Source organism: Rana temporaria, chromosome 13, assembly GCF_905171775.1.
Source record: "Rana temporaria chromosome 13, aRanTem1.1, whole genome shotgun sequence".
Classification (NCBI taxonomy): Eukaryota; Metazoa; Chordata; class Amphibia; order Anura; family Ranidae; genus Rana; species Rana temporaria.
The window spans coordinates 113,480,704-113,547,926 of NC_053501.1; the positions used below are offsets into that span (position 1 = coordinate 113,480,704).

The 67,223-nt window shown below is 44.8% G+C and overlaps 2 protein-coding genes across 3 annotated transcripts in view; both read right to left on the reverse strand.

Moving 5' to 3' along the window:
- The window catches only part of LOC120920587 (NACHT, LRR and PYD domains-containing protein 3-like), a 223,805-nt gene extending 216,266 nt beyond the window's left edge, over positions 1 to 7,539 (reverse strand). For both annotated transcript variants that reach the window (XM_040332737.1, XM_040332738.1), the window contains exons 1-3: positions 7,455 to 7,539; positions 4,247 to 4,362; positions 1,095 to 1,255 (exon numbers count right to left, since the gene is read on the reverse strand). In XM_040332737.1, coding sequence (XP_040188671.1) covers positions 1,095 to 1,255; positions 4,247 to 4,265 — 180 coding nt within the window. In that variant the 5' untranslated portion in view covers positions 4,266 to 4,362; positions 7,455 to 7,539. The remainder of the gene's footprint in view (positions 1 to 1,094; positions 1,256 to 4,246; positions 4,363 to 7,454) is intronic.
- A 10,124-nt stretch (positions 7,540 to 17,663) lies between these two features.
- LOC120920588 (NACHT, LRR and PYD domains-containing protein 3-like) lies at positions 17,664 to 46,123 on the reverse strand. Its single transcript, XM_040332739.1, has 9 exons — positions 45,967 to 46,123; positions 43,325 to 43,485; positions 38,926 to 39,097; positions 36,657 to 36,722; positions 29,344 to 31,051; positions 26,127 to 26,291; positions 24,293 to 24,457; positions 21,296 to 21,460; positions 17,664 to 18,594 (listed from the first exon to the last, which is right to left on the reverse strand). The coding sequence occupies exons 1-9, from the start codon at positions 45,989 to 45,991 to the stop codon at positions 18,507 to 18,509; spliced, it is 2,715 nt and encodes a 904-aa protein (XP_040188673.1). The 5' UTR covers positions 45,992 to 46,123; the 3' UTR covers positions 17,664 to 18,506.
- Positions 46,124 to 67,223: the final 21,100 nt, after the last annotated feature.

The window sequence follows — 67,223 nt, forward strand, 5'->3', positions numbered from 1 at the left end:
AGTTTAGAAAGGATGAGAGGGCTTTACATTCACTTTAACCACTTAAGGACCGCCTCCTGCACATTTACGTGGGCAGAATGGCACGGCTGGGCACATGCACGTACAGGTACGTGCTGTGCCATTGTCCAGCCGTGGGTCGGGGGCGCGGGCGCGCCCGCGACCCGGTCCGAAGCTCTGTGACCGGGACCCGATCGTCGCTGGAGTCCCGCGATCGGTCCACGGAGCTGAAGAACGAGGAGAGCCGTGTGTAAACACGGCTTCCCCGTTCTTCACTGTGGCGGCGCATCGATCGTGTGTTCCCTTTTATAGGGATTCACAATCGATGACGTCACACCTACAGCCACACCCCCCTACAGTTGTAAACACATAAGGTCACACTTAACCCCTTCAGCGCCCCCTTGTGGTTAACTCCCAAACTGCAACTGTCATTTTCACATTAACAATGCATTTTTAATGCATTTTTTGTTGTGAAAATGACAATGGTCCCAAAAATGTGTCAAAATTGTCCGAAGTGTCCGCCATAATGTCGCAGTCACGAAAAAAATCGCTGATCGCCGCCATTAGTAGTAAAAATTTTTTTTTATAAAAATGCAATCAAACTATCCCCTATTTTGTAAACGCTATAAATTTTGCGCAAACCAACCGATAAATGCTTATTGCGATTTTTTTCTACCAAAAATAGGTAGAAGAATACGTATCGGCCTAAACTGAGGAAAAAAAATGTTTTTATATATATTTTTGGGGGATATTTATTATAGAAAAAAGTAAAAAATATTGATTTTTTTTTAAAATTGTCGCTCTATTTTTGTTTATAGCGCAACAAATTAAAACCGCAGAGGTGATCAAATACCACCAAAAGAAAGCTCTATTTGTAGGAAAAAAAAGGACGCCAATTTTGTTTGGGAGCCATGTCGCACGACCGCGCAATTGTCTGTTAAAGCGACGCAGTGCCGAATCGCAAAACCTGGCCTGGGCATTTAGCTGCATTTTGGTCCGGGGCTTAAGTGGTTAAGCAGCAAATACAATCTATTCACATGTGCTTTTAACTGACATAGACATATATTGCAGTTCAATTCAAAATATTTTTGTCTTACATCTGTGCGTAAGACATTCCGAGATTGTAGCTCTCTCAGGAGGACCCCGGTGTCCAAGTTCTCCAGGATTTGCACCAGATCCTCTCTGTAATACTCGTATATCCTTATCAGTGATGAATCGGAATATGAAGACAACAGACGGCGGAAGCTCTCGAGGTCCCCTACAAAAACACAGAAAATACATTTACAGGATTGTGGCTTTAGGAGCTCCATTCACCTTTTAAAAAAAATTTAAGTCAGCAGCTACAAAAAACTGTAGCTGCTGACTTTTAACCACTTAGTGACCGTCCTATAGCCGCGCTGTGTGCAGGATCACATATATACAGTTGTAGCCAAAAGTTTTGAGAATGAGACAAATATAATTTTTTTTACAAAGTCTGCCGCTTCAGTGTTTTTAGATCTTTTTTCAGATGTTACTATGGGATAGTAAAAAAAAAACGTCAAAAACGTGAGGTCAAGCCTCATTACCATAAAACACGCCCCCCTCCAACACATTTGAATTAGGCACCCTTACGCCCGTCGCATTTACACTACGCCGCCCTAAGTAAGGAGGCAAGTACTTTGAAAATACAGTACTTGCCTCTCTTACTTAAGGCGGCGTAGTGTAAACACGCTAGGCTACGCCGCCTTAGATTTGCGCGCCCCTACCTGAATCTACCTATTAGTATCTTGCGTACAATAGTTACGGTTAATGATGTGCAGGGTTTTTTTTCATGGGGGGGAACTTGGTGGAACTGAGTTCCACCACCTCTGGCTCAGACCCTTCGGTGCCTGCTCACCACTATCACTTGTAAACACAGAAGTCCGGTTTCTGTGTTTACAAGTGAAGCCTCGTACACACGACCGAGGAACTCGACGGGCGAAACACATCGTTTTCCTCGTCGAGTTCCTTGTTAGGCTGTCGAGGAACTCGACAAGGCAAGTTTCTCCATTCCCGTCGAGGAAATAGAGAACTTGCTCTATTTTTGGCTCGTCGAGGTTCTTGACAGTTTCCTCAACGAAAATGTACACACGACCGGTTTCCTCCCAGCAAGTTTCTTACTGGTTTTTGCAGAGAAACTCTGTCGTGTGTACGAGGCTTGACAGCTCTGCACTCTGTGTGTAACCCCCCCCTGAACTCTGCACTCTGTATGTAATGCAATCCTGGTATTTATTGCCCCTCTAAGACCCTTCTACTGTTTTTGAAATCTGAACGGGGTCGTGGTTGAGTTCCTGCACCTATTTTCTGAGAAAAAAATCTCTGATGATGTGTATCCCATTACCTGCAGGCTCCTGTGTCTTGATAAAATCTTCCCTGCATTTTATCTTCATGCATCATGTCATATGTGAATGGAAGAGGAGCAGAAAGGGTCTTTGCTGCTCATTCACTGAACACAATGCATTGTGGGAGTGTTGTAATATGAGTTTTGTGAATGGTGGAGAAGGCAGAAGGGGGCGGATGAGCAGTGCAACTTTTCAGACTAGCAGTGATGACTTTAAAGTGATTGTAAAGTCAGACGTTTTTTTTTTATCTTAATGCATTCTATGCATTAAAATAAAAAGCTTTCTGTGTGCAACAGCCCCCCTAATACTTACCTGAGCCCCATCTCTACCCAGTAATGTCGACAAGTGTCTCAGCCATCCGGGACTCTTCCTCCTGATTGGCTCAGCTCCATTGGCTCCCGCTGCTGTCCATCAAAGTCAGTTAGCAAATCAGGAGAGAGAGGGGGCGGGGCCGAACCGCAGCTTCGTGTCTGTATGGATACAAAGAGCTGCAGCTCAACTTGGGTGTCCCCATAGCAAACTGCTTGCTGTGGGGGGCACTCAACAGGAGGGAGGGGCCAGGAGCTCCAGCCAGGGAACCTGACAAGAGGAGGATTAGGACTGCTCTGTGCAAAACCAACTGCAACAGATGAGGTAAGTATAACATGTTTGTTATTTTTATAGGGAAAGAAATTCGACTTTACAATCACTCTAAAGCCTTGTACACACGATCCAATTTTATGGCCATAATTGTCTGATGGACGTGTTGGGTCGGATAATCCGACCGCGTGTACGCTCCATCAGACAATTATTGGCTGAATTAACAGCAACAAAAGTTGGCTGTTCATGCTCACCAATTGTTGGGCAATAAATCTGTTAGGTCGGTTTATCCGATCGTGTGTACGCAATATCCAAAGTATAAACACGCATGCTCGGAACCAATGTTAAACATCAGACAACAATAGCAGAAGTTGCCCAAAGGGTGGCGGTAAAGAGCTGAAAAACCAGGTGGTTTGGTAAATATTGGCTGACAATATTGTGCCGTGTGTATGCAGAACAAGTTCACGCCCCTTTGGACCAAAATCCACACAAAAGGTGGTTGGAAGTTCGATGGTGTGTACAAGGCTTATCTCTTACATCCACATAAGATATGTGGGTGGCTACAAAGGAGAATACTGCAGGGAGGATTTTTACATGAAGCAGCAGTCTGCAGGTACCGTATTTATCGGGGTATAGCGCGCTCCCGCGTATAGCGCGCACCCCTAAAGTTGCCCCGAATCCTGTGGAAAAAACGTTTTTTTGTACTTACAGTTTTGGTGTCTTGGTGTCCGTCGTCCTTCTGCGGCTTCGGGTGTCCTCTTCGTCGGGTCCGGCGTCCTTCTGCGGCGTCCTTCTGCGGCGTCCTCCCCGCTCGTTTCCCGCGCCGAGTTTGAATACTGCGCCGACATATACAGAGCGCAGTACACTCGTGTATTGTCGGCAATGCTCGGCTACTCTCACGCTGATGTCCTGTACGTCCAGGATGTCAGCGCGGGAGGAGCCGAGACTGCCCAACAATACACGAGTGTACTGCGCTCGGTATATGTTGGCGCAGTATTCAAACTCGGTGCGGGAAAGCGGGTATCGGCGTATACCGCGCACCCTAGATTTTGCCCTGATTTTCAGGGCAAAAAAGTGCGCGGTATACGCCGATAAATACGGATAGGAAGCATATCATTACATATAACTAATGTGTTTGGTGCTCTACCCCTCCCCCACCCAGCAAAAAATTACTCAGGTTCAGCTCTAAGCTTCCTAAAGAAAAAATATTGTTCATAAAACACATTTGAATATGCATTTTATGAACTATTTTTGCTGTATTTCTTTGTAAAGATGATATAAATAAAAGGTAAATATTTATTGATGCTTACCAAGTGAGTTTTCTTCCATTTCTGATTGTTTATTTTTGTGATCAGCCCATTTAGAGCAGAGATCGGTTTGTTGCGCACACCGAGCCCATTCACACAATCATCACATTTCTAATCATCTGCAATAATAATAAAGTTCAGTAAATGTTGATAGAATGACGACAAATAATCAGTCACCGATAAAAAATATGCACAAACCTCAAATGCTGCATTCACATTTTGTATAACAATGACTATGGGGTGCACAGTGGCGGCTGGTGCTCAAAATTGGGGGGGCACAAACAAACGAAAAAAAAAGGCAATTGCAGCCTCACTGTGCCCATCAAATGCAGCCACTGTGCCATGCCATCAATTGTCGCCACTGTGCCATCAATTGTCACCACTGTGCCATTAATTGTCACCACTGTGCCATGCCATCAAACGCAGCCACTGTGCCATCAGTTGTCGCCACTGTGCCATCAATTGTCACCACTGTGCCCATCAATTGTCACCACTATGCCATGCCATCAATTGTCACCACTGTGCCCACATCAGTTGTTACCACTGTGCCCACATCAATTGTTAACACTGTGCCCACATCGATTGCAGCCACTGTGCCCACATCAATTGTAGACACTGTGCCCACATCAATTGTAGCCACTGTGCCATGCCAAACGCAGCCACTGTGCCATCAAATGCAGCCACTGTGCCATGCCATCAAGCGCAGCCACTGTGCCATCAGTTGTCGCCACTGTGCCATCAATTGTCACCACTGTGCCCATCAATTGTCACCACTGTGCCATGCCATCAATTGTCACCACTGTGCCCACATCAATTGTTACCACTGTGCCCACACCAGTTGTTACCACTGTGCCCACACCAGTTGTTACCACTGTGCCCACATCAATTGTTAACACTGTGCCCACATCAATTGTAGCCACTATGCCCACATCAATTGTAGCCACTGTGTCCACATCAATTGTAGCCACTGTGCCCACATCAATTGTCCCCACTGTGCCCACATCAATTGTCCCCACTGTGCCCACATCAATTGTCCCCACTGTGCCCACATCAATTGTCCCCACTGTGCCCACATCAATTGTAGCCACCGTGCCCACATCAATTGTCGCCACTGTGCCCTGTAAAATGCTGCCAGTCAGATTGCCCCCCTGCCCGGCACTTACCTTTCTGGGGTCAGCCATCCTCCTTTCATGGTCCCTCGATGTCTTCTTCCGTCCTCGATGTCGCTTCAGCCAATCACGTTACTGGTAACCAGAACCGTAAACCTGATTGGCTGAGACGCCTGTCAGTGTTAGCCAGGGAACGCACCCCCCGTGCGTCCCCTGGATAACTATTTGGAAGCCGATTACAGCCTGAGGGCTGTAATTGGAAAGCCTATCAGAGCCGCTGGCTCTGATAGACACTTCCAAAGCCAACCAGCTGCCGTTATTTAGATGGCCGGCGCTCACCAGGGGGCCGGCCATCTGAATAGTGGGTGGCAGCAACAATACATAGATTCATGCAATGCATGAATCTGTGTATTGTATTCAGTGGCGGTGCAGGAGAGAAAGGGGGCGGCACTCCTGCGCCCTCTATGGATGCACCGCCACTGCACCCCAACATACATACTGCCACGTCCCAAATGCCTGTTTTATTTTTTTATGGAAATACTGCACTAGAGTGTGAGCCAAACACTAGGCATGCAGTTGTGGCACGGCACCATAGGTGTGCGCAGCCTATTGCATTAGGGTGTGCACCGCAAAGCTCAAACACATATGCGTTTGACATATTTACCGGCCTCTTTCCCGCTCTTCATCCTGAAACAATGGGAGGAAGGGGGAGCAAGGGAGCCCATGGGGGACCCGGGCAACAGAAGGAAGAGGAACAGGGAAATGAGGGGTGGCGGAGGTGGCATATAGTAGTGCCAATCCCCTATATTTTCCTCCTGTGGCAGCTGAATGTTGACAAAAGGGAGTAGGAGGAAAAGCCTACTTTCAGCTGCTGCAGGAGGAAAATACAGATCGGTTCCACTAAATTACACCCCTCCTGTCCAGGTTCTGAGGGTTGGCAAGGAAGGATTGTGGTTTACCTGTCACCTGCCCACAGGTTGCCAACCCCAGGATTAGGGTGTGCCCTGGCACACCACTTGCGCATGCACTATTCACATGAATAGGACACGTTCAGAGAACGTACTGCCCAATAAACATGATCATTTTTGCCAAGCCGTGAAGCAAAGCTATCAAAGACATGACATATTTACAACCCTGTCCAGCTGCCTTTTGCAGGTCCAGAGGAGTAGTAAGGCTCCATTCACACCTAGGCGTTTTGACGCCCGACGCTATTGCAGCCTGAAATACGCTGGAGGGGTGATTTAACATTGTCGGCTATGGAGATGGTTCACATCTCCACGCCGAACGCCGAAACGCCGTACGCCTGAAGCTCAAAACAAGTCCCTGACCCTTTTTTTCAGGCGGCTTCGGCGTTCGGCCATAGCCGACAATGTGTAAATCACCCCTCCAGCGAAAACCGCGGTAAAAAACGCAGCGTTTTGTCGCGGCAAATCACGGGACAAAACGCCGCAATTTGTCGCGGCAAATCGCGGTACAATACGCCGCGTTCAGGTGTGAATGGAGCCTAAAAGTGCAACTCTTCCACCAAGTTTTACTGCACCCCAAATGCAATCACAAACTAAAGCTACAGGCTGTTTTCTAAACAATGTTTCCAAACAATGTTAATACAAAGCTACAAAAAACAAAGTAACAAAATATTTACATAGGATCTGAAAACAATCTAAGCATTAAATAGGTTTCCTGTTTCTCTTTTTTTCTTTTTTTTTTAAATTTGAAGGTTTGCTGAAACAAACATTATGTATCTTCCAGGACAATCCTTTGACCTACGCAGTAGCAGGAAATAAAATACACAGCAACAACAAAGTAAAAGAAAAAAGAATGTAGCGCTCCGGTGTACAAGGAACACCCAGATCTTTACCTTTTTAGTCCATCCTTCTCATACCTAAAATCTTCTGGTTCTAGCAGATTCAATTAAAACATTTCTTGTTTTCTCCATAGGTTAGACTCTTACTATCACTATTACACTGTTACTCGTATCTTCTAATCGCAGAGTCACTCAGACAAACAACAAAATGTGAACTCTAAAAAGCATACAGAAAGCAATCAACAACATTTTATCATCTACGAAGTACTACAACCGTAAAAAAGTCCATCTTATTTACCTCTACATTAATGTTTTGTTTCGAAGTCCTTCTCATACGAAATGGCTGCACCTCTGAGAAAAAGTTACTTTCATTTTCGTGTATGATGCAATTTCCTTTCTAGAAGATTCAAGTTTCGTCTCACAACGTCAATATTTGTTAAAGGGGTTGTAAAGGAAAATGTTTTTTTCACCACAATGCATCCTATGCATTAAGGTGAAAAAACATCCAACGGTACTGCCCCCCCCCCGAACCCCCGTTTTACTTATCTGACCCCTCGAAAGTCCAGCGCGCGTCCTTGTGATCCTCTTTGGTTCTCAGCCTGGCCGATGATTGGCTAGGCTGGACGGATTGATAGCAGCGCAGCCATCAGCTGGCGCTGCTGTCAATCACAGCGGATGACGCGGCGCGCCGGGGGCCGAGTGATACAGTCGGTGGCTATGCCCACCACTGTATCACGGGAGCGCGCTCGCAAAAGTTTTCCACCATGCGAGCTCGTATTAAGGTAGAAAGCTTGCAAAGAGGAGCCGAGACAGCCGCCGAGGGACCCCAGAAGACACAGATTCGGGGCCGTTTTGTGCAAAACGAGCTGCACAGTGGAGGTAAGTATAAGTGGCCAGATTCACATAGGTTAGCGAATCTTTAGATCCGCGTAACCTATCTGATTTAAGATCCGCCGCCGCAAGTTTTTGAAGCAAGTGGTTAATTCACAAAGCACTTACCTCAAAGCTTGCGGCGGCGTATCGTAAATCCCCCGGCGGAATTCAAATTCCGCGGTTAGGGGGAGTGTACTATTCAAATCAGGCGCGTCCCCGCGCGCCGATCGAATAGCGCATGCGCCGTCCGGAAATTTTCCCAGCGTGCATTGCTCCAAATGACGTCGCAAGGACGTCATTGGTTTCGACGTTTACGTAAATTACGTCCATCCGTATTCGCGAACGACTTACGCAAACGACGTAAAAAATTAGAATTTCTTCGCGGGAACGATGGCCATACTTAACATTGGCTGCGCCTCATAGACCCAGGGGTAACTATACGCCGGAAAAAGCCGAACGCAAACGACGGAAAAGAACGCCGGGCGGTCGTTCGTTTCAGAATCGGCGTAAATGCTCATTAGCCAATTCGATGCGTAAAAGACATGGAAGCGGCACCTAGCGGCCGGCCTGGTATTGCAGCCAAAGATCCGACGGTGTAAGTCACTTACACCTGTCGGATCTTAGGCATATCTATGCGTAACCTGATTCTATGAATCAGTCGCATAGATACGACCAATGGAAATCAGAGATACGACGGAGTATCAGGAGATACACCGTCGTATCTCTATGTGAATCTGGCCCTAGATGTTTGTTATTTTTTTTTATTTTTTTATTCTGACTTTAGTGACCCTTTAACCAAAAAAAGGTGCTGCTTCCTGGGGATGTAGAAATCTAAGCAGATATTCTAATGCCGCGTACCCACAATCGGAATATCCGACAACAAATGTCCGATGTGAGCTTTTGGTCGGATATTCCGACCGTGTGTAGGCTCCATCGGACCTTTGCTGCCGGAATTTCCGACAACAAATGATTGAGAGCTGGTTCTCAATTTTTCTGACAGCAAAACTTGTGGTCTGAAATTCCGATTGTGTGTCTCCAATTCTGACGCACAAAAGTCCTACGCATGCTCGGAATCAATTTGACGCATGCTCGGAATCATTGAACTTCATTTTACACTGTACCCAACTAAAATTTCTATACATTTTTTCACACACATAGGCCCGGATTCACAGAGACTTACGCCGACGTATCTACTAATACGCCGTCGTAAGTCCAAATGTGCGCCGTCGTATCTATGCGCGGTATTCAGGTAACTAGATACACCTGAATTTTGCCAAGATACGACCGACGTAAGTCTCCTATGCCGTCGTATCTTGGGTGCATATTTACGCTGGCCGCAAGGTGCGTTTACGTTGATTTACACGTTAAATATGTAATCTACGTCGTTTACGAAAGGCGTTTTTCCGGCGTAAAATTAAACCAATAAAAAGCTGGTCTAAGTCGTTTAGGGTATGGACGGAAGTGCCGTCGGCTTTTACGTCATTTACGTAAGTCGTACGTAAATGGGGCTGGGCGTAAGTGACGTTCATGTCGTACGCATTGAGCCGTCGTTTCTTAGGGAGTATATGCAACGTGATTCTGAGCATGCGCGTGCATGCGCCGTTCGTACGGCCATGCATTTACATGGGGTCACGGTTCATTTTAATACAACACGCCCACTACCTGCCTACTTTGAATTACGCGGGCTTACGCCGGCCCATTTACGTTACGCCGGCGCACATATGGGAGCAAGTGCTTTGTGAATACAGTACTTGCCTCTCAATGTTACGACGGCGTAGCGCATATGAGATGCGCTACGCCTATGTAAAGATGCGCCGATCTCGCTGAATCTGGCCCATAGAGTTTTATTTTGGTGGTATTTAATCACCACTGGGGTTTTATTTTTTGCTAAATAAACAAATAAAGAACAAACATTTTGATTAAAGAAACAAACTTTTTCATAGTTTGTTAGAAAATTTTGCAAACAGGCAATTTTTCTCCGTCACTGATGTGCACTGATGGGCACTAATAGGCTGCACTGATGAGCACTGATGTGGCAGCACTGGTGGGCACTGATGAAGAGGCACTGATATCCTGCACTGATAGGCGGCACTGATATGTGGCACTGACAAGTGGTACTGATAGGCGAAACTGATGGGCGTTGGTAGGCGGCACTGATGGGCACTGGTAATAGGCACTGATGGGCACTGGTAGGCAGCACTGACGGGTGACAATGATGAGGAGACAGTGATGGGCAATGATTGGCAGCAGTGGTGGACACAGAGTGGCAGAAGCCTCATGCTGACAGTGTGAGAAGGTGAAGAGAGCCGGTAACTGGCTCTGTTGACATTGTGATCAGCTATGATAGGACATATTTTTGGTAAAAAACAAAATCACAATAAGCGTAGTGATTGGTTTGCGCAAAAGTTATAGGGCCAGATTCAGAAAGATGCGCGCATCTTTCTTCTGGCGTAACGTATCTCCGATACGTTACGCCGCTCTGACTTTGGGCGCAAGTTCTGTATTTAGAAAGAACTTGTGCCCTTAGTTACGGCGGCGTAACGTACAGTAGGTGACCACGATATTGTGTCAATCTCGCTCCTTTTCTCGGCGAGATTGAGCACCTACAGTATGTGTGGCGGCGTAAGCCCGCCTAATTCAAATTAGCAAATTACGACGATTCCCGAACGTACGCGCGCTCGACGCAGAGAATTTACAAGCCTTTGCGACGCGTAAAGTTGCCCCTGGGCCTATGAGGCACAGCCAATGTTATGTATGGCCGTCGTTCCCGCGTCGAAATTTTAAAAAATCTACGTCGTTTGCGTAAGACGTCCGTGAATGGCGCTGGACGCCATTTACGTTAACGTCTAAGCAAATGACATCGGTGCGATGTCATTTAGCGCAATGCACATCGGGTAATTTACCCGACGGAGCATGCGCAGTACGCTCGGCGCAGGAACACGCCTAATTTAAATGGTGCCCGCCCCATTTGAATTGGGCGGGCTTGCGCCGAGCGCTTTTACGATACACCGCCGCAAGTTTACAGGTAAGTGTTCTGAGAATCAGGCACTTAAGCTGTAAACCTGCGGCGGTGTAACGTAAATCACATACGTTACGCTGCCCAGGAGCAACGTAATTATATGTGAATCTGGGCCATAGTGTATTGCAGAGTAGTAATATTTCCAAGTCTCTTACACTGCTCTGGCTTGGACCCATGTAAGTATGTATGTAACATAGCTGTGGGATCCCAGTAGAAGCTGGAAATCAATGTATAGTCACCAGTACTCCAGTGATCTCCACTATCTTCCAGGTCCTGTGTCAGGCCACTCCCCTCTTGCATTGAAAACACAGGGGGTTGGTTGCTCAGCATGGGTGCCACACAGGAAACACTTTGTATTTTCTCAGTAAATGTGAAGTGTTCTCTGATTGGACGAGATGAAGCGTTGGCATGATTATGCCAGGCTCTCCACCTCATCCAATCAGAGAACACTATGTGCATTTAATGAGAAAATACAAAGAGCTCCCCAAATGGCACCAAATGAGTGACCTACTGTGTTCCCAGTGCAGTAAGGCAGACACTCACAAGGGAGCCAGAGGTTGGTAAAGATTACTGTAGTAGCTGTGTCTACTACAATGATATCCAGCAGTGGCGGCTGGTGCTCCAATTTTTTGGGGTGGCAATTTTATGGGCCTCACTGTGCCCATCAAATGCTGCCACTGTGCCCATCAAACGCAGCAACTGTGCCCATCAAATGCTGCCACTGTGTCAGTGCTGGGGGGTGGCATCAGTGTCAGTGCTGGGGGAATGGGATGAGTGTCAGTGCTGGGGGGGTGGTCTATGTGTCAGTGCTGGGGGGTGGGATATGTGTCAGTGCTGGGGGGTGGCATCAGTGTCAGTGCTGGGGGGTGGCATCAGTGTCAGTGCTGGGGGGGTGGTGTCAATGCTGGGGGAGACGGCATCAGTGTCAGTGCTGGGGGGATGGCATCAGTGTCAGTGCTGGGGGGATGGTGTCAGATCTGGGGGGATGGCATCAGTGTCAGTGCTGGGGGGATGGTGTCAGTGTCAGTGCTGGGGGGTGGCATCAGTGTCAGTGATGGGGAGAGATGGCATCAGTGTCAGTGATGGGGAGGGATGGCATCAGTGTCAGTGCTGGCAGGGATAAGTGGCAGTGCTGGGGGGGGATGGAATCAGTGGTGGTGGGGACTGGGTTCATTGGCAGCGCTGGGTCCACTCGGTTGCCCCTGCATTGCTCTGTGTCTCTCAGCTCCCTCCGCTCCACACGTGTCTTGCATCTGTTAGGAGATGGGGTCTCCTCACACAGCGGCCGCAACCTCCTGCAGCTCCTCCCCCATCACTGTATTGGGTCAGCCATCTTCAGCCTGCTTGTGAAATGGGCATTTAAAAATTGTTATGCATGTATTTGCATGCCTTCATACATAAATGCTTGTCATTTTTCTTTTTCATATTGTTTGCTCACCAAGCGTTAAGATATGATCAGACCAGGACCTGCTATACCAGAAGTCGCCACAGCACCATGCGCCGCTGAGCAATTGAACCAGTGGCCAGGTAAGCCATCACACTGTCTGGTCAGATGTTTTTTCATCCAGACCATAGACCGTGTGGTGGCAATCAAATATGGTATTTATTTCCCCCTCTCTTTTTTAACACCTGGGAAACACCATATCATACAGCTGTTTCCATCTCTCCAGAGAGCTTGATCGCGGCTCTCTCTGCGCATGCGCGAAGTACGCGCATGCGCGGTGTATGTTTTCCTGGCCAGCCGGATGACTGTCAATCATCATGACGTCATCCGCGCGGGGTATTTAAACCCAACAAGAGCCTGTGCAATCAGGTGCTCTTGTTGAATGCTAGCCAGGACGGACGTCCAGCGGGGCCGCATGCCATCACACTGCCCAAGATTCTCCCATATTGAGCTCAGCTTTAGGTATGAACATCCTTTCTCACATCGATTTGTGAGTGATTTTGTGTTATCATGCTCTTATTAAGAGCGTTCTTTCTGTCTTACCAACAGCTGATTGCTTTCCTCTCTTGGGGACTTTTCTCCTTGCATCAGCCTAACGCTCATCACTTCCGCAGTGCCATCTAGTGGCAGTTTTTGAATAGACCTGTAATCCAGTCTCCTAACCTATCTTCCAACCAAGGTAACAGACTGTTAATGTATTAATACATGTTCTAATGGAAAGTTTTATTAAAAAATATTAAAAAATATTTCAAATAAATAAAGTGCTTATTACCATAAAGCCTTTTATATGGCAAATGTTATATAGCACATTTTTATTTCATTTTATTTTCTTTTCATTAACCCTATTGTGGACTGTAAATACAGTGTTTATTATTTTTTGGCTTTTTTACAATTAGGAGAGGATTTCTGTGGACATTTTGTCTGCTGTTGTCCCAACAGTGTCTGTACAACTGTGTGTTCTTTTCGGTCCCCGGAACTGTCCCATCTATGCCTAGGCCACTATACCTTTTATAAGGTATGTTATACCAACAAAATATATATTTTTTCTACATTTGCTTTCCTTCTCTCTTTGTCCTCTTCACTTTACATCCCATGGTCCCATTCAGTTTTTGGACCTATTACTTATGTCTATTACTCACTTCCAGATACCCCTACTGGTTCTAGTTTGCCCGATGGTGTATGGTGAATGTGGTTATGACCTATGGTATCTGATTCCATCTTCAAAAGGTAAATGGTCTGATCGTATATCTATATCTTGGACGCTGCTGAGCATTCTCCAAACTCATTAAACACCGGTTATCGGTGAGTATTATGGTCATAGTTATATGCTTTTTCTAATTGCTCAGAGGCCTCTATGTATATTTACAAAATGCCTCATGTATAACAATGCTGTATTGTATCTTTATATTCTTATACCTCTAATGGCAACATTATATTGTCCTTTAAACACCCAGAAGCTCCCGAAGAAGCGACGACGTCGCGAAACATGTCGAGCTGAACCCCATTTTAATCAAAACTCATCCTGTACCATCTCTTGAAGCTACAGCGCCACCCAGTGCTCCCAGTGTATTTCATACATCCAGCCCTGTGGCTATCAGCGGTGTCTTTAGAAAGGGATAGGAATTGAGTTTTTTTTTTTTTTGTGTATCTTGTTGTCAATTTTCGTTTCCTTTTTCTCTTATAATTTTTTGAGCAATTGTCTAGTAATTATGTGCTTTTGTACTGTCCAAATTAAAATATTTACATTTTTTAAATCTGGTGCCTACAAAGTCCACTTTCTCTTAGTCTCAGACTTCACGGTCTTTTTCTACATATCTACATTATTAAGGATGTGGCACCTTTATACCAAGGGGTGTTTGATTACCACCCCAGGGCAATCGTAATTCTAAATATAACTAAATGGGCAGACCCGGGAGAGTGACAGTGTGGTGGTTTTGCTGTGCAGTAAGAGTCAGGCAACCTGTGTGTAGCTGTACTGTAATGGGTGGCACGTGGCACATTCACCTGACAAATAACCCGCCGCCAAATTCCCCATCAACCCCGATACTACAATACCCCCACCCCCCCTCTTTTTTGGGGGAAGGTACGAGATGGGGTGTGTCCCTGAATGGCAGTTTGGAAATGTGGTCACCCAAATCCCAGTAGAGTGGGAGTGTGTGCAAGCGCACAGCTTGCGCCCTGCACATGCCCTAAACGCGGGCAAATCAGCTTCCCAGCCTGCAATCAGCTGATTGCAGGCTGGGAAGCTTCCAATAGACCGCCGCATGTCCGGCGCCTGGTCACTCCTAAAGTGACTTTTTTTTTTAACAGCTTGGGGGGGTCCGGCGCCCAGAGTGCCTCCTAGCTGCCACTGATATCCAGCTTTCACAAAGAAACCACAAGTATGGTATATACATTGTTATGTTATCCAAACTAGATCAATGTACACAAAGGCTTTTAAAGAGTAGAAATCTTAATTGCCTTATAATAAAAAAAAAAGCCGTTAAAGTATGAGGTAGAGAGAAATGTACTAAGGTTGCTGCCTGGCTGATAACACATATTGCTCTTCAGATCATCACTGATAAGCTGAAACTAAATGGAATGTGTTATTATACTTTTTTTTTTTTAGCACTAAGTGAATGTCTATTTGAACTATAACCTTCCCTGGAAAGAATAAACTGCTAATGAAGTAGAACAATAATATTGCTGTCATAATCGAGTTAAAGTGGAACTTCAACCTCTCAATGGATGTATTGGGGAGTTTGCTTTGAACATTAACCACTTGCTTACTGGGCACATATACCCCCTTCCTGCCCAGGCGAAATTTCAGCATTCAGCACTGTCAATTGCGCGGTCGTGCGACGTGGCTCCCAAACAAAATTTACGTCCTTTTTTTCCCACAAATAGAGCTTTATTTTGGTGGTATTTGATCACTTCTGCGGTTTTTATTTTTTGCGCTATAAACAAACATAGAGCGTCAATTTTGAAAAAAAAAAACACAATGGCCCGGATTCACAAACAGCGGCGCATATTTATGCCGCCGTAGCGTATCTTCTTTAGGCTACGCCGACGCAGCGCATAGAGGCAAGCACTGGGTTTACAAAGCCAGTGCTGCCAAATCTGCGCTGGGTTTCTCAGGCGTAAAACGGCGTATATGGAAGTGGGCGAGAGCCATGCAAATGAGGCGTGACCCCATGCAAATGATGGGCTGAGTCTCAGACAGATACGTATAATGAACGGCGCATGCACCGTCCCGTGGACGCATCCCAGTGCGCATGCTCAGAATCACGTCGGAACAACTGCCTAAGATACGACGGATCACTGCCTACGGCGTGAATGTAACCTACGCCCAGCCATATTCACGTCCAACGTAAACGATGTAAAATACGACGGCTTGTGTTCCTTGGTCCATACCTTTGCATGGGTTGCGCCTCATATATGGGGAATAACGTTACGCCGGACGTACAACTTACGCAAACCGCGTATATTATGCGCCAGGCGCAAGTACGTTCGTGAATCAGTGTATCTCCCTCATTTGCATATGCGCATAGAAAATCAATGGGAGCGGCAAATTCGCCCAGCGTAAATATGCGCCCACTCTACGCCGGCGTAGACAAGTTACGTCGGTCGGATGAAGCCTATTTTTAGGCGTATCTTAGTTTGTGGGTCACGCATAGATACGATGACGCACGTTTATACTTATGACGGCGTATCTTGAGATACGTCGGCGCAAGTGCTTTGTGAATCCGGGCCATAAAGTTCATGTAAATGTGCACTGCATGGTGGCATCATCACGCAAAGGTTTTTTTTATTTTAACGTTACACTTCTGTCAAAAAAGCAATATTCCTGGAATGAAACTTGGTTTTACTTAAACAAAGACACTATATAATGACTAAATCTGCGTCTGTAGTGCATGTTAAAATCTTAATACCATAAATAACGACATATTAAATTCCTCTCTCCAGGAGTATATAATGAGTTCGGAAATTGTAGAGAAATGCTTAACCGCTTGCCGAACGCCGCCTGTACATATACGTCGGCAGAATTGCATGGCTGTGAAATTTACGGCGGCGTCGCGTACAAGCTCCGTGACCGTAGGACCCGCGGACTTAATGTCTGCCAGTGTCACGCGATCATATCCTGGAGCTGCAGAATGGGGAGATGCCTATGTAAACAAGGCATTTCCCTGTTCTGCCTAGTGACAGGACAGTGATCTACTGCTCCCTGTCATCGGGAGCAGTAATCATTGTCGTGTCACTCATAGCACAGTTAGAATCACTCCCTAGGACACCCTTAACCCCTTCCTCGCCCCCTAGTTGTTAACCCCTTCCCTGCCAGTGTCATTTACACAGTAATCAGTGCATTTTTATAGCACTGATCGCTGTATAAATGAAAATGGTCCCAAAATAGCGTCAAAAGTGTCCGATGTGTCCTCCATAATGTCACAGTCACAATAAAAAATTTGCAGATCGCCGCCATTTCTAGTAAAAAAAATAATAATAATAAAAATGCCATAAAACGATCCCCTATTTTGTAGACAATTAACTTTTGCGCAAACCAAAATATACGTTTATTGCAAATTTTTTTTTTTTACCAAAAATAGGTAGAAGAATACGTATCTGCCTAAACTGAGAAATAAATTAGTTTTTATATATTTTTGGGGATATTTATTATAGCAAAAAGTAAAAAATATTGCTTTTTTTTCAAAATTGTCGCTTTTTAGTGCAAAAAATAAAAACCGCGGAGGTGATCAAATACCACCAAAAGAAAGCTCTATTTGTGGGAAAAAAAGGACGTCAATTTTGTTTGGAAGCCACGTCGCACGACCGTGCAATTGTCAGTTAAAGCGACGTAGTGCCGAATCGCAAGAAATGGCCCGGCCACTGGGCAGCCAAATCCTCCGGGGCTGAAGTGGTAAATAATGCATTACAATTACATTACAACTAAACCCATTCGGTTTTAGATGACTAAAATTAGTTTAAGCCAACTAAAATGATTTATTCAACTAAAATGTACTGGAGATTTTGGTCGACTAAAACGAAAACAATTGCAGAAGACTAAAATGGGACTAAAACTAAAATGGGATTTTAGTCAAAAGACTAAGATTCAAAGTAAATCAAAATTTGCTGCCAGCCCCCCCTCCAGTCCCTTTTAACACTCCCCCCCTCACCTCCCCTCCCCTCCTCTCTCTCCTTATGGACCATACTTTCTCTCTCTACCTCTCCGGGCATAGCCCTCATCCTACGACCTCTGTGCTTTCTTCTCTTACCTTTTATTCTTTTTTTTATGTTACTTGGAAAAGAAGGGAGGCAGAGCCCGCGGGGGCATGGTGACACAACTTGAATGCTGCATATGGGACACCCGGCAGGAAGCGGGACTATGTGTTGGGCCTGTACCAGAACGATGATGTCGGTTGGTGGGGCTCGAACCTGTGGCGGGTGGGCCTTGCCCGCGGGCCGGTATTTACGCGGGCCCGCGGGTGAATGCTCCCCGCGGCTGCGGAGCTTCGGGAAATATAAGCCCATATGTACTGTGCACTGTTCTTACTTGTAGCTGTATCACTGCAATTGATTGTATTGTTGTGGTGGTCCATGTGGACCCGTTTTCCCTGTTGTATAAATAAAAAAATAAAAAATTTGCTGCCAAAATTAACAATGGTCATAGGGGATTGTAAGAGGGCAGCCAGCTATGTAAATTAACGGCGCTATACAGTATAAGTACCTGTAATAAATAAAATGCTAGGATGACAATTAGAAACAATCAGCCTAACAGCCGTGTCTACTAAGTCACTTTATGGGGAAAACGTTCAAGGCTGACTGGAGTGTGCCTTTCCTCGCTTCATGCTCGGAATTATTGAAGACTAAAAATTATTAAGAGTCCTCCCAATCCTGTCCTGGATGTATTAGTTCAGCTATGATGATCCATTCTCCTCTTGGGTCGGGTTTGTCATATCTAAATCTCATTCTCATCATCATCCAGGGAAATGTTCTGGCACAATTCACAGCTGTAGCAGAGATTCTTCCTCTGGGGGTCATCATGTGATAACCTTTAGTCCTGGCCGGAGGGATTCCAACTTTTCCCGTTCTCTATAAGCTTCATATGACAAATGACTGTTTTTGATCCTAGAAGACAGGATAGAAATGGTCATCAGATTTCAACAGATCACGCTAATATCCTTTATTCCCTGAGGTGCCATAAGGAGAGATATGTACGATTACTGTCATTTATTATTATTATTCATAGGCCTAATTACTGATAACAGAAAATGACGAACATTTTGTACATCCTTTAACAGTCAATCAGGATCTGCCTTTCCAACTGCTATACACATCACAAGAAAAAAAGTGCTTATGTGCTAAAAAATACAAAGTGAGATAGTGCACAAAAATATATATAGTCCATATAGCTGTGATCAGCTAGAAGATGATAAAACGTAACAAATCTTCATATAAGCACCGAGTTGTGTTGGAAAGAAAATCCACAATAAGTGTAAGACAGCTGATTGAAGCACCTCCACCTCAAGTAAATATTCTGCTTACCGAACACCAATTAATAAATCACATGTAGTACTGAATCTGATAGATAACCTCCGTTCCCCAGCTAGGTTCTTCCACACCAGATGGAAACAATGGGTAGTCCTTAGCCAGAACACACTCATGCGTTGAACCTCATTTTTTTCACAGAAGTTGCTATTTGAACTTTTACAGGCTCTACAAGATCCACACTGGGGCACAAAAAGTGGGATTACTTTGTCACCTGGTTTTACACAAGTTACTCCCGCCCCAATACTTTCAACAATTCCAACTGCTTCATGGCCCAAAATCACTGGAAATTTGGAAGGAATAATTTCTTTCAGTACACTGCTGTCTGATCCACAAATACCAGAGGCAAGAATCTTAATTCTAACTTCATGGGCTTTTGGTGGAGCCACAGTAATTGTTTCAATGGACAGAGGTTTATGAGGCTCCCAGGCAACAGCTGCCTTACATGTAATATCCTCCTTGCTCTCACAGATCAGCACTATCTGTGTTTCCCAGGCAGCACTATCTGTGTTTTCCCCGCTCTGCCTGGGAAACACAGATAGTGCTGATCTGTGAGAGCAAGGAGGATATTACATGTAAGGCAGCTGTTGCCTGGGAGCCTCATAAACCTCTGTCCATTGAAACAATTACTGTGGCTCCACCAAAAGCCCATGAAGTTAGAATTAAGATTCTTGCCTCTGGTATTTGTGGATCAGACAGCAGTGTACTGAAAGAAATTATTCCTTCCAAATTTCCAGTGATTTTGGGCCATGAAGCAGTTGGAATTGTTGAAAGTATTGGGGCGGGAGTAACTTGTGTAAAACCAGGTGACAAAGTAATCCCACTTTTTGTGCCCCAGTGTGGATCTTGTAGAGCCTGTAAAAGTTCAAATAGCAACTTCTGTGAAAAAAATGAGGTTCAACGCATGAGTGTGTTCTGGCTAAGGACTACCCATTGTTTCCATCTGGTGTGGAAGAACCTAGCTGGGGAACGGAGGTTATCTATCAGATTCAGTACTACATGTGATTTATTAATTGGTGTTCGGTAAGCAGAATATTTACTTGAGGTGGAGGTGCTTCAATCAGCTGTCTTACACTTATTGTGGATTTTCTTTCCAACACAACTCGGTGCTTATATGAAGATTTGTTACGTTTTATCATCTTCTAGCTGATCACAGCTATATGGACTATATATATTTTTGTGCACTATCTCACTTTGTATTTTTTAGCACATAAGCACTTTTTTTCTTGTGATGTGTATAATGTTTACCTTATCATGTCAGTAATGATTTACACACACTTACCATATTAGCAGCGCAGCATTTATTCTCTTTACACTCTATATTATTTGTTCATCTAACACTTTTTTTTGCTGCAGCAGCCGCACACATTAATATATTTTTTGACATCACGTCATTATTTATTATATTCATAGACCTGCGCTGTATTCCTCACATATATTTCCAACTGCTATGGTGAATCAGACAATGTGAAGCAAAACCTGAACACTGAGGCCCTGTACACACGATCAGTCCAAACTGATGAAAACGGACTGATGGACTGATGGTCTGATGGTCTGATGTGCCTACACACAATCGGTTAAATAACCGATCGTGTCAGAACGTGGTGACGTAGAACACAACGACATGCTAAAAAAAAAGGAAGTTCAATGCTTCCAAGCATGCGTCGACTTGATTCTGAGCATGCGCGGGTTTTTAACAGATGCTTTTGCGTACTAATCATCGGTTTTGACGATCGGTCATCAGTTCACCAGTCCGGTGAAGGACAAAAGTCTGATGGGGCCCACACACGGTAGGTTTGGACTGATGAAACTGAACTTCAGTCCGTAAATGTAAACATCCCTTGTAATAGGAATAGTGTGTGACAGGTCCTCTTTAAGGAGAGATGCGGGGTCAATAAGACCTCACATCTCTCCTCCAGGCTGTAAAACATGAGATCGGAAAAAAAATTCACAGATCTCATGCTTACTAGCCGCAATTGCAGCTTTGTTTACTTCCGGGTACCCGGGCATGATGTCATCACATCGCGCCCGGGCCCTTCCGACGGTCATAGAGATGACTGGTGACCATATGGTCACCAGTCATCTCTATGCTTCCTATCCGGCGCTCGCAATTCTTCCCGCCTCCCACCGGATGGCGTCGGGAGGGGGGGATGTCATGATTATCTGATGAAAATGCTTTATTTAGGCCAGGCATACAGGTATTTAGGATTTTTTTTATGTGAACTGTCCTAGAATATTAATAACAGAATATTATTGTCTCATTTAATCCTGTTATACTCACAGTAATTTCTCTATCCGGCTTGTTGTCAGAGCTTCCATCAGATCCCTGAACTGAGGACCCCCCAGATTGTTCCCAGACAGGTTTAGTGTCCTCAGTGTCTGGTTATTTCTTATTCCAGATGCCAGGTGGGGGTAGGAACTGTCTGTCAGGTGATTATTATCCAATCTGTAGAAGAATGTTACCAGAGGAAAATGAATTTCTCCCCCATAAATGAACTATTCTTTACATGAATGTAGCCAATTTCTCTTTATTGGAATCATTTATATCAGAACTTTATAAAACTGCAGTATATTTACTTTGGTAAGAAAAATTTAATAATGGAGTAGACACTCCAATATTGTCATCCATGTGTAGAGATGGTGATATCTCCATACACAGGATGAGCACAGAATACCACTGACATGACTCGTATTGTGCTATAAACTCCTTGTGTATGGAGCATGAATGGTATAGGCAGACAGTGTGAGGCCAGAATCAGCATTGCTTGTGATTGGACGGGATGATTTTTATCTGATATTCTATTTATCTCTGCAGAGCTCTGTACTCATAGGAGGTAATGGCACTACATAGCAAATGTTCAGTAATGGGGAAGTTTTCCAGCACTGAATACCAGAACCATGAAAAGATGTCTTGACTTCTCGGTTTGGCCTTCGGGAGTTATCCCTTTACTCCTGATTCAGCATAATATTGGAAAAACTTTTTTTTTCTCCAGTTAGGGTTTTACAGTTTTATTCTATGCTGTGGGGTTGTTACTCTCCCGGGGGGACCTTTACAGTACTCTATATGTCTTATACACTGATATGTGTTATTTAATACATTTGACTGTTTGCCTAGAGTGCTCTCATAGGTGGCTGTTTCTTTGAGAGTCATATTACTTTACTAAAAAATGTATTCCCCTTTGGGGACGCTGGTTGGAAATAGGGCCACCTTTATTTACTGAGATGGACACTTTCTGGACTGATGCTCCTGGGAGGGGCTTTGAGTTACTGTGTTTTTTGAACCTGGGGGGGAGAATGTATCCTCCTAGGGTATGTAATTAAGGTGGTGTAAAGGACGGGGGCAGTTGTGTTGCACCTCCATTTGCTTCTACATAGTGGATATTTGCTCATTTTGGGGTAGATTTATGTCCCCTATTCCAGCGGACATTACTTTGGTTGTGTACTCTAGTGGGAATAGGCTGGGTCTTTCCTACTCCTTTGGGGTTGGGGGGTATTTGTTTTGGATACTCCCTTGTCTCTATGATTTCTCTCTCCTTTCTAGTCTACTCCCTCCATTCCTTTCCTTTCCTTATTTCCTTTTTCAGTCACCAAGTGGTCAGCACTAGTAAGATGTCCCCTGAACTTGGTACCATTTACTAATACTTCACCAAGACAGAACCAGCCTGATAAGGGTAAGTCTCTATTTTGTTGTGCAGTTAACCTCATCTCTGATCAATGCACCCGATTGCGACTGACACCTCACCTCTCTGTATTGTGTCACACAATGTCCAGGGACTAAATTTGCAGATAAAGCACTGGAAATTCTTTCAGCACTATCACTTTCAAAAGATTGAGTTGCTCCTCTTGAAAGAAACAATAGCATAGATATTTTTAATTTGAAGAGAAGGCCCCAGATTTTAGCAACTACCCTCTCACACTCCATGGTCTCATGTGACTCCCTTCACAAACATTTATCGTTAACCTCACTGTTTCACCCTAGCATAATCTGAAATTTCCGCCAGGCTTAGATATTAAAGCATTTCTATGGTGGTTAAACAAATGATTGTTTAGGATCAGTCATTTAATTTCCTCCATGGGGCCTTTAACGGTGAGCTATTGTGTTAGTAAATGACATGTTTACATTTTAAAGCTTATAGGGTCACCATATGTGTTATAATCTGATATTACGCTCTTTCTACAACTTTAATTCATTTGTGGACCTACCCATTCTATCCAGTCAATTTGTATCCAATTAGGCAGGCTTGTGGTCTACATAAGAAAAAATATATATATTCTCAGTCCGACCCTTCCCTGTCTAAATATAATAAAAGCTAAAAATAATTAAAAATAAATGTCCACAGAATGGTATAGTGCATAGTCCACATAGCTATCAGGGGCATAGACCTTAATATAAGTCCAGAAATTTCCTGAAACAGGTAATAAATTGCTGACTGTGATCCAAGGTGGAAGCAGTGCTGCCTAATCCATAAGGGCTGGGACCCCACACTGCAATAGAGGAGTGAAGGGGGAGAAAGTCACCAAGCGACCACTTGGTGTAGAGCAGTTGTATGTAAACAAGTTTAAAAAATGCATAAAACGTTCCACTCACAAAGGTGACAGGTTCAATGTAGTGTGTAACCAGGGAGAGCTCAAAGTGTTTCCTGCCCGTGTCCGGGCTGTCAATCCACGCTGCTGTGGTAGCTCCAATGGTGGAAGGTGTCAGAGGACGTTGGGGAGCGAGCTTGCAGGGGCAGCACCTGTCAAACCTCAGGGAGGAACAACCAATGAGAACACATTTCGATGGCTAGCCATACCTGCTTCCTCAGCCAGTGGGAAGGAGGCATGACTAGCCCCTGAAACGCATACTGTGTGTGGTGAACTTTAGCCATTGATTATACAATATTCTTTTCTTCCACTATGGGTGGAAGGAAAGAAAATTGCTCAATTCCCCCATCAACATAGTTGAGGTTCATGGGGAATAACTCCCACTGCACTATTGTGTTCAGTCGATAGGGAGCCTTCCCTGCGAGCAGAACACAATGATCAATGCTAGCTGCTATAGACCGCTGGCAGTGATTGCATGAAAGAAATCTGAGAGGCAGGTTGTACTGAATTCAATTGATAAAACAACTCTAGAGAATCAGCCTGCCCATAGATGGATCAAATCATTTATGGCCAGCTTTAGAAAAAGTCTAATTTATAGATGATAACAGAGTTAGATAAGATTCTAAGATTTAAAAAAACTGAATGTTAAACTGTCCCAGAATATTATTGTCTCAGTCAGTCTTGTTATACTCACAATAGTTCCTCTATCCGGCTTGTTGTCAGAGCTTCCATCAGATCCCTGAAATGAGGACCCTCCAGATTGTTCTCAGACAGGTTCAGTGTCTTCAGTGTCTGGTTATTTCTTATTCCAGATGCCAGGTGGGGGCAGGAACTGTCTGTCAGGTCATTATATGACAAACTGTAGAAGAAGAGAAGAATGTTACCAGAAGAAAATGAATTTCTCCCCCAGGAATGAATGTAATTATTCTCTACATGAATGGAACTCATTTCTCTTTATTGGATCACTTTATAAAACTCCAGGAAATAGAATTTTATAAGAAACATGTTACAATGGAGTAGACCCCCCAATATTGTCATCCATGTGTAGAGACGTGATATCACCATACACAGGATGAGCACAGAATACCACTGACATGACTCGTATTATGCTCTAATCTCCTTGTGTATGGAGCATGAATGGTATCAGCAGAAAGTGTGAGGCTGAAATCAGCATTTCTAGTGATTGGATGGGATGATTGTTATCTGATATTATATTTATCTCTGCTGATAAGAGCTCTTTGCTCATAGGAACCAATAGGGAGATTTCTGACAATGAACAGCAGATGGCTATATCAAGTAAGGCTCTGTTCACATTAGTGTGATTTTGGATGTGATTTAAAGTGGAAGTCCACCCTAAAAAAAAAAATAGCTAAAAAGGCTCAAACAAATTATAATTTTATTTATTATTTACTTACCAGAAATTGCTAATCTTCCTCTTTGTTTACACTGGTGAGGTTCTGTGTTCTCCTTGTCACGTTGCCTCCTGATAAATGGAGGCGCATTGCCTTCTGGCACACACAGGACGGTGTTCCCATTCACAAATGGCTGCGTGACTCACACATGCGCAGTAGGAAACAGGCAGTGAAGCCAGGTGGTTAAGGCCTTATAGACTGAAACGCGTCAACCTTTCCTATTTGCGTTTATCTACTGTCAATAAATACGTAAACTTTTTTATGAGCAACGACCGGAGTGCAGATCATCTTTTCTTCATTTACTTCTACCCAGCCAGCGACTGTGGATCCGGCACCCGGGAGCTCTGCTTTCCATGTGATATATGGGTAGTAGCACTGACTTTTTGTTTTTATTCACTGCCTGTTTCCCTTAGTGAGGATGGCGGCGACGGGACCCGGTCTGAGGGGCTGATCTGCCTCTGACGACCGACACAGCGGGCAACCTGGACAGTTAAGTGTGCTTTTTAAAAGTCAGCAGCTACAGTGATTGTAGCTGCTGACTTTACATTTTGTTTTTTTTACCACCGGAACTCCGCTTTAAGTCATACAGATTCACATGACAATGGAAATCATTGAAAACAATGTGATGCCTATTAACATCCATGGAACTCAGCATTGTGTAATTTTGGAAAAGGTTCCAGTACTACTTTGGTGTGATCCCAATGCAATTTTGGCTCTTATAGAATATGCAAACCACATGTAAATTGTTTCCAAGTTATACATGGTACATAATCACACTAAAAGTCAGATCTAAATCAGATTGCAGCGATGTGAACCAATCCTAAATTCAATTATGTATGAGGCTCTAATTGCTCACTGCAGTAAAATTAAATTCCCTGTTTATGATGTAATATAATCTTATCTCAGATATCCACATAAACTCATTATAAGACTTTAATAATATGTTAGGCATAGACTTTGTGGTCTTTTTAACATCCAATAACAAGAAAATCCTCAGTGATCAGCTATTTATAGATTCCAAAGATCCATTTTCATGACAACATAATTTTTAAAATAAATTTTGGGTATAAAACTGTCCCAGAATATTATTGTCTCAGTCAGTGCTTTTATACTCACTCTAATTCCTCTATCCGGCTTGTTGTCAGAGCTTCCATCAGATCCCTGAAATGAGGACCCTCCAGATTGTTCCAGGACAGGTTCAGTGTTCTCAGTGTCTGGTTATGTCTTATTCCAGATGCCAGGTGGGAGCATGAAATGTCTATTAGCTGATTAAAACGCAATCTGTAGAAGAAGAGAAGAATATTACCAGAAGAAATTGTATTTCTCCCCCAGGAATGAATGGAACTATTCTCTATATGAATGGAGATAATTTCTCTTTATTGGAATGCTTTATATTAGATCACTTTATAAAACTCCAGGAAATAGAATTTTATAAGAAATTTTTTATAATGGGGTAGACCCCCCAATATTGTCATCCATGTGTAGAGACGGTGATATCTCCATACACAGGATGAGCAGAGAATACCACTGACATGGCTCGTATTGTGCTATAATCTCCTTGTGTATGGAGCATGAATGGTATCAGCAGACAGTGTGAGGACAATATCAGCATTGCTAGTGATTGTACAGGATTATTTTGACCTGATATTCTATTTATCTCTGCTGATAGGAGTGCTGTACTCATAGGAAGTAATGAGATCCCCTGACACTCAATAGTGGATGGTCATATCATGTACCAGGAAGCTCATATGAGGCTCTGAATGTTCATTGCAGTAAGATCAGATTCCCCATGTATGACCTCGTACAGTATAACCACTTGAGCTTCAGGACTTTTCTGACACATTTTGTTTACATGTAAAAATCAGTAATTTTTACTAGAAAATTAGAAGCCCCAAACATTACATATTTTTTTTGTTTAAAGCAAAGGCCCTAGAGAATAAAGTGTTGGGTTTTACAATTTTTTATGTCACACCTTATTTGTGCAGCAGTTTTTTAAACTCAATTTTTTGGGGAAAGAATACATTTTTTTGAAAAACATTTTTCTTTTTAATGATGGCTATTGGCCAGCCCACAAACTACTCAGCTGCTGATCCAGTAGTCCGCCAGATGGCAGCGGGTGTCCTTGGACAGGAACAGGCTGGAACTTAGCTGAAGAGCAGGTCCAAAAGGTAGCTGGACAGGTGCTAACTCAGTAGCTCTTGAGGGGCTGAAATTTGAGTCAGACAAAATGATCAGATCAAGTACAGATGCAGAGGCAGGAGAATGTTCAAAGTACAAGCCGGGGTCAATGCAGGTGGAAAACAGGAATAGTCAGAAACAAGCCGGGTCAATACTCCAAGAGCAGATACAGGTAACTGGAAACAGGATACTCACAGAGCACTGTAGACGAGACAGCACTGATTCTGGGTGCTTATTCAGCTTAAATAGCCCATTTGCCACCCTTATCTGTCACAGAATGTGCCGCGCATATGCATTTCCGCGCATATGCGTTTGCACGTTAGCATGTGCTAACGCTCTTCTTCTTCCAGGCATTCGGGTAACAGGGATTCTTCTGCAGCTGTTATTCTGTCTTCTGACAGAGCCTCCCTGACACAGGGACCCAGCGGGACAGCAAAGGTGACGGTTGAGGAGCATCAGTGGGTTCCACGCCAGGAATTTAGTCCTATTCAGTCAGCAGTGGTGACGCTTGAGGCATATCTGTGAGTGCCAAGCCAGGGACCCAGCAGGGAAGCGGGGGTGATGCTTGAGAAAGATACTGAGTAATTAAAGTGGAAGAGCTCAGGGCATTTAGTGGTTATTGGGTCTGAGAGTCTAATGAGAGACTGGGAGCTCAGTGAGTGAAGACCTACAGTGAGAGACTGTAGCGTGCAAGGAGAACTATTCTGTGTTACCAATAGTTAAATACAACTATCGTTAGTGACTGTTACAAGATTTGTTGCCATAGAAGACAGCGGTCCTACCTATAAAGAAGTGGTCTTCCGGCTGGAGGCCTTCCACTACTGTCTAGCTGTCTACCTATAGAAGTCTTGAAGTCTATTATTGCATTTACTCAAGGGTGCCCTGGCCCTAACCCTCTCTCCCGAGTTCTTGTTCATGAGACAATAAATCTCTTTGCATTCAAAAAGTGTCTGGCGCCCAATACTTCAGCTTGTTTTAAACCCACCATGCCTAGTAACTCACTCTACCAAGAAGGATGTCAGCTCTCCCTGACTCTGGAGGTCACCATTGTATTCATATTTTTTCAAGTTTATCGGTCAACTGTGCACAACTTATATAAAGTTCCAAAGGGCGATACCTTTGTTTTTATTGCACTATTAGGGATGGAGGTGTGTCACTGGTAACTGTTGTAATATTAATATATATGTGTATGTATTTTTTATATTGTGTTATATGTATGGCACAATATATATGTGTTACATACAGGCATTCAAGATTACACATCAAAGGGTTTTTGTTGACCAAAGGGGTTAGTGGCCAAACAAGATTTACTACACGTATCAAAGGGGGGCTTGTTGATGTTAATATGCAAGAATCCAGGATAAGTCTCTTTCGCACATCAAAATTGTGCTTGGGCCATCTTTGGTAGCTGTAATCTAATTGCATATATCAAAGGGGACTTGTTGATGTTAATATGCAAGAATGCAAATTAGGGCATGTGATGACTGAAGCCGTCTCTGGCTTGGGGTCATTATCTGTCACTCTGAGAGACACAATGTAGATCAAAAACAGCCAATCAAATTGCTCAGCCATTCAGTGGATAGGCAATATAAGCTGGCATTCAGTTTTGTCTAGTCATATTCTCTATGGATATGAAGGCACAGGTCTAGGAAAAGATGGGACTCTAAAGCTACTATTCGTTGTCATATTTACTCTGTGGATTTGTATCATCTGTGGACTTTGGACATTGTTCTGTGTTGGAAGTCAAATAAATTGCACTCTCTGGAGAACTCGGGTTGCTGCTGGAACATAACTTACATCATCATACTAATACCTAAATATCAATTATCTACTGGACACTATACTATTTCACTACAGTAACACCAGACCTTTATTTTATTTAACAGTAAGGATTCATGCAGTGCATGTAACACTGCAAGGTCAGAGCAGAGACCTCACAGACATTGGACCAATACCGTCACTGCTACTTGTCTAACACAGACCTATCATAGATCAGATTCTGCTGCCTCTACTTATCTGTACATTCTGTGCAATAAGCGAACAATCACATAGATACCTATAGAGTTCATATATAATAGACAACAAGAAACATCAACACTTTGTAATTTCTCTGGAGAATTTTTTTACATTTTTATTATTCATAGTTAATATTTACCTCAAACTCTTAATGTTGTGTAGAGCCGGTATAAGTTTCCTCACTCCTTCACTCAGAACTCTACATGAACGTAGATTTACGTTTATCACTCTACAGGATTGAAGGATAAAAGACAGCACAGAGCAGTCCAGGGGACTGAGAGGGACATCAGAAAAGTCAACTTTATTTGATCCAGTACATTGTGACACTAGAGGCTTATTTCTGCTCTCATGGAGATAGTAGAATACATTAAGAAGATCTCTCTTATCCCCTGTATCTTTGTCAGGTTTTGGTTCTTTTCCTATTTTCTTCTGGATCCAGGAGATGACATGTCTGGCAGCCTGAGTAGAAAATTCTCCCACATGAGACCTTAACATGGATCTAGTAGAAGAGTCTGAGAGACCGCAGAGGAAACGGAGGAATATTTTAGCACGCCCGTCTTTGTAAGATTCAGCTTTATCAAGTGTTTCCTGTAATCTGTCAGGATTATAGTTAATAAAATGGACCAACGCAGCAAAAAACTCCTGAAGAGTGAGATGTAAGAAGGTGTAATCCACATCAGGAGGCTGACCAGATTCCATCATGAAAGATGAAAAGAGATGATTATCATTTCTCACACTGAATGACTCCAGATGACGATCATCAAATACAATCATGTGATTCATGACTCCATGTTCTGCCATCCACCCAATATATGTCAGCAGTTCCCGGGCAGTGTGACCACCATCTTTATTCTGGCTGTGATTGGCCAGAATGTTGGAGACAAAAGTCACAAAGAGTTGTGTCACTGTTTTGGGTAATGATGTCATCAGCTGATCAGTAATTGGTTGGGATCTGAAGCACATTGATAACACTGTACAGATGATCCAGCAGTATGATGGGATATAACAGAAAGTGTACAGCGTGTCATTCTCCTGCACATAATGAAATGCCTTTCCTGACAATTCCTCATTTCCAAAGAAATTATTAAAGAAGATCAGTCTGTCTTCATGGAGAAATCCCATGATCTCAGCTATTCTCTGGAAAACACTGGTATCAACCGATGCCAGTCTGGTTGGACGGCTGGTCATCAGTACAGAGCAACCCTTAAGAAGACTCTGCCTCGCCAAGCTGACCACAATCTCACCACAATGTGTTCTCTGTTTTGGATTGGACAGTTTACTTGATCTGAAATCCATTTGGTGAACACTTTCATCTAAACCATCAAATATAAACAGAAGTCTCTCTGGATCTTGTAAAATGTCTCCAATCTGACTCTCCAGATATGGATATTGATGAAGAATCATCTCCTCCAAGCTGACCTCTCCCAGTCTATTAAGTTCCCGGAATCTGAAGAAGAAGAGAAAGGCAAATCTCTGGTAGTGTTTTCCGGTCACCCAGTCATAGACAAACTTCTGCATCAGTGTGGTCTTCCCTATTCCTGGCACTCCGCTCACCATTACTGCATGTGGTACACATTGTGACTGGTGGTTCCATCGGAACAGCTTGTTGGGAGAAATGTGTTCCAGTCCAGTTTGTGTTTCCTTCAAGCATTCCTCATGTTTTACCCCAGTCTGTATTATCTCATTCTGGGGACGCTGCCTGAACTGATCGGTGGAGACCACAATCAGGTTCACATAACGCTCATTGATGAGGAATCTTTGTGGTTCCAGAGTAGTTCCTGGGGGTCTATGTTCCACTAGAGTCTCAGTCTTCTCCATCAGATGTTGTTTGTGTTTTTCCTGAATATCTGGAAATATAATAAAACTATTTTAATTCTCATGTTAAAGCAGTCATTTAGAATGTATAAGCAGTACTCCCAGTGGAAGGGAAGCTGTCAGGGACTGTCTCTACCCCCTTCAAAGTTCAATATATTATTTTGGTCTCCTCCACACATATTTCCAATAAGTACCCCATACAGAGATTCCTCTGCTATACTCTGTGCTAAGTGTTGGTATCGCTGGCTTTTAGTTTTGTCCTTCTACCCCAGCCATCCAAGTAGACATTCCAGCCTGCCAGGCAGGACGTCCTCACACAATGTATGTCCAGTAGCACTTTCACCAAAAAGCTTGTCATCAAACATGTCACTGTGATCAAGAGTGTCCTCATGGGCTCCAGCACTGCTTAGGTGAGAAAAGTCGTGTCACAGAAAGTCATGTCATTTAGGAACTCCTACATTTTCACCATGCCAACCAACCACGATAGTGAACGCTGTATGCTAGGAGAAACACAAAAAAAGCACACACCCCCATCCTCCGCCCAAACCTCAATAAAATGTAAAATAATAAAATAGCATGGGAATACATAGTATTGATATACAATGACCCAGTTAAAAATATATCTTTGACTAAGAAATTTCTATGAATGTAAGATATAAAAAATAATAAAAGTAGGCAATGTTTACCACTTTCCGACTACCTAAAGGGGTTGTATAGGTTTTTTTTTTTTTTTTAAATAACAAACATGTAATACTAACCTTTAATGTGCAGTTCTTTTTGCACAGTGACCCCGATCCTGTTGTTCTGGAGTTCCATGGTGGTTGTCTCTGCTCCTCCCCACTAAAGCTAACCCCCTTTGGGAAGTTCTTTCCCGAGGGTGTTAGATTGCGGGTGTGCTCCTGTGTCATACATTTGGTGTCCAAAGACGGCAAGTGTGTGACTCGGTCCCGCCCCCCGGCGGACGCCTCATTAAATGTGAATGACAGCAGCAAGAGGCTGTGCTGCTATCAATCTATCCAATCAACGGCCAGACTCCATGGAGAAGAGAACGCAGAGGGACGCAGGTGAATGGCAGGTAACAACAGCAGGTGAACAGGCTCAGGTACGAAAAACGGGGGGCTGGGGGGCTGATGACAGCGAGGTGTTTTTTCACCTTAATGCATAGGGGAAAAAGCACAATCCTTTACAACCCCTTTAATGTCCATGGGTCACGCATATGTATCTATGGTGTATTTCTTTTTCACTGACAGCTTTCAGTCACTATTTATAAAGGGAAGGCCCACTGCAAGGATCATTAGGTATAGTCAGGGCCGTCTTTACCACAGGGCAAACGGGGCAGCTGCCCAGGGCCCTGTCACTGTTGGGGGCCCAAAGCAGCCCCCCTTTTTTTTTTTAGGGGTCAGGAGGTCCCCAGGGCCCCAGATGGCAACCCCCCTTTTTTATTTATTTTTAAATAATTTTTTTTTTTTTATATATTTTTATTTTTTATTAAAGGGACATTTTTTTAGGGGTCCCCAGGGGCCCGGAGGCCCCCAGGGCCCCAGATGGAAACCCCCCTTTTCTTATTTATTTTTAAATAAAAAATATATATTTTTTTAATATAATTTTATTTTTTATTAAAGGGACATTTTTTTTTTTTAGAGGTCTGGGGGTCCCCAGGTGCCCGTAGTTCCCCAGGGCCCCAGATGACAACCCCCCTTTATAATGTTTTTATATATATTTCTTTTATTTATTTTTTATATATATATATAATATAAATGTTATTATTATTATTATTAAAGGACCCAGAGGTCCCCAGGGCCCCGGATGGCAACCCCCCTTTTTTTTCCTTTTCTTTCTTTATATATATATATATATATATATATATATATATATATATATATATATATATATATATATATATATATATATATATATATATATATTTTTTTTTTATTAAAGGGCTCAGAGGTCCCCAGGGCCCCATGTGGCAAACACTCTTTTTTTTTTTTTATAAATGTTTATTTTTTTTATTTTTGTATATATATGGCAACCCCCCCTTTTTTTTATAAATGTTTCTTTTTTATATATATATATTTTTTATTAAAGGGCCCAGAGGTCCCGGATGGCAACCCCCTTTTTTTTTGTAATTTATATTTATAAAAATAACTATTATTAAAGGGCCCAGAGGTCCCCAGATGGCAACCCCCTTTTTAAAAATATATATATATTTTATATATATTTTTTCTTTCTTTTTTTTTCTTTTTATTAAAGGGCCCAGAGGTCCCCAGGGCCCCGGATGGCTACACCCCTTTTTTTATATATATTTTTCTTTATTTATTTCTTTTTTTGTAAAGGGCCCCCCGCTTCTAAATTCACGGCAGCCCCTCCCCCCTGCTTCTCAATTTCAGGCGGCACCCCCCCCCCCCCGGTTCTCTGCTCCAGGGGGCCCATGCCTGAAGCTGTGTAAGTGGCCCCATAATTCCTGATGGCGGCCCTGCCCCTGTGCTGCCCACAAATCAGGCTGAAAATCATCAGCGGCACGCAGCCAGTGACAGTACTGCTTCCCTTCCCAGTGTTTTAAAATGTACAGCACCCCTGGCTTCCCTTTAGACGTGCACTTCTCCCTTCCTGCCACTGGGTGCTGCTTGTATATAAGAGTGAATTAGAATGTGATTTTATAACATCCCCAGTTTTCTCTTCCCGAGGCTGACTTCTTCATGTCCTGCTCCTCAAGGTATGTCACTGTTTGCTAATCTATATTGTAAATAGAAGTTTTCTGTAGAGTGTGCCCAAAGTCTTTATAATATTTGATGATTCACTGCAGGTCTGGTCAGTGTTTTAAAAAGTTCCTCTATTTTACAAATGGCATGGCATGGGGTCACAGCACCGTCTGACCATTCTGCTTTAGCACCATGGGACCCCATGCCATGCCATGTGTAAAATAGAGGAACTCTTTAAATCACAGACCAGACCTGCAGTCCAGGCTGAGTAAGGCCTCAGAGCACATGGCATTACTGTCTGTATTTAACTGCTTGATGGGCTTATTTTGGGCCTGGCTGGTTCACATGTATGTGTTTTGGCGGCCCACATTTGCGCAGGCACAGCAGCCCATTCATTTGAATGGGCCGCCATGCCTGCGTTTCCTGCAAAGAAAAGCGCATGCCTCATGTAATAGGCTGCGCACATGGCACGCCTATGCCCATCAAGCATTGAAATACAGCACTGTCTGTCCATTCTGCTGTCTGCTGTGACTTATCTGCAGTTCCCGCACTGTCAAACTTGCTGCATTTTTAGACGTTTAGGTCACGCTTTTAAAAACACGTGCGTTTGTGTGTGCAAGAACTGCAGGTAAGTAGCATGGTGCAAAAGCAGAATGGATTTCAAGGCAACTGTATTTTTAAAATGCTGAATGCACCTTTTTCTGCAGGAAACGAAGGCATGGCAGCCCATTCAAATCAATGGGCTGCTGTACCTGCACAAATGAGGACCGCCAAAACATACATGTGAACCAGCCAGGCCCAAAATAAGCTGGAGGGGGGCCCAAAAAAAATGTTTGCCCAGGGCCCAAACCATATTAAAGACGGCCCTGGGTATAGTGTATGTGCAGCTTTGTAAGGAGACTATAAGAAAACCTTAAAGCGGAGTTACACTCAAAACCCAAATGTAACACCAGAGAGGGGGAGGGTTCCAAAAAGGGGGCGAAGATACCTGTGTTGGGTATGACACCTAACTCACACTTTTTGGGCACAGTGATCATTTCTTAAAAATTATGCACTATCACTATACTAATGACACTGGTTGGGAAGGGGTTAAATTCAGGAGAGATCAAAGGGTTAACTGTGTGCCTAGCTATTTTCTTACTGTTTGGGAGGTGTTTGTACTAGGAGAAGACATGGATCCATGATCCTGCTTTGCAGGAACACAGGATCCATGCCTTCTGTACTGACAGAACGGTGATCTGCCTTGTTTACATAGGCAGGCCGCTGTGCTCCCTCTGTAATGTAGGATCGACGGGTGCCAGCAGACATCGAGTCCACGGTACCTGCCAGCCCTTCTCAGAAGGATTATTGCCAGCCCTACACAGCTTTACAACACTGTGTACTTGTTTGTTTAACCACTTTCCACCCGGCCTATAGCAAAATGATGGCCGGGCGGTGGTTGCGTTATCCTGACTGGATGTCATATGATGTCCAGCAGGATAACAGCTGCCACGCCCGTTGGCTTATGCTGCCTTACACTGAGCGCTGAAGTCAGAAGGCTGCAGCTGTTAAAGTACAATACAGATGTCTATTGATGAAATTCTTTTTTTATAAATCTATTTTACTATAAGAGCTCCTTGACTTGAAATAAATCGTGATTTTCAAGAATTCTCATCCTGGGAAAAACCAAAAGACACTTGGGATCCATATCATCAGCTCTCAGTGGGGCAGATGGTACTTCCAGGCCCGCACTGGCCATCGGGCAGAGCGGGCATTTGCCCAGTGGGCCGGGGCCGCCCACTCTGTGGCCTGTTCATGACCAAACAGCACAGCAAGAGGTAAGCGGCAACTGTGGCCTGGACAGGGCTAACACAGGCCACAGCCGCCGCTCACCTACTGCTATGCGGCCATGCCTGTGTCTTCCCCGGCGGAACTACGCATGAGGTTAGAAGCTGCATGGGCTGAACGGGTGTCTCTCTCTCACACACATCTCAGCCTCAGAACCGATGCTGACAGTTCCGCTCTCTGCTCAGACGGACTGCTCCTCCTCCCACCCCTCTACTCTTGTGTCTGCCTCGCCTGTATCCTGGGGTGAGTAAGCTCACCCTCTCTCCTGCCTCCCAGTCTATAAAACACATTTAAGGGGTGCTCTATGGACTCTGATGCAAGAGGGGGGCTTTGGTGAGCAGAGACCCCCTTACATCAGAGTTCCCCTTTACACCAGAGTCCACAGCATTCCCCCTTAAATCAGGATTCTCAGAACACCAGTTTACATCAGATCCCCCACTTAAATAAGGGTTCCCCTTTACATTAGAGTCGACAGAGCTCCCCCTTACAGTAAGGGGAAATTCTGCTCACTCTGATGTAAGGGGGCTCTGCGGACACTGATGTAAGAGGGGGATGCTTTGTGGACTCTGATGTAAGGGGGATCTGTGCGGACTCTGATGTAAGGAGGGTCTATGTGGACTCTGATGTAAGGGGGACTGTGCGGACTCTGATGTAAGGGGGACTGTGTGGACTCTGATGTAAGGGGGACAGTGCAGACTCTGATGTAAGGGAGCAGGGGCGGGAGGAGCTGGAGATCTGCACAGTGAGCAGAGAGTAAAAGGGGGCACTATGATTACAGAGAAAAGGGGGGGCATGATTGCAAGGACACTATAATATAAAGGGGACTGCACTGTAAAGGGGCACTGTAATGATTACAGTGCTTTATATCAGTTTCCCCTGCACATTACAGTGTGGAGGACTGACACCAGCCACCCCCTCAAATGCCTACCGACAAACCCCCTCGGGTCCCTGGAAAAATTGTCTGCTCAGTCTGAAATTTTCGGGCCTATTTTTTGTCACAATCTGGGCCTGGGTACAATTGAAGAGTAAATATTCCAACACCATCTACACACTTTACACAAATTTAGTCGTGTGTTTTATCAGATACAATACGTGTTTTGTTTTTTACCTTTCAGCTCCGGAGTCAGTGAGCATCCGTGTTCATCCAGCAGAATCTGATCCACCAGACGATCCCCTATAGAGAGGAATATCAGATGATGTATCTGAGTCATGTATGATTTGAAGCTGACCTTTCACATATGTAGCGCCCTCCTAGGTGCTAGAGTGAGTCTATATCGTTCTTTTTTTCCTCTGCCTAACGGAGACAAGTAGGCAAATGTAAGTATTGTCTGTTATAACAGAGGCTGTGATTGTTTAGCAGAGTCTGCTCAGTGTGCCCTGGTGCTTTTCATGCTGTCTTGATGTTTCACACTGGTCTAGTAGCTATGGGAGGTACTGGACAGTGGGTGTAAGCCACGCAGATAAGGGCATGAATGTCCATACAGTCCTGTCCAATTAGAAAGGGATGTGCCCCAATCCATGCTGGGTAAGTGTATTTATATTGGATGAGCACATGGGCTCTGGGTCTTCTTCTACGGAGAGTGGTCCAGGTGGGTAGGGGGCCTGCCGCCCCCCCTCAGGCACAGGCTGCCATGCGGCCTCAGGTGGGTGACCTGAGGGCTTGAAACATTGAAACTCAAACCCAGGGTTCTCTTGCAAGCTGACTGAGGGAGGATATCCACAGACCCTGTCTGGTATCATGGATGAAGGTGACCTGCAGCCAGGGCCTTGTGAGTACAGACCCCCTAAAGGGATCCTAGAGACTTGTGTTGCTAAATCCCCCTCTTGTTGCTTAGAAATCAGCATATTGGGTGTAAACTTAAAGGGGTTGTAAAGATTTGTGCATTAAGGTGAAAAAACATCTTGCACTGTCCGGCTCCCCCGAGCCCCTGTTTTACTTACCTGAGCTCCAAATTTCAGTGGGCGCGATCCTGCGTCGCTCTCTCCACTGCTTCTCGGCTCTTCATTGGATACATTGATAGCAGCGCAACCATTGGCTCCTGCTGCTGTCAATCAATGCCAACTGTATGACACGGGAGCGCGCCTGCAAGGTAACCCCCATCGGGATAGAGCTTCCAAGAGGGGGTTGTCTATTGCGGGGAGGAGACGCGAGATATTGCAAACACCTACAGGTAAGCCTTAATCTAGGCTTACCTGTAGGTGAAAGTTGTAATGGAGGGTTTACTTCCATTTTAAAGTTACAGGTAGATGCGCGCATTTTTACGGCGGCATAGCGTATCGTATTTACGCTACACCGCCGTAAGTCAGAGAGGCAAGTGCTGTATTCACAAAGCACTTGCCTCCTAAGTTACGGCGGATGAGGGGGCGTGTTTTATGTAAATGGGTGGTGACCCGACGTGATTGACGTTTTTTACGAACGGCGCATGCGCCGTCCGTGTACATATCCCAGTGTGCATTGCTCCAAAGTACGCCGCAAGGACATATTGGTTTTGACGTGAACGTAAATTACGTCCAGCCCCATTCACGGACGACTTACGCAAATGACGTAAAAATTTCAAATTTAGACGCGGGAACGACGGCCATACTTAACATTGACTAGGCCACCTAAGGGGCAGCTTTATCTTTACGCCGGCGTACCTCTTACGGAAACGGTGTATCTTTACTGCGATGGGCAAGCGTACGTTCGTGAATCGGCGTATCTAGTGATTTGCATATTCTACGCCGAACTCAACGGAAGCGCCACCTAGCGGCCAGCGTAAATATTGCACCCTAAGATACGACGGCGTAGGAGACTTACGCCGCTCATATCTTAGCCTAATTTAAGCGTATCTGGTTTCCAGACTACGCTTAAATTTAGGACGGCGTAGATTCAGAGTTACGTCGGCGTATCTACTGATACGCCGGCATAAAGCTACCTGAATCTAGCTATAAATCTCTAGGAAAAGCAAATAGTGTCTGAAAACATTTTTCATGTGTATTCTTCCTTGAATCTTTGTGAGCTTTGTGTATTTCTTTCATATCTGCTTCGAAGCAACGTACAGGTACGTTGCTTTGCCCAGCCCGTGCCTTTCTGCAGACGTATATCTACATGAGGCAGTCGGCAAGTGGTTAAGTGGAGCACTGAAAAACTTGGAAAAGCATGCAGCACTTTAAGCAGATGTGGTGAAAGCAAGAAGTGGATTAGAAGATTTTTATATAATTATTTATAAACAAAGGGACATTTTTGATTTTTCAAATTTTATTGTTTTATTATATATATATATTTGTGTTTTGTTTTAACTATGAAATTGATAATGGGTGCATTTATTGGTAAATTGATTATTTTGGGTTAATTGCGGTCAGTCAAATTGTTGAGTGAAAACACAAAGTCCTGTTACCTGTGTGTCTGATCTCATCCAGAAATGCCACTAAATTAGGATGACGATGATCTTTCCGTAGCACATAGAGACATTCCCAGAGTCCAATCACAGCTTCTCTTCCCCGATCCCGAATATCTTGTAACAAGGTGTGAGAGAAGGAAGACGGGTCTTTTTCCATTGACTCGTATTTCTGGAAAAAATATTGTTCATTATTACAGTTAGAAATGTAACTTCAATATTTTTTTTAGGTAAAACCTAAAAAAAAATTCTGGTTGCTTTGAACACTCCGTACAGAAAATAAAAATTATGATCTTTGTGATCCCTGTGTGAGAAACTTGTGGCAGAGTACGAAGAACTATTCTGTCTCTACCAAAAGGAGAAGGAGGGATTGGGTTTCCAGACCCAGTAAAATATCAGGAAGCTTCTCACTTAGAGTAATGGAGCGGTGTGGGCTTAATAAGAAACCCTGGATAAAGATGGAACAGGCAACAGTGGATATACCTTTGGAAGGTCTGGCCTGGACCACGGAAACGGAAATATCATCGGAAATAAAGAGACATTCGATGAAAGGAGTGACCATACGAATAATTAAAAAGATTTTCAAAAAAACGAATATGTCAACATATCCGAGTCGGATGACTCCGATCCTGGGTACCATGGCATTCCAGCCAGGGCTGACAGAATGAAAATATTTGTGGCTCTACGACAAAGAGGTATCTGGAGGGTTATTCATTTCTCAAAAGAATATCAACTAATGACAAAAAAAAAGAGATTGAAAAAGAAATAGCACCAGAACTAGACTTTCTCCGAATTATGCAATTAGGAGCGTTTATACAAACAAAGGTAACTACATATACAGAAATTAGAACATTGTCAGGATTTGAGCAAATGTGCCTGAAAGGGAACCTGAAGAGACACTTGTTTATCATATTTTTACGGGAAATATTAATTCACTCAGAGACACCACAAGAACTGACGTTCTTACAGGCACGGGAAAGAGATTTGGGGATAACATTCTCGAAAGAGCAAAAAGATAGGATTCTGGGCCCGGATTCAGAAACAACTTACGACGGCGTATCTCCAGATCCGCCGTCGTAAGTCTGAATGTGAGGCGTCGTATCTCGGCGCCTGATTCAAAGAATCAGATACGCCAGAATTTGTCCAAGATACGACTAGCGTAAGTTTCTTACGCCGTCGTATCTTGGGTGCATATTTACGCTGGCCGTTAGGGGCGCTTCCGTAGATTTAGACGTAGAATATGCAAATGAGCTAGATACGCTGATTCAGAAACGTACTTGCGCCTGTCGGATTTAGTTACGCCGTTTACGTAAGGCGTCGGTCCGGCGTAAGTTTACCCCTCATAAAGCAGGGGTAAGTCATGTTAAGGTATGGACGTCGGAACAGCGTCGTATTTTACGTCGTTTGCGTAAGTCGTACGTGAATGGGGCTGGGCGTATGTTACGTTCACGTCGACAAAGCATTGAGCCAACGTATCCTAGGGAGTATTTGCGACGTGACTCTGAGCATGCGCCGTTCGATCGGCCCCTCATTTACATGGGGTCACGGCTCATTTTAATACAACACGCCCACTGCCTTGATCATTTGAATTAGGCGGGCTTACGCCAGGCCATTTACGCTACGCTGCCGTAACTTAGGGCGCAAATTCTTTCTGAATGCGGTACTCGCCTCTCTAAGTTACAGCGGCGTAGCGTATATGAGATGCGCTACGCCCGCCTAAAGATACGCGATCCTTTCTGAAGCCGGGCCCTGGTATTTAACCAGAAGGCATCAGTAGCGAGCAGATATCTAGAGGGAGGGTATAAAATTCTAACTAGATGGTATAGAACACCATCTATATTACACCAAATACAGTATACTCCCAGACGTTAGAGGTTTGTTGGAGGTGCAGAAGGTACGCTAATACATATTTTCTGGGAGTGTGAGAAAATTTGAATGTGAATGTGAAAATTGTATACAAATAAAGAATTAATATAAAAAAAGAAACTTGTGGCAGATTTGAAGTGACTCACAGTATCTGTTATATTGGACTCCATACAGAAAAGTAAATCCTGTCATAAGGAAGTTATGCTCCCTGACCTGTGTGTGCTTTTACAGAATGGCTCCTCCCAACACCATTTGATGCTGGCAAGAGAATGGTGGTAGATAGGATTTGTACCATGCACACATTCGTATGGTCAGCCAGATCTGAAATATCAGGGGGTGTGCAGGGGGTGATGTTTCTTTTTGTGTATTTTTCAGTGAATGGTCTGAGGAAGACATTCATATTTGTCTGGTGTTTTTCTTGAATATAAATATAAAGCACATTTTCATTTTCTTAATTTCATACTTTAGCTCGGAAATTCTGACAACAAAATCTTGGATTTTTTTCTGCCGGAATGTTGGCTCAAACTTGTGTTGCATACACACAAATCTTGCCGGAAATTCCGAACGTCGAGAACGCGGTGACGTACAGGAAGTACGATGAGCCGAGATCGATGAAGTTCAACAGGCAGTTCTGCTTGATTCTGAGCATGCATGGATTTTTGTGCGTCGGAATTAAATACAGACGATCAGAACTTTTCTTGTCGGAAAATTTGAGAACCAGCTCTCAAATTTTTGTGGTCGGAAATTCCGACAGCAAATGTCCGATGGGGCCTACACATGGTCGAAATTTCCGACCAAAAGCTCACATCGATCATTTGTTGTCGGAATTTCTTATACTCGAGTATATACGGTATGTTTTGTAAATGTTTTATTTTCTAGGTGCTGCAAAACATCCATTCAATGTTGCCAGGCCAAGTGAGGACACGTGACACACAAATGCCAGACATGGTTATACTGGGCCAGATTCCCGTACATCCTGCGGCGGCGTCGCGTAAGCTATTTACACTACGCCGCCACAACTTACTGGAGCAAGTGCCGTATTCCCCAAACACTTGCTCCGTAATTTGTGGTGGCGTAGTGTAAATGGCCCGGGGTATGGACGCGTAATTCAAAGGGGGCGGCTTGTATTCAAATTAAGCGCACTCCCCGTTCCGATCGAACTGCGCATGCGCCGGGTGGAAAAAAAGCCCAGTGCGCATGCTCCAGCTCACAACGGAAAACGTCAATGATGCCGACGTGAGCATCATTGACGTAAAGTCGTATTCGTGAACGACTTAGGAAAACGATGTAACCGACGGAAAAAGCCGACGCGGACCCGACGCCATACTTAACATGGCATATGGCGGACTGGCGTAAGGTTACCCCTCATATAGCAGGGGTAACCTTACGCTTACGGAAACGACGTAAACGGCGACGACGCGGCGCAAATTCGTTCGGGAATCGGCGTATCAGGCTCATTTGCATAGTCAAATGAGAACTGACCGTAAACGCCACCTATACGTGCCTGTCTGGCGCTCGGCCCATCATTTGCATGGGGTCACGCCTCATTTGCATGGGTTCTCGCCCACTTCCACCTACGCCGATGTGCGCCTTCGAAACCCACGCCACGCTGGCACACACCGTTGGGAGCACTGGCTTGCTGAATGCAATGCTTGCCTCTCTGCGCTGCATTGGCGTAGCGTACATTGTTGGCCCTATGGCGGCGTAATGTGCGCCTTGCTCTCTGTGAATCTGGGCCTCTGTCTTTGTTGGCTGCCATTTGCTATTTTTGGAATAAAATCGTTGGAACGTTCCTGTGGTGTGCAGCCATTCTTTGCTTCCTATTGATCATCGTTGGCGAGCTGTGACTTGCACCCAGTGCATCCGGACTGTAGTGACTGCTCACCTGCAGTGGCGTCTTCCTTGTTTGGGTATTTTATGTGCTTGGGTGTACCTTAATATTTTTTCATGATTTTTAGGTGACAGGTTCTCTTTACTGAGATATTCAGGGTCTAAAAGTGACCTAGATGCTGACCCGGAAGTGATGTCACAGACTTCACTTTCCAGGTCACAGCAATAAGGGGAGGAGAGCGGACGTGCGTCTACTCTTCTCCTTCCCCAGCAGTGGCTGTCACCCGCCATTGGGCTTCCTGGCCTGCAGATGGGCAAGCAGAGCCCGGTAAGCATGGCAGGGGATGCGCGTGTGGGGAAGACCTTTTACCGGGATATGAGAGCAATAGGGCAGTGGCGCTGTCAGTTTCACACACAACCCTGATGGCTGCAGCCCCAGGATTGTGTGTAATACCCCCCCACTGTCAGGCCCGTATGACGTACGGACCTGGCAGCGAAAGGGTTATATATGGGATGGAATGAAGTGTTAATATGGTCACATTTCTCTTGTGGTCTTATTATAATGTTCAGTTTTTTATGATCAGTATGAAGTGATATGATATACAATTATAACGGATTGGGGGTTCTCCATGTTTACAACGTTTTATATGGAGTTCCCCTTTACCATACATATTTTACTTTAGGGAATTTAGAAATATCTTACGTCTGTGTTTAAAACATTCTGAGATTTTAGTTCTACCAGGATGTAATGAGGGTTCAAGTTCTCCAGGATGTAGATCAGATCCTCTCTGTAATACTCGTATATCCTCCTCAGTGATGGGTCGTCATACGCAGACAGCTGACGGCGGAAACTTGTGATGTCATCTAGAAAAACACACAGAAATACATTTGGTGGATTTACTAAAAAACAGCTTTATAAATGCTGTGAATTAATTTCCACCACAAACATGTATCTCAATGCTGGATCAGTGTTTTGCAATGGTGGGTATGTAACAAAATACATATATACACACAGTATATACATGATGGGTATTAAAAAAGTTTCCACTCTTTTATATTTTCTTTGGGAATGGTGAGGACGGGAGGAGTAGTAGTTGGTCGTGTCTTAGAATGCCATGTGATTAGTCCGGCTGGCAAGCCAGCTGACCATGCAGTGTAGTATAAAGCCTCATACACATGGCCGGTTTTCTCGGCAAGAAAACTGCTGGCAGAGCTTTTTGCCGAGAAAACCGGTCGTGTGTATGTTTTCTCGTCAAGAAAACTGCTGGGAATCTCGACGAGAAAAAAAGAGAACCTGCTCTCAATTGTCTCATCGGGATTCTCGTTGGCCTGTTTCCCGATGAGAGAACTGTGTGTGTGTATGCGGCTACAAGCTTACCTGTCCTCCTGTAAGCTCGCACATGCTCGATGAGACTTCGACGCATGCGTGGTAGCTTACAAGGGTAGTGTAGGGTGAAGCAAGATGGCGGCGACGGCATCGTCATGTCGATGACATCACCGCATTCTTGCCATTCAAAAGAACGGCGGTACTTTTGAATGTGCCGTGTGTACACTCGGCTTTGCAAGAAAAGCTTGCCAGGAATCTCGTTGGGAAAAACAACTTTTTTTCCCCGACGAGATTCCCGGCTGTGTGTACGAGGCTTAAGGCCCTGTACACACGACCGAACATGTCCGCTGAAACTGGTCCGCAGACCAGTTTCAGCGGACATGTTCGGTCGTCTGTACGTCCAACCGGACAATTTTCCGGCAGATCGGACAGGTTTCCAGTGGACAAATGTTTCTTAGCATGCTAAGAAACATGTCCGCTGGAAGCCTGTCCGTCGGACATGTTCGGTCGTCTGTACAGACTCACCGGACATGTCCGCTCGGCCTAAAGCCCTCGCATGCGTCAAAGTGATTCGACGCATGCGTGGAAGCATTGACCTTCCAGGTCCGCGCACGTGGCCGCGTCATCGTCGCGGCGACGGCGCGGCCACGTCACCGCGTATCCTGTCCGCTGGGATTTTGGTTTGATGGTGCGTACAACCATCAGACTAAAATCCGGCAGCGGACATGTCCGATGAAAACGGTCCGGCCGACCATTTTCATCAGACAGTCCGTCCGTGTGTACGTGTCCGACTGACTTTTTCCATCGGATATTCCGATCGTGTGTAGCCCCATCAGAGTTTTTTCATCGGAAATTCCGATGAATTCCATCAGAGTTTAGATATAGAACATGTTCTATTTTTCTCAGATGGAATTCCGATGTGATTTGGCCAGATAAAAGCCTGATCGTGTGTACGGGGCATTACAATATCCTTAGCTTCCTCCATCTAGGTGATGATGATTTTGCCATTCATCCAGTGAGATATAGAGGAATGCTGAGTAGTATTAATCTACCATAGAATTTGATCTTGGATTGTACTGCAGGATCTTCTAGTGAGGTTTGGCGCGCTCAGCATTCCCTGAGATCTCATCAGGAAGATGGTGATGCCCCCCAATGTACAGAAGCCAGGGGGTAAAGTAATTGTAATTACTAACTTCCCTTCACTGTTTTTTTTTTTCTTCTTTTATTACAGTGTGTTTGGCACAATGGGAACATCAAAGTAAATTAGTTGACCTTACTTGTATTCATTCCAAAATGAATAGGGAAGGCCATAAATCGTTGGTATCAGAGAGAGGAATAGTGTCCCATCATTGGTATCAGTGGGAGGAATAGTGTCCCATCATTGGTGTCAGTGGGAGGAATAGTGTCCCATCATTGGTGTCAGTGGGAGGAATAGTGTCCCATCATTGGTGTCAGTGGGAGGAATAGTGTCACATCATTGGTGTCAGTGGGAGGAATAGTGTCCCATCATTGGTATCAGTGGGAGGAATAGTGTCCCATCATTGGTGTCAGTGGGAGGAATAGTGTCCCATCATTGGTGTCAGTGGGAGGAATAGTGTCCCATCAGTGGGAGGAATAGTGTCCCATCATTGGTGTCAGTGGAATTGGTTGCCCATCATCAGTGTCAGTGGGAGGAATAGTGCCCCATCATTGGTATCAGTGGGAGGAATAGTGCCCCATCATTGGCGTCAGTGGGAGGAATACTGCCCCATCATTGGTGTCAGTGGAAGAATTGGTTCCCCATCATCAGTGTCAGTGGGAGGAATAGTGTCCCATCATTGGTGTTAGTGGGAGGAATAGTGCCCCATCATTGGTGTCAGTGGAAGAATTGGTTCCTCATCATTAGTGTCAGTGAGATGAATAGTGCCCCAAGGGCCGGATAAAGGTCAGTAAAGGGCAACATCCGGCCCGCGGGCCGCAGTTTGGAGACCCTTGATCTACAGTATATAAAAGACAAGCTGTGACTGATCTCCGATTACCGGCTCTTCTCTCGCTCTTCTCCATCTTTTTGTTCTTAGTTTGTTTTACAGCCGAATCCCAGTCATGGCGCGGAACATCTAGACAAACACAGATCCATTGTGATTAATGGCTACTAGGCTGTCTCGATCCCCCAGAAGAAGAGACATTTTCTGCTGCACACTGAAATCTTTATGGCATTTTATTTAAAAAAAAATGTTATATATATTTTTTAAACATATATATCCAAAACTAAAAAAAAAATGAAACAGACAAACAGCTTTTACTGCACTCCAGGCAGATATAATAGATACAAATTAATAGAGCTCTGTAGTCATTAATACTTATAATTTTAAATGCAAACAATGTAAGTACAAATTCAAACAAAACATGAACTCCAGGCAGATATATATATATATATATATATATATAAAATGTGTATATATGTGTGTGTGTATATATATATATATATATATATATATATATATACATACTACCGTAGCACTACCCCCGAAGGAGCTGCTGGTTTGTTTTGGGTGGTATGTTACCTCGTGGCTCCTCCACCGTCCAGGGGTGTATGGTGAAAGTAGTAGTAAAGAAATGTCCACGACAGGTGTCTTTTTCTGTGCTCTTTATTACCCAGCCGGGTAAAAACAATAAACTTGTGGTGAAGAGTAGAGATTCAGCAGAAGGAGAAATAGCAGATTCAGGCGTAGCAATAAGGAAACAGTCCTGCTTCCAACAACAGGCCCGTCGGAACCCGACAGGCAAAGCAAGCATTTGCCTGGGGCCCCCGAGCTGGCCAGGGGCCCCAGCAGGGAGGGCCCTTGCCGCACCGCTGCGTCCTCCTGCAGTCCGGTCGGCCGTGTACCATAACCGTGCGGTACAGGAGGATCAGGTTCCTGTTCCCGGCCGGACTGACAGGAAGTAAGTGCACACACTGAGTGTTCACTTCCTTTCAGTCCGGCCCCGGGAACAGCAAACTGAATCTCCTGTACCGCGCGGTTACGGTACACGGCCGACCGGACTGCAGGAGGACGCAACCCCCCTCCCCCCCGCTTCTCAACTGAAAAACTGACACTTTTTTTTTTGCCTGGCTTCACTTTATTTCATCACTCCTGCCTGAGTGGGCTTAGTGTACCTGGACAGGCCTCTCTCACTGACCTGGCAGTCAGAGTATCACTCTGAACTTAAGGCCTAGTACACACGTATCCGTGGATAAATCCTCTCGAGGATTTCCACGGATTTGGATCCGATGGAGTGTACTCACCATCGGATCGAAATCCGCGCCGAAATCCCCTCGCGATGAGGTGTTGCGCCGTCGCCGCGGCGACGTGCGCGACGCTGTCATAAAAGGAATTCCACGCATGCGTCGAATCATTACGACGCATGCGGGGGATCCCTTCGGACGGATCGATCCGGTGAGTCTGTACAGACCACCGGATCGATCCGCTGGTTCCGATTCCAGCGGATAGATTTGTAGACATGTCTACAAATTTTTATCTGCTGGAATTCGGAAATATCCGCACATATTAACATAAAACACGCCCCCCTTCCCCATTTGAATTCCGCGCGCTTACGCCGGCCCAATTTACGCTACGCCGCCGCGACTTACGGAGCAAGTGCTTTATGAATACTGCACTTGCTCCTGTAAGTTGCGGAGGCGTAGCCCCTACCTGAATCTACCCCATTGTTGGTCTCCTCTGTGCAAGTCACACAGTACTGGTCTACCTGATTCTCTGACAGTATACCAGGGCCATTCCCTGACCAGACGTGCCTGCATTGAGGAACCATCCTGTTGTGGTGCATTTTTTTAACATGGATTTCAATGAAATCACTTACTTGTCTCTGCTGGCAGAGGAGGATGAGGAGTATTGTCGCCAGGTTTTTGAGGGGTGGACTGGTGACCAGCTGATGGAAACCATCCGATCAGCCCATTCCCTGGTGGATCAGGGTTATATGTCCTTCGATGATATTCAGCCGTTAATCCGGTTATGTGTTAAACCAGCCCTGTCATTTATTCCAGATGGCAGTGATGATTTCTCTCCCCCCTTCAGTCGTGACCAAGTCGAATCCTTGATATGGTTAATGGAGGATGATCCAGCTTCTTTTGATGAACATTATTCCTCTTGTCCCCAGCAAAAGTTGTCTGAATGTATTAGTTCTGTGCAGTCTCTGATTAGACAAGGGGGCTGATTTACTATCAACAGTGCGCTGCGCTGGTTCATGGCTTAATTAGTGCGCCGGATGAATCCTTAATTAGGCGCATGAACCAGCGTAGCACAGGGCGCAATGCAATTAATATGTAAAGCCGCCGCCGAACTCCCTTTAGAAGTCTATGGGGGAATGCAAAAGTGTTAATTTTAAAGGTTAAAATGATAGTTTTTGTCCTAAAAAGTGTTTGGCCCCAGGGGACATGTATCAATGCTTTTTTTTTTTTTAAACAGACGTTTTTTCGGGAGCAGTGAATTTAATAATGCTTAAAGAGAAACAATAAAAGTGAAATATTCCTTTAAATTTCGTACCTAGGGGGGGGGGGGGGGAAAGTCAGCATGTGAAATAGCGCATGTTTCCCGTACTTAGAACTGTCCCTGCTCAAAATGACATTCTGAAGGAAAAAAAGTCATTTAAAAATCACTCGCGGCTATAATGAATTGTCGGCTCCTGGCAATTCTGAGAGGATTCATTCATAAAAAAATTAATCAAAAAAAGCGTGGGGGTCCCCCCAAATTCAATTACCAGGCCCTTCAGGTCTGGTATGGATATTAAGGGGAACCCCCGCCGTAAAACCCCCCCCCCCAAAAAAAATGGCGTGGAGTTCCCCCAAAAATCCACACCAGACCCTTATCCGAGCACGTTAACCTGGCCCGCCACAGAAAAGAGGGGGGGACAGAGTGCGCCCCCCCTCTCCTGAACCGTACCAGGCCACATGCCCTCAACATGGGAAGGATGTCCCCATGTTGATGAGGACAAGGGCCTCATCCCCACAACCCTTGCCCGGTGGTTGTGGGGGTCTGCGGGCGGGGGGCTTATCGAAATCTGGAAGACCCCTTTAACAAAGGGGACCCCCAGATCCCGCCCCCCCCCGTGTGAAATGGTAATGGGGTACATTGTACCTCTACCATTTCACCAAAAAAAAGTGTCACAAATGTAAAAAATGACAATAGCCGGTTTTTGACAATTCCTTTATTAATATCTTCTTTCCGCCCTTCTTCTTCTTCCATCTTTTTCTTTTCTGCTTTCATTCGGGTTTCTTCCTCCATCTTTCTCTGCTTCTTTCTTGGGTCTTCTCGTCCGCATCTTGCCCGGCGTCTTCTTCCATCTTCTTCTCCTTCCGTCGGCCTTCTCATCCGCATCTTGCTTCTTCTTTCCCGGACGCTGCGCTTGAAATTGAAGTTCCCGCTGTGTGACGCTCCTGTGACCCCGCCCCCCTCTGACTCCATGGGTAAACTCATAAGAAAGTCCCCGAGCGTCACACGGTGGGGACTTCAATTTCAAGCGCGGTGTCCGGGGAAGAAGAAGCTGCGCAAGTTGCGGACGAGCTTCCAATGGAAGTTCCCGCCATGTGACGCTCTGTGACGCACATGTCCCACACAGGAACTTTATGACTTTACCTGTGGCGTCAGAGGGGGGCGGGGTCACAGGAGCGTCACACGGCAGGGACTTCAATTTCAAGCGCATCGTCCGGGGAAGAAGAAGCAAGATGCGGATGAGAAGGCCGACGGAAGGAGAAGAAGATGGAAGAAGAAGCCGGTCAAGATGCGGACGAGAAGACCCAAGAAAGAAGCAGAGGAAGAAGCAGAAGATGGAGGAAAAAACCCGAATGAAAGCAGAAAAGAAGAAGATGGAAGAAGAAGAAGCGCGGAAAGAAGATATTAATAAAGGAATTGTCGAAAACCGGCTATTGTCATTTTTTACATTTTTTACACTTTTCTTGGTACCAGGCAGCACTTTTAGGGGGGCAGCATACTGATGCCCGCCAGCCCGTTCCGCCACCCAAATAAAATTGATGTCCTTTTTTTTCCCACAAATAGAGTTTTCTTTTGGTGATATTTGATCACACCTCTGCGGTTTTAATTGTTTTGTGCTATAAATATATATATTTTTTAACTTTTTGCTATAATAAATAAAATTTCGAAAAATAAACTAGTTTCTTCAGTTTAGGCCAATATGTATTCTTCTACATATTTTTGGTACCAAAAAAAAAAAACACAGTTAGCGTACATTGATTAGTTTGCGCAAAAGACATTGTGGCCGCCGGCAATTCACAGGTCCCTTTATACTCCTGGATACATGTATAGAGCGCATGGCAGGTCCTTTTATACGCCTATATGCATGTGTAGAGCCATGACAGGCCCTCTTTATACATCTATAGAGCCATGACAGGCCCTCTTTATACTCCTATATACATGTATAGAGCCATGACAGGTCCTCTTTATACTCCTATATACATTTATAGAGCCATGACAGGTCCTCTTTATACTCCTATATACATTTATAGAGCCATGGCAGGTCCTCTTTATATTCCTATACATGTAAAGAGTCTCGACAGGTCCTCTATATACATGTATAGAGCCATGACAGGTCCTCTTTATATTCCTTTACATGTAAAGAGTTTTGACAGGTCCTCTATATACATGTATAGAGCCATTACAGGTCATCTTTATACTTCTTTATACATCTATAGAGCCATTACAGGTCCTCTTTATACTTCTTTATACATCTATAGAGCCATGACAGGCCCTCGTTATACTCCTTTATACATGTATAGAGCCATGACAAGTACTCTTTATAGTCCTATATACATTTATAGAGCCATGACAGGTCCTCTTTATACTCCTATATACATTTATAGAGCCATGACAGGTCCTCTTTATACTCCTATACATGTATAGAGCAATGACAGGTCCTCTTTATACTCCTTTATACATGTATAGAGCAATGACAGGTCCTCTTTATACTCCTTTATACATGTATAGAGCCATGACAGGTCCTCTTTATACTCCTATACATGTATAGAGCCATGACAGGTCCTCTTTATACTCCTATACATGTATAAAGTAATGACAGGTCCTCTTTATACTCCTTTATACATGTATAGAGCCATGACGGGTCCCCTTTAGTTATCATGATATAAAATAATGAATGTGGGGGCCTTTTGGTTGGCGTGATTTTTTTTTTGGGGGGGGGCAGCATTTCATTCTTGGTCCCAGGCAGCACAATGTCTTGGGCCGGCACTGGGTCTGGGGCTGGATGACTTGCCATAATTGATGGATCCATGAATTCTGCGCTCTACCAGAAAATCCTAAAGGAGAATATCCAGCCATAAGTTCCTGAACTCAAGCTCAAGAACACTTGGGTTATGCAGCAGGACAATGATCCGAAAACACACCAGCAAGTCCAGCTCTGAATGATTTTTTTAAAAAAATATATTTTTCGATTTTTTTTACTACTAATGGCGGCGATTAGTGACTTATAAGGGACTGCGATATTGTGGTGGACAATTTGACACTAAGGCCCCATACACACGAGAGGATTTATCCGCGGATACGGTCCAGCGGACCGTATTCGCGGATAAATCCTCTCGAGGATTTCAGCAGATTTCTATGCGATGGCGTGTACACACCATCGCATTGAAATCCGCGCCGAAATCCTCTGGCGATGACGTGTCGCGCCGTCGCCGCGATTATGACGCGGCGACGGGCGCGACGCTGTCATATAAGGAATTCCACGCATGCGTCAAATCATTACGACGCGTGCGGGGAATCCCTTTGGACGGATGGATCCGGTGAGTCTGTACAGACGAGCGGATCCATCCGTGGGATCCGATTCCAGCGGATAGATATTCTGTGCATGTCGACAAATATTTATCTGCTGGAATTCGGAAATATCCGCGGATAAATATCCGCCGGAGTGTACACACCATAGAATCTATCCGCTGAAACCCATTCGATGGGGATTTATCTGCGGATAGATTCTATGGTGTGTACGGGGCCTAATAGGTAGATTCAGGTACAATGGCTAAAAGTTAGGGCGGCGTAGCGTAGCCTGTTTAGGCCACGCCGCCGTAAATTAGCTAGGCTAGTAATGATTCTCAATATACTTACCTGCTAATTTACGGCGGCGTAGCCTAAAACGAGCAGGCATAAGGGCGCCTAATTCAAATGGGTTGGGGGGGGTGTGTTCAATGGTAATGAGGCTTGACCTCATGTTTTTGACGTTTTTTCGTCACTGCGCATGCGCCGGGCGACTACATTTCCCAGTGTGCATTTGGACGTGGACGTAAACGACGTAACTCCCGATTCGCGGACGACTTACGCAAACAGCGTAAAAAATTCGAACCTCGCGGCAGGAACGGCGGCCATACTTTAACATTGTTATTCCACCTAATAGGTGGAATAACTTTAGGCCTGTAAAGGCCTTACGGAAACGACGTAATTTGACTGCGGCGGCCTGGCGTACGTTCGGGAATCAGCGTACAAACTCATTTACATAATCTACGCCGGCCGCAATGGAAGCGCCATCTAGCGGCTATCCGAAAAATTGCAATCTAAGATAGGAAGGCGCAAGATATGTTTAAGTGTATCTCTGTTTGAGCATACGCTTAAACATACGGCGGCGTAGATTCTGAGTTAGGCCGGCTTATCTACTGATAAGCCGGCCTAACTCTTACTAAATCTACCTATAAGTGCCATTATTACATTGATTAGTGCTAAAAATATGCACTTGTTAAAGCGGAGGTTCACCCTAAAAAACAACTTTCTACCATGCCATCCAGCATACTAGCGTCAGCTACCGTATGCCTTTATTTTATTTTTTTGCGCTGTACTCACAGTTTAATCCATTAGTTTCGTTTCAGACTCCCCGCGGGGAGTAGGCGTTCCTATGAAGAGGGAGTAACATGATTGAGGGCCGGCTATGGCGCGTCACGCTTCCCGAAAATAGCCGGAGTAGGACTCGGCTCTTCACAGCGCTATACGGCGCCTGCGCACAGACTAGGAGCTGACTGCGCAGGCGCCGTGAAGAGCCAAGTCCTATTTCGGCTATTTTCGGGAAGCGTGACGCGCCATAGCCGGCCGTCAATCATGTTCCCCTCTTCATAGGAACGCCTACTGAAACTTACCCCCCGGACCATATTGCTGCCCAAAGACCAGAGTACTTTTTGCGATCCGGGACTGCGTCGCTTTAACAGACAATTGCGCGGTCGTGCGACGTGGCTCCCAAACAAAATTGGCGTCCTTTTTTTCCCACAAATAGAGCTTTCTTTTGGTGGTATTTGATCACCTCTGCGGTTTTTAGTTTTTGCGCTATAAACAAAAATAGAGCGACAATTTTGAAAAAAAATAATATTTTTTACATTTTGCTATAATAAATATCCCCCAAAAATATATAAAAAAACTTTTTTTTTTCCTCAGTTTAGGCCAATACGTTTTCTTCTACATATTTTTCTAAAAAAAAAATCGCAATAAGCGTTTATTGATTGGTTTGCGCAAAAGTTATAGCGTTTACAAAATAGGGGGTATTTTTATGTAATTTTTATTATATTTTTTTTACTAGTAATGGCGGCGATCAGCGATTTTTTTTTTCGTGACTGCGACATTATGGCGGACACTTCGGACACTTTTGACACATTTTTGGGACCATTGGCATTTTTATAGCGATCAGTGCTATAAAAATGCATTGGATTACTATAAAAATGCCACTGGCAGTGGAGGGGTTAACACTAGGGGGCGGGGAAGGGGTTAAGTATGGGGCGGCGGCGCGCGCGCGCCCCTAGTGGTGGCTGGGAGAGAGGACGTCATACTACGTGCTCTCGCCCAGCCGAGCCAACTTGTGGACGTATAACGGCGGTGGGCGGTCAGCAAGTGGTTAACTAATAGATTAAACTGTGAGTACAGCGAAAAAAATTAAAAAATGAAGGCATACTGTAGCTGACGCTAGTATGCTGGATGGCATGGTAGACAAAACAATTTTTTTTTTTTTTAGGTTGAACCACCGCTTTAAGAGGTTAAAGTTCCTTTCACTCTCCCTTTCTTCCCTGTATCTGTGTGTTTGTGGGGAGTGAATAATTAATCTTCCAGTGACAATATTTACTGACTTCTCTTTATCAGGGCAAAACCTACAAGATAGAACAACAGAACCCTACCCCTCAAAGCATGTATCCAAACAAGGACAAAGCCGTAGCACAACTCAATGTAACATAAATCATTTTTTCATGATATTATAGTCTGAAAACCAGTTGGACAAGTAAAAGTAAAAAAACTGCACAGTGCAAAATGAACCCAAAACCCATAAAGACAGCTACACATATACAGTACCTTTAAAAAGTATTCATACCCCTTGACATTTTCCACATTTTTTCATGATACAACCAAAAACGTAAATGTATTTTATGTGATAGACCAACACAAAGTGGCACATACCGTGTTTCCCCGAAAATAAGCCCGGGTCTTATATTAATTTTGGCACCCAAAAACACACTAGGGCTTATTTTCGGGGTAGGTCTTACCATTTAATCCTCAGTGTGAACAGAGTAAAAATGCTTACAAATTGCTAAAATCCTCACCACCACAGTACAATGTAATGTAAAAAGTATATGTGTCTGCAATCTGTGCCACATACCTTCCTATAGTGCAGTTCGGAGCTTCTATGACCCCCCCCCCCCTGATCGTCTTCCCTGGCACAAGCATTGCAGAGGTAGGGGGCCAAGATCCCCGCTGAGAAGAGGAGAGCTGTGGGAATCAACTGAGCGCGGCTCTTTGCGCTTTCCGATGGTCCTCCTGTGCTCTCTTACCCACTCCAAGCTTTACAGAGGGAGGGGGGCCAGAGATCCCCCGCTGACAGTTGGCAGAAGAGTAGAGCTGTGGGGATCAGCTCAGCGCGGCTCTGCGCTTTCCGATGGTCCTCCTGTGCTCTCTTACCCACTCCAAGCTTTACAGAGGGAGGGGGGCCAGAGATCCCCCGCTGACAGTTGGCAGAAGAGAAGCGCTGTGGGGATCAGCTCAGCGCGGCTCGGCGCTTTCCGATGGCCCGCATTAAATCTCTTACCTGCTCCAAGCCTTGCAGAGGGGGGGCCAAATTCCCCCGCTGACAGCTGGGAGAAGAGGCGAGCTGCGGGAGGTCAGCTGAGCAGCGTTCTACGGTAAGAAGGCATCTCACTCAACTATACCACAGAAACACACCCTCCACACAAAACACTACAATACAGAGGATTCCAGCAGTCCACAATCACTTCAAACTAGGGCTTATTTTCGGGGTAGGGCTTATATTGCATCCCTTCTTGAAAATTGGGGTAGGTCTTATTTTCGGGGTAGGTCTTATTTTCGGGGAAACACGGTAATTGTGAAGTGGAAGGAAAATAATACATGCTTTTCAACATTTTTCTTACAAATAAATATGTGAAAAGTGTGGGGGGGGACATTTGTATGGCGCCCCCCTGAGTCAATACTTTGTAGAACCCCCTTTCGCTGCAATTACAGCTGCAAGTCTTTTTGGGGGTGTCTCTACCAGCTTTGCACATCTAGAGAGGGACATTTCTGCCCATTCTTCTTAGCAAAATATCTCAGGTTCTGTCAGATTGGATGGAGAGCGTCTGTGAACAGCAATTTTCAAGTCTTGCCACAGATTCTCAATGGGATTTAGGTCTGGACTGTGACTGGGCCATTCTAACACATGAATAGGCTTTGATCCAAACCATTTCATTGGAAGGTGAACCTCCGCCCCCAGTCTCAAGTCTTTTGCAGATTCTTATGCTGCGTACACACGATCAGAAATTCCAACATGAAAACCGTGAATTTCTTTTCGACAGAATTTTGGCTCAAACTTGTGTTGCATACACACGGTCACACAAATCTTGTCTGAAATTACAACTGTCAAGAACGCGGTGACGTACAACACTATGACAAGCCGAGAAAAATGAAGTTTAATGATTCTGAGCATGCATCGAATTGATTCAGAGCATGTGTGTTTTTTTGTGCGTCGGAATTGTATACAGAAGATCGGAATTTCCAACAAGAACTTTTCCCATCTGAAACTTTGAACCAGCTCTCAATTTTTTGCTTTCGGAAATTCCGACAGAAAAAGTTCAATGGAGCATACACACGGTCTGAACTTCCAACCAAAAGCTCACATAGAACTTTTCTTGTCTTGTCTTGTGTGTACAGGGCATAACAGGTTTTCTCCTAAGATTGTCCTGTATTTGGCTCCATCCATCTTCCCATCAACTCTGACCAGCTTCTCTGTCCCTGCTGAAGAAAAGCATCCCCACCACATGACGCTGCCACCACCATGTTTCACAGTGGGGATGGTGTGTTCAGGGTGATGTGCAGTGTTAGGGCCAGATCCTCAAAAGGGATACGCCGGAGTATCTACTGATACACCGTCGTATCCCTGTTTCTATCTTTGGAACTGATCCACAGAATCAGTTTTCCACAGAAGATCCGGCATGTGTGTAACGGCTACCCAGGTAGTGAGAGGGTATCAGCCGTTGGAGAAGTCCTTTTCCCTGGCAAGTGGCGATATGCAGGTACCGCCGGTATATCCCATCGAACGCCCTTTAAAGAAACGAGACGGGGCTACGTTTTGAAGAGTCAAGCAGGACTGACTTTATTGGCACATTTTACTCCTCACACAGGGGGAGCTTCAATACACATGCTTTGAAATAATGACATCTCCTTGAATCAATCAGTCTCTAGACGTTCCGGCACCGAAATCCACTTTACATGACCTGGCCGGGCACATTCCTTTCTCAATAGAATTCAATCAACCTTTAGAACAATACACTCACAGATCATCACGTTAGCATACACCTGACAGGAGGCTGTTAACTGGTAATACACAACAGAGCGTCAATTAGCACTTAGCAGTGAAAAAGTCACTCTACAATTAACCCTTTGAGCTCAGTAACAAGTCATGCAGTCCTCTGTAGGCAGAATAGTTCATAGGTCCGTTATAATGTGTAAGAGACTTACACTGCCGGATCTTAGGATGCAGTACCGCATCCGCCGCTGGGGGCATTTCGCGTCGAAATGCCGCTTCGGGTATGCAAATTAGCACTTACGGAGATCCACAAAGCTTTTACGCTTCGTTTTTTCTCTGTAAGTATTAAGTTGCATGTGTAAAATTAGGGCTGCTTTTACAAAGTGTAAACCGTTTACACCTTGTAAAAGTAGACCCTTCTGTCCAGCGACGCGGTTTTTTTTTTGTTTTAATTTTTTTTTTCCGCCGTATCTTTTTTTTCCCCCGACGCAACTTTATTGACCCGACGCGATCCACAAAGCTCGGCGTAACGTAATTTCGCGCTATGCACGTCGGGAAAATGACGTCACGAGCATGCGCAGTACGGCCGGCGCGGGAGCGTGCCTAATTTAAATGGGAATCGCCCCCATTTGAAGAGGAACGCCTTGCGCCGGCGGAATTTAAGTTACAATTTCTAGGTAAGTGCTTTGTGGATCGGGCACTTAGGTAGAAATTTTAAGGCAGTGTAACTTAAATGGAAAATTTTACGTTACGCCGGCTCTTTGTGGATCTGGCCCTTAGTTTTCCCCCCACACATGGGGCTAGATTCAGGTAGGAGCGCGCATTGTTACGGCGGCGCAGCGTATCGTATTTACGATACGCCTCCGTAAGTTAGAGAGGCAAGTGCTGTATTCACAAAGCACTTGGCCTCTAAGTTACGGCGGCGTAGCGTAAATGGGGCCGGCGTAAGCACGCGTAATTCAAATGTGGATGAGGGGGCGTGTTTTATGTTAATTCTTGGTGACCCGACGTGATTGACGTTTTTCCCGAACGGCGCATGTGCCGTCCGTGGAATTTCCCAGTGTGCATTGCTCCAAAGTACGCCGCAAGGACGTCATTGGTTTTCGACGTGAACGTAAATTACGTCCAGCCCCATTCACGGACGAGTTACGCAAACGATGTAAATTTTTCACATTTCGACGCGGGAACGACAGCAATACTTAACATTGTGCCTCCTAATAGCAGGAGTAACCTTACTCCGAAAAAGCCTAACGTAAACTACGTAAAAAAATAGCGCCGGGCGTATGTAAATTTGTGAATCCCCGTAATTAGGTTATTTGCATATTCTACGCTGAAAACGACGGAAGCGCCATCTAGCGGCCAGCGTAAATATGCACCCTAAGATACGAGGGTGTTATGCCGCATACACACCATTACTTTATGTGATGGAAAAAAACGAAGTTTTCTGTGAAGTAAAAAACGACGTTTTTGAAACTTCAATTTTCAAAAATGACGTTGCCTACACACCATCGTTTTTTCACAATGCTCTAGCAAAGCGAGGTTACGTTCACTACTTTTTTCCATTGAAGTTTGCTTCATAACTAGCTTCTGGGCATGCGCGGGTTTAAAAACATTGTTTTAAATGTCGTTTTTTGCTACACACGGTCAATTTCTGTGAAACAAAAAACGACACATAAAATTGAAGCATGCTTCAATTTTTTTTTGTCGTTTTTCACAAGACATAAATCGACGTTTTCCCCCCACACACGGTCATTTAAAGTGACGTTTTTAAAAATGTTGTTTTTTTTCATCACATAAGGTGATGGTGTGTACGCGGCATAAGAGACTTACGCCAGTCGTATCTTAGGCTAATGTCGGCGTATCTTGCTTTCTGAATACAGAAAAAAGATACGCCGGCGCAGCTTTGAATTTATGCAGCGTATCTATAGATACGCCGGTGTAAATCAATGCTGAATCTAGCCCATAGTGTTTTGCTTTGTTTTGGGTGGCACATTACCTCGTGGCTCTTCCGCCATCTAAGGGGTGTATGGTGCATATAGCAGAAACGGAATGTCCACGACAGGTGTCTTTGCTGTGCTCTTTATTACCCAGCCGGGTAAAAACAATGGGCCAGATTCACAAAGAGATACGACTATCTACAGATACACCATCGTATCTCTGACTTACACTGGTCGTATCTATGCGCCTGATTCATAGAATCAGATACGCATAGATAGGGCTAAGATCTGACAGTGTTACATAGTTACATAGTTAGTCAGGTTGAAAAAAGACACAAGTCCATCCAGTTCAACCACAAAAAATAAAAAAAATAAAATAAAAAACACAGTAAAATCCTATACACCCAACTCCATAACCACAGTTGATCCAGAGGAAGGCAAAAAACCCCACTGTGTTACACTGTCGGATCTTTTTTTCCATTTAAAAATGGCGCCGGGGGCGTTCCCGCTGATTTACGATAAATAATATGTAAATCAGCGAGATACGCAAATTCACGAACGTACGCGGACCCGATGCAGTCTTCTTATGACGTTTCCGTAGCGGCTTTCCCGGCGTATACTTACCCCTTCTTTTATCAGGCGCAGCCAATGTTAAGTATAGCCGGCGTTCCCGCGTCGAATTTGAATTTTTTAACGTCGTTTGCGTAAGTCGTTCTCGAATACGGACGGACGTCGTTTACGTAAGCGTCGAAACCACTGACGTCCTAGCGACGTCAGTGGGAGCAATGCACGCCGGGAAATTTCGCGGACGGCGCATTCGCGCTTTTAAATCGGCGCTGGAACGCGCCTGATTTAAATAGTACACTCCCCCTAGCCGCGGAATTTGAATTCCGCCGGGGGATTTAGGATCCGCCGCCGCAAGTTTGGAGGTAAGTGGTTTGTGAATTAGCCACTTTCCTCTCAAACTTGCGGGAGCGGATCTTAACCACTTAAGCCCCAGGACCATATTGCTGCCTAAAGACCCAAGGGGTTTTTACAGTTCGGCACTGCGTCGCTTTAACAGACAATTGCGCGGTCGTGCGACGTGGCTCCCAAACAAAATTGGCGTCCTTTTTTCCCCACAAATAGAGCTTTCTTTTGGTGGTATTTGATCACCTCTGCGGTTTTTATTTTTTGCGCTATAAACAAAAATAGAGCGACAATTTTGAAAAAAATGCAATATTTTTTACTTTTTGCTGTAATAAATATCCCCCAAAAACATCTATAAATTTTTTTTTCCTCAGTTTAGGCCGATACGTATTCTTCTACCTATTTTTGGTAAAAAAAATCGCAATAATCGTTTATCGGTTGGTTTGCGCAAAATTTATAGCGTTTACAAAATAGGGGATAGTTTTTTTGCATTTTTATTTTTTTTATTTTTTTTACTACTAATGGCGGCGATCAGCGATTTTTTTCGTGACTACGACATTATGGCGGACACTTCGGACAATTTTGACACATTTTTGGGACCATTGTAATTTTCACAGCAAAAAATGCATTTAAATTGCATTCTTTATTGTGAAAATGACAGTTGCAGTTTGGGAGTTAAACACAGGGGGCGCTGTAACATTTAGGGATCACCTAGTGTGTGTTTACTAGTGTAGGGGGGTGTGGCTGTAGGAATGACATCATCGATCGAGTCTCCCCTATAAAGGGGATCACTCGATCGATGCGCCGCCACAGTGAAGCACGGGGAAGCCGTGTTTACACACGGCTCTCCCCGTTCTTCAGCTCCGGGGAGCGATCGCGACGGAGCGGCTATAAACGAATAGCCGCGCCGTCGTCCCGGATCGCTCCCCGAGCGGACCCGACCTCCGCATGTACCGGGGGGGGGTCCCGATCGGACCCCCCACCCACGTCTAGCAGAGGACGTACAGGTACGTGATTGTGCCTGTCCGTGCCATTCTGCCGACGTAAATGTACATGAGGAGGTCGGGAAGTGGTTAAATCACGTAGATCCGCTGATCTACGTGAATCTGGCCCAATAAAACTTGTGATGAAGAGTAGAGGGGAAGTAAAAGGAGAAATAGCAGATTTAGGCGCAACAATAAGGAAACAGTCCTGCTCCCAACAATACTTTGTATTCTCCGCGACTCTAGCCACAGTGGGTATAGTGTACCTGGACAGGCCTCTCTCACTGACCCAGCAGCCAGGGTATCGCTCAAACTTGAAGGGAAAAGTCTCTGCCACAGACCCTCCTGAAATGGACTCAGGGAAAAGCCTCTGCCCTCCCTGTGATTATGATTACGGAGATGATCCTCCTTAATAGAATTGCGTCTGGAACTCCTTCAGATAATTTTCAGGTAACGACTGACAGGTGACCAGCCTCTCAGTGTCCGGATACCTCGATCCCTGGTGGTTTGTCGAGACCCTATTGGATCGCAAAGCCTCTCATTGGCTCTCCTCAGATGGACTCCCCACCGAACAGCTATCTCTCTTGGGATCTTCAGGATTGGGAACCCAGTCGACCAATGGGCTCCCCGCCACAGCTTCAGTGTTCCGGACCAACATGGTCCCGGAACCAGGAACACCCCCGCTTAGCACGCGTACCCCGGCCTGGAAGGCCATTATGCCGGGGCGCCGTGATGCGCAGTCACCCTAAAGGTGGTGGCTGAACTTCAAAGAAGAACTCAGACCAATGGCATCTGCCCCATAAATACCCTCCCCCAGCAACCCAAACCCTCCTGATTGGCTGCTGGGGAAGAGCACCCAAACCTCGACTCCACTGCTGCCACCCACTGTCCTGGGGTAGGAACTACACCCCAGCAACAATAGACAGCCCACAGCCCAGCCAAGATGAGACAGAGACCAGTTTTGAACATAATAATTGGATCAGAGTCAGTTAACACTTTGATCCCTCTCTAAATTTAACTAGCACTGGTACTTGTTAAGTAACCAGGCGCTACATTTACTCTTGAGATTAGACATGTTTATTGAGCTGATCTAAATGTTTTGTTTTTATAGAAACCATAACCCATTCAACAAATGACGATAATATCTGTATTACTGAGCTGAACCACATGTTTAGTAACTATGGAAAATGGAATTTAACCTTACACATGTAACACATGTAAAAAAATCAATAACATTTTTTATTGAATATAATAAAAAGAAGAAAACAAAATTCCTCTCATTCCAAGACAGACCCAGTAAGGGCCTGTTCACACTAGAATGCAGTGCTTCCCGCCAGTGGTGTATTTTGGTTTTGTGCTGCCCTAGGCCTGACTAAATTCATGCACCCCCTAATTTAAATACGACCCACCTTTCCTGTCAAAGCCACACACCACTTCCTATTTAAGACCCGCCCTATCATCTGTAAATCACACCCCTTCCAGACCCTCGCCCCCTCCATCTCCCCCCTAGCAGCAAAAATACTCCCTTTCAGCACAAATCCTCACCCTCATATAACCCCTTCCACTGAAAATCCCCCTTCTCAGCACAAACCCTTGCCTTAACCTCCCCTTTCCCAGCACAAATTCCCCTCTTAGCACAAATCCTCCCCCATCTCCCCCTTCCAGCATAAATCCTCACGTTCAGAAAAAAAATCCCCCCCTCATCTCAGACCTGTGCCTCCTTCTCTCCCCTCCCAGTACACCCCCCCAGCTCTTTCTTCTGTTCTGTAAGAGTAGCCTACTATGCTGGGACTTGTAGTGCACTCTGGGGGGATGAGATATGGCAGCCTCCTATGCTGGGACTTGTAGTGTACTCTGGGGGGCTGAGATATGCCAGCCTCCTATGCTGGGACTTGTAGTGTACTCTGGAGGGCTGAGATATGCCAGCCTCCTATGCTGGGACTTGTAGTGTACTCTGGAGGGCTGAGATATGGCAGCCTCCTATGCTGGGACTTGTAGTGCACTCTGGGGGATGAGATATGGCAGCCTCCTATGCTGGGACTTGTAGTGCACTCTGGGGGGCTGAGATATGGCAGTCTCCTATGCTGGGACTTGTAGTGCACTCTGGGGGGCTGAGATATGGCAGTCTCCTATGCTGGGACTTGTAGTGCACTCTGGGGGGCTGAGATATGGCAGCCTCCTATGCTGGGACTTGTAGTGCACTCTGGGGGGCTGAGATATGCCAGCCTCCTATGCTGGGACTTGTAGTGTACTCTGGAGGGCTGAGATATGCCAGCCTCCTATGCTGGGACTTGTAGTGTACTCTGGAGGGCTGAGATATGGCAGCCTCCTATGCTGGGACTTGTAGTGCACTCTGGGGGATGAGATATGGCAGCCTCCTATGCTGGGACTTGTAGTGCACTCTGGGGGGCTGAGATATGGCAGTCTCCTATGCTGGGACTTGTAGTGCACTCTGGGGGGCTGAGATATGGCAGTCTCCTATGCTGGGACTTGTAGTGCACTCTGGGGGGCTGAGATATGGCAGCCTCCTATGCTGGGACTTGTAGTGTACTCTGGAGGGCTGAGATATGCCAGCCTCCTATGCTGGGACTTGTAGTGCACTCTGGGGGGATGAGATATGGCAGCCTCCTATGCTGGGACTTGTAGTGTACTCTGGAGGGCTGAGATATGCCAGCCTCCTATGCTGGGACTTGTAGTGCACTCTGGGGGGCTGAGATATGGCAGCCTCCTATGCTGGGACTTGTAGTGCACTCCGGGGGCTGAGATATGGCAGCCTCCTATGCTGGGACTTGTAGTGCTCTCTGGGGGGCTGAGATATGGCAGCCTCCTATGCTGGGACTTGTAGTGCACTCCGGGGGCTGAGATATGGCAGCATCCTATGCTGGGACTTGTAGTGCACTCTGGGGGGCTGAGATATGGCAGCCTCCTATGCTGGGACTTGTAGTGCCCTAGACTACAGGGGATGGAAGAATGGCAGCCCACTCTGCTGGAACTTGTAGTGCCCTCAGTGGTGGAATGAGGATTCCTCAGTCCCCCCACAGTCTAAGGCACTACAAGTCCCAGCTTAGGAGGCTGCCATATGTCAGCCCCCCCCAGAGTGCACTGCAGGTCCCAGCATAGAAGGCTGCCATATCTCAGCTCCCACAGTGCACTACAAGTCCCAGCAAAAACAGGGCTGCCATATTTCAGCCCCCACAGTGCACTACAAGTCCCAGCAAGAACAGGGCTTCCATATTTCAGCCCCCACAGTGCACTACAAGTCCCAGCAAGAACGGTGCTGCCATATCTCAGCCCCCACAGTGCACTACAAGTCCCAGCAAAACGGGGCTGCCATATTTCAGCCCCCACAGTGCACTACAAGTCCCAGCAAAAACGGGCTGCCACCAGTCCTCCGCCCCCCCGCAAAGTGCCGCCCTAGGCCTGGGCCTTGTCGGCCTAGGCCAAAATACAGCCCTGCTTCCCGCACTGCATTCCAAATGCACTGCCCTTCAGATCTGCTGTGGGGGGCAGTTCAACGTTAACAACACCCCAAACATAAGGCGCAAATGCAATGCATTTTCCTGCACCAGATCGCTTGGAATTTTGGCACTACTTTTGGTGCGGTGCAGTGCGCTTTCAGGACTTAAAGCTCCCAAATCCCCTCCAGAGAACATGAAATATGGGTAAAATATAACAATTCCTGGTAAGCCAGAGTATTAAATGTGACCACATGGTGGGAAGTGTCAGTGCTGAATGATGGGAAAGCTTAGAAGACAAAGGAGGGAGAGGAGTTGTGTAGAATCCCCATCATACACAGCACAGCCCCCTCCCCCTCCCTATATCATATATACAAAAATACTTTATATATCGAAGGATGAAAACCTTTCTTACCTGGTGGATCAGCTCTGGGATGCAGAATGAGGGAGGTGAAAGAAGAGAACAGTGACTGTTTACAAAGTGTGAACCTTGCTCCCTTTAGGGAGAGGCATGGACTCAGTCTCACGCCTTAGTCTACTGTATTCATTCATTTGTTTGCGCCATATAATATATTTTATGTTTTTTTATTGTAGTAATTTAACCACTTTAGCCCCGGACCATTTTTCAGCCTAAAGACCAGGGGGCAGATCCACAAAGATCTGCACCCGCGCAGCGTATCTGAGATACGCTACGCCGCCGTAACTTACTTGGCTTTGGTTTGAATCCTGAAAGAATTTGCGGCGTAGTGTATCTCTCGCGGCGTAAGGGCGCGGAATTCAAATTCGGCGAGTAGGGGGCGTGTTTCATTTAAATGAAGCGTGTCCCCGCGCTGAACGAACTGCGCATGCCCCGTCCGTCAAAACTCCCAGGGTGCATTGCTCCAAATGATGTCTCAAGGACGTCATTGGTTTTGACGTGAACATAAATGGCGTCCAGCCCCATTCACGGACGACTTACGCAAACGAAATAACATTTTTAAAATTCGACGCGGGAACGACGGCCATACTTAACATTGCCTACGCCACCAGATAGCAGCTTTAACTATACGCCGAAAAAAGCCGAACGAAAACGACGTAAAAAAATGCGACAGCCGCTTGTACGTTCGTGGATCGTCGGAAATAGCTAATTTGCATACTCGACGCGGATTACGACGGGAACGCCACCTAGCGGACGCCGAAGAATTACATCTTAGATCCGAAGGCGTACGAAGACGTACGCCTGTCGGATCTAACCCAGATGCCGTTGTATCTTGTTTTGAGGATTCAAAACAAAGATACGACGCGGGAATTTTGAAATTACGCCGGCGTATCAATAGATACGCCGGCGTACTTTCTTTGTTGATCTGCCCCCAGAGGTGTTTTTACAATTTGGCACTGCGCTGCTTTAACTGGTAATTGCGCGGCCATACAATGTTGTACCCAAACAAAATTTGCGTCCTTTTCCCCCCACAATTAGAGCTTTCTTTTGATGGTATTTGATTGCCTCTGCGATTTTTAATTTTGAAAATTTTGAAATAAAAAGAGATTTTCTACTTTTTGTTATAAGAAAAATCGAACAAACTCAATTTTAGTCAAACATTTAGGTCAAAATGTATTCAGCCACATGTCTTTAGTAAAAAAAATGTCAATAAGCGTATTTTTATTGGTTTGCGCAAAAGTTATAGCGTCTGCAAACTAGGGTACATTTTCTGGAATTTACACAGCTTTTAATTTATGACTGCCTATCTCATTTCTTGAGGTGCTAAAATGGCAGCGCAATACAAAACCCCCCAAATGACCCCATTTTGGAAAGTAGACACCCCAAGCGATTTGCTAAGAGGCATGTCGAGTCTATTGAATATATATATATATATATTTTTTTTTGTCCCAAGTGATTGAATAATGACAAAAAAAAATAAAAATGTTTACAAAAAGTTGTCACTAAATGATATATTGCTCACACATGCCATGGGCATTTGTGGAATTACACCCCAAAACACATTCTGCTGCTTCTCCTGAGTACGGGGAGTACGGGGATGTGTGAGACTTTTTGGGAGCCTAGCCGCGTACGGGACCCCAAAAAAACCAAGCACCGCCTTCAAGATTTCTAAGGGCATACATTTTTGATTTCACTCCTCACTACCTATCACAGTTTTGAAGGCCATTAAATTCCAAGATGGCACACAACCCCCCCAAATGACCACATTTTGGAAAAAAGACACCCCAAGCTATTTGCTGAGAGGCATTGTAAGTATTTTACAGCTCTCATTTGTTTTTGAAAATGAAGAAAGAAAAAGAAAAATGTATTTTTTTTTCTTTTTTCAAATTTTAACCACTTCATTACTAAGCCTGTTTTTCAGATTCAGTGTTTACGAGACTAAAACAGTTTTTTTTGCTAGAATATTACTTAAAACCCCCAAACATTATATATATATATTTTTTTAACACCCTAGAGAATAAAATGGCAGTCATTGCAATACTTTTTGTCACACCGTATTTGCGCAGCGGTCTTACAAGCGCACTTTTTTTGGAAAAAATTCACTTTTTTAAATTAAAAAATAACACAACAATAAATTTGGCCCAATTTTTTTATATATTGTGAAAGATAATGTTACGCCGAGTAAAATGATACCCAACATGTCACGCTTAAAAATTGCGCCCGCTCGTGGCATGGCGTCAAACTTTTACCCTTAAAAATCTTGATAGGCGACGTTTAAAAAATTCTACAGGTTGCATTTTTTGAGTTACGGAGTAGGCCTAAGGCTAAAATTATTGCTCTCGCTCTAACGATCGCGGCGATACCTCACTTGTGTGGTTTGAATACCGTTTTCATATGTCGGCGCTACTCGCGTATACGTTCGCTTCTACGCGCGAGCTCGTCGGGACGGGGCGCTTTAAAAAAAATTTGTTTTGCTTTTCGCATTTATTTTTATTTATTTTACAATTTTTAACAGTGAAATAAAAAAAATAAAAAAATTATCACTTTTATTCCTATTACAAGGAATGTAAACATCCCTTGTAATAGAAAAAAGCATGACAGGTCCTCTTAAATATGAGATCTGGGGTCAAAAAGACCTCAGATCTCATATTTGGGCTTAAATGCAAAAAAGAAAAAAAAAAATTTGGAAATGTAATTTTTTCAAATGACAAAAAAAAAAAATGTCTCTTTAAGAGGCTGGGCGGGACTGACGTTTTGACGTCACTTCCGCCCAGCAGAGCTATGGGGGACGGGCGAAGGAGATTTTTCCTTCAGTCTCGT

Excerpts from the sequence above, each read along its gene's own strand:
- LOC120920588 (XM_040332739.1), bottom strand. The coding sequence starts at position 45,991 with ATGGAGAAGAGCGAGAGAAGAGCCG. Across the intron at positions 39,098-43,324 it reads AGAATGTTTTAAACACAGAC|AAATACGAGTCAATGGAAAA; the intron begins GTAAGATATTTC and ends TATTTTTTCCAG. Across the intron at positions 36,723-38,925 it reads GGATGAGATCAGACACACAG|GGGATCGTCTGGTGGATCAG; the intron begins GTAACAGGACTT and ends TCCTCTCTATAG.